General features: G+C 36.5%; 4 protein-coding genes and 1 pseudogene across 5 annotated transcripts; 3 read left to right on the plus strand and 2 right to left on the minus strand.

The window, feature by feature from the left end:
• The first annotated feature begins 9593 nt into the window (after positions 1 to 9593).
• Positions 9594 to 15125, plus strand: LOC143586477 (phosphoribosylaminoimidazole-succinocarboxamide synthase, chloroplastic-like). Its single transcript, XM_077068021.1, has 12 exons — positions 9594 to 9961; positions 10594 to 10695; positions 10793 to 10922; positions 12226 to 12318; positions 12403 to 12491; positions 13517 to 13597; positions 14166 to 14255; positions 14357 to 14446; positions 14559 to 14609; positions 14721 to 14767; positions 14871 to 14928; positions 15021 to 15125. The coding sequence occupies exons 1-12, from the start codon at positions 9626 to 9628 to the stop codon at positions 15081 to 15083; spliced, it is 1230 nt and encodes a 409-aa protein (XP_076924136.1). The 5' UTR covers positions 9594 to 9625; the 3' UTR covers positions 15084 to 15125.
• A 9864-nt stretch (positions 15126 to 24989) lies between these two features.
• Positions 24990 to 32748, plus strand: LOC143586478 (purine permease 1-like; annotated as a pseudogene). The gene is made up of 5 exons (XR_013144714.1): positions 24990 to 25271; positions 25665 to 26054; position 26484; positions 31449 to 31514; positions 32241 to 32748. The product of XR_013144714.1 is annotated as a purine permease 1-like (transcript).
• A 4117-nt stretch (positions 32749 to 36865) lies between these two features.
• Positions 36866 to 39307, minus strand: LOC143586479 (uncharacterized). Its single transcript, XM_077068022.1, has 2 exons — positions 39225 to 39307; positions 36866 to 37754 (listed from the first exon to the last, which is right to left on the minus strand). The coding sequence occupies exon 2, from the start codon at positions 37741 to 37743 to the stop codon at positions 37006 to 37008; it is 738 nt and encodes a 245-aa protein (XP_076924137.1). The 5' UTR covers positions 37744 to 37754; positions 39225 to 39307; the 3' UTR covers positions 36866 to 37005.
• A 905-nt stretch (positions 39308 to 40212) lies between these two features.
• On the minus strand, positions 40213 to 41572 carry LOC143586480 (RING-H2 finger protein ATL38-like). Its single transcript, XM_077068023.1, has one exon. The coding sequence runs from the start codon at positions 41529 to 41531 to the stop codon at positions 40452 to 40454; it is 1080 nt and encodes a 359-aa protein (XP_076924138.1). The 5' UTR covers positions 41532 to 41572; the 3' UTR covers positions 40213 to 40451.
• Positions 41573 to 69054: 27482 nt separating this feature from the next.
• Positions 69055 to 71242, plus strand: LOC143586482 (uncharacterized). The gene is made up of 4 exons (XM_077068024.1): positions 69055 to 69527; positions 70637 to 70719; positions 70789 to 70991; positions 71120 to 71242. Exons 1-4 carry the CDS (start codon positions 69280 to 69282, stop codon positions 71189 to 71191), a joined length of 606 nt encoding a protein of 201 aa, XP_076924139.1. The 5' UTR covers positions 69055 to 69279; the 3' UTR covers positions 71192 to 71242.
• The last annotated feature ends 847 nt before the right edge of the window (positions 71243 to 72089 follow it).

Below are 72089 nucleotides of genomic sequence, written 5' to 3' on the forward strand. Positions count from 1 at the left end.
GGCCAAGTTCGCCTAACTGATAACTTCGCCTAAAGCTAAGTTCGCCTGATGATAACTTCGCCTAAAGCTAAGTTCGTCTGATGACAACTTCGCCTAAAGCTAAGTTCGCCTGATGACAACTTCGCCTAAAGTCAAGTTCGATTAGAAAATAGATTAAAAACGATAAGTAAAAGTAAGCTAATACTAGGCCACCAGATTAAATCAGGCGAGTATTGATACGTGTAACTTATACAGTCAGCCGAGCTTAGTTAAAGAAGGGATTTACAACTATCGGAGGAAGAAGCAGAGTTCAGGTGAGTTTCTAGCCCCATTCCTTGTTATGTTTTCGGGGCTGTGTGCATACTCGATGTGAAGTGTGAATACACTTACCTTAAGTGGTAAGTGTATGCTATAGATGTTATACGAAGTATATGTTTTATAATGCTTGTCGGTACGTGAACGATCTTCGGATATTGCACGTATCGCCAAGGATAGTAAATTCCAAGTGGTTGATAGTGTGTATGAATGTTATGATGTGACTTGTTTATTACGTAAATACCGAACTGATATGAAGTGTGATATAGGCAAGTAGAGGTAGAGTGTGTTAAAAGTGGCAAGAGTCTAGTAAGGGTGTTAGTGGCATAACGTGAGCGCGTGATAGGGAAAGCCTTTACGTGCCATCGTTATTATGTGTGTATGATTGTTGATGTGACTTGCTTATTATGTAAATGATATGAAGCGTGTTGTAGACAAGTAGAGGTAGAACGTGTTAGAAGTGGCAAGAGTCTAGTAAGAGTGTTAGTGGCATAATGATAGTACGTGGTAGGGTAAGCCTATACGTGCCTTCGTTATTAAAGTGGCAAAGTGGCATAACGTTTTACGTTATTAAAGTGGCAAAGTGGCATAACGTTATACGTTATTAAAGTGGCAAAGTGGCATAACGTTATACGTTATTAAAGTGGCAAAGTGGCATAACGTTATACGTTATTAAAGTGGCAAAGTGGCATAACGTTTTACGTTATTAAAGTGGCAAAGTGGCATAACGTTATACGTTATTAAAGTGGCAAAGTGGCATAACGTTATACGTTATTAAAGTGGCAAAGTGGCAAGGTGGTAGGTGTAAATAAGAGGCTAAGTGGTAAGGTAAACAGGTTAGATGTGAAAGTGTGAATACACTTACCTTAAGTGGTAAGTGTATAGATGTTATACGAGTAGCTATTATGTAATGCTTGTCGGTACGTGAACGATCTTCGGATATTGCACGTATCGCCAAGGATAGTGATTGTCAAGTGGTTGTTAGTGTGTATGTATTCTATGATGTGACTTGCTTATTATGTAAATATTGTATTGATATAAAGTGTGCTGTAGACAAGTAGGGGTAGATTGTGATAGAAGTGGCAGAGTCTAGTAAGAGTGTTAGTGGCATGACGATAGTACGTGGTAGGGCAAGCCTATACGTGTCTTCGTTATTAAAGTGGCAAAGTGGCATAAAGATATTCGTTATTAAAGTGGCATCAAGTGGCATAAAGTGGCATAAGTGGCTAAGCTGTATGGGTAATTAAGAGGCTAAGCTATAGGGGTAATTAAGTGGTTAAGCAGTGGCATGTTAGACTGTGGACTATGTGTCTTCGGATACGTATATATTGTATGTAGTGGTTGTATGATAAGTTGCTTGATTAACTAGAACTCACTCAGCGTAGCTGACTTTTAGTATGCACGCAGGTGAGTAGAATGAGACAGCTAGCTTGAGCGGGCACATGGTGGGCGAATAGGAGACTGGCATCTGAAGACTCAAAATGTTTTAATGTAATTGACGTTTATTTTGAAAAACAAAAATGTTTAATTAAGGCAAGTTTTGGATTGCTGTAACGTTTCATGAAAGTTTTTATATTCCGCGAAAGTTTTAATGAACTCTGATTTGTAAGAACTGTGTTTATGAGTAAATCCGACGCGAAAGTAGGGCTACCGGGTTCGGGGCCTTACACTAAAATATCATCATCATCATCGTACTCAGTATATCTCACCAATAGCAAAGCTATAGTAGGGTCTGAGGAGGGTAAGATGTAGACAGCCTTACCTCTACCCCATAGGGATAGAGAGGCTGCTTCCGGTTTGACTAAAATATATATATTCTTATTCTAAAAATCCACACAAGCACACAACACATAAAGTTTACTACTTATAATTATATAAATACATACTTAAAAATATAAACAAGTAATAATCAACTAATAATTGTTTTATTTAATAATTTAATTTAATTATTAAAATTTATAAAAATTATTACCTTTAGTTGCTGGAGTGTTTTGGAAAAATTCAAGTTATTATTTTATTTAAAATTTTGACTCTATTATAATCGGTTTTGTCGGTTTTGCCGGTTTCGTGTTGAGCTTAAAAACGAACCGGTTGTTATTTTATGAAACTTTTAGTTTTAAATTATCTAAAACACTTTTTATATAGTTTTTAGTCAAGTTTTTCAATAAAAATGTTTTGGTTTTTATTTTGTTGCCAATTTCTTAAAAATGCCAATTTTTAACGTTTTCGTGTCGGTTTTCGCGACATGAACAGTGTTGGTTTAAGTTTTGTTATTCTTGACTTTTCTTATACTTTAACTTATGTTAAATATAAGAATATTATGACTTTAGGAGCTGTTTTAATTCAGTTCCAAAAACTCATGTCGGTTCACCTTAAAAGTCGAACTTTCTGACCGTTAAAGTCACCGACAAGCTATTTAAGTCACAATGTCAAAACCCAACCATTTGGTACAGCAAATGTACATATAATAACAAATAATATATCATCATATACATGTTTGATCATCTAGCACCAAGTATGCACACAAAACAAATTTCTAATTACACATACTCAAACCTTAAGTTTTCAACTATACAATAAACATGTCATTTCTATAATCTCTACAAGGTGTTTGTGTACCAAAATTTCCAGATCTTAATAACCCATGTTAACATCTTATTTCATCCCATTATTATCCATTAACAAACACATTCTTAATTTCTTTAACAACAAGGTTTCTATTACTAGTAAGTAGCAATTTTTAACAACCCTATTATTATACCAACAATCTTTACAATGGAGTTTACTAAAGTAATCCTAACCACAAGTCTTTAATCATCCACATAAGATTATGTTCATTTACTAAATCATTTTGCAAAACATCTTGTATAATTTACAAAGTTTCTTTTATTAGTAAATTTAACACAAACTCTTGTTTATCTAAGTTATTATGTTACATGCATCCTAGTACTTCTAGTAGATTTTATTCTTCTACATATGTCTCATTCAATCACTTAGTTAGTCACTTTCAATCCATAAAAATCAATACAAGACAAGTATGAACTTTTATGATCAAGAATCAATTTTTTTTTGTATTACTTGCATGTGTAAGTAAACTTTTTAGAAAAGTCAAATAAACAAATATCTACACTTTTTGTCAACTCTTCATCCAAGATCTTATTCACCTTTTCAAAACCATTATTACTATTACTTACAACTTTTTCAAATACTTTTTAATAAATCAAGTATGTGGGTTTTCAAAATTTATCATTTATTTTTAACCATTTTAACATTTAATCAAGTTAACAATCTCAATCCAACACCCAAACTAAAACCCACGAATTTAATGGGTGTTTTTACCCATAATCCATCTTTAATCTTTGGCCATTTACATGTTTACTTCCATTATTAAACAATACTTAAACCCATTTGTTAAACAAACTCAAGTAATCAATATGGACAATCAATACAAGCTAATATGCATCCAATATAAGTCCTATAATCAACAAAAATCAATCTTATACATTCACATGCAAACTCACGGGTCACACATATGCATGCATACATCCATATTATACTTGCATGCACACTATCAAGCATACTAAAATCAAGCTTTAAACATCAAATAACAACTAATATACACAAATCTTGAAGTGGGTTACATTGGATTTCGGATTGGTGTCTAAGGAAGATGATAATATGAACTTGTTTTAGCTATAACCCTTTCCTTTGGTTTCCTACTCCTTATTATTTGCCTAAACTTTCATAAAAAATTCTTAACTTAATAATGTGTGTGGTATTATTTTTGAATTGATGGAATGATGAAGTGGTGTGTGAGTATACGTATATATGGAGAGAGATAGAAGGTATAGACTCTTGAGTTGGAACCTAGGGTGATGTGTTGGGTAAACCATAACACTCCAAGTAACCTTCTAATCATTACATACATATATTATATTAATTTAATATTACAAGTGGGTGGTTTTGGGGAGTTTTGGCGGCCGAGAGAGTGGTAAGGGAGTGGGAAAGTGGGTTTTAAATAATAACATGTGGTATTATCTAGGTGTTAAGGTTTAATGTATCTCGTAATTTATCTAGCCAAACGACATCCGTTTCTAATAATTTTTATCAGACTTTGAGCGAAATTAGATTACAGTCAATGTCTGCCTAAAATCATAATTTTCTGAGAAACTTGATGTCGGGTCCTTACGGTGTTCTCTACTGGCTTTCGGTTACTTATTTTCAAATTTTCGCGATTCGAACATTCTAAAATTAAGTTTATACACTATCTCTAATATTCTAATATAAAATTAAATTTTTCGAGGTCATCTTGACATGTTTATGAATTTATCCGTTTTGAGATATTACCCGGTGTCAATCTGTACCGTGTCAGCTACACGACAAAATTTAACTTTTTTTTTTCGGGTTTCTATATTTAAAACTCAACTAAAATCAAAGACTTTAGGTAAAAATATTATTCCTATATATTTACCTTACTAATTAATACGCCATTATAGTTAAGATAATTACCAGATTAGTCTAATTTTTGGCGGTTGTCACAAGACAACTATTTTTCCGACATTGTCATGGTGATTTCAAAACCTACAAAACCCATGATAGATTGTCTAAACATTTTCAAATATATTTTTAAAGTATTTTAAATACATTACAGTGATTAAGTCTCTGTAGACTTACGGGATGGTTACTACTGGTATTGTGGTGTTTTGTATACAAGGTTTGCCTACTGGGCTATTACACGTTACTTTTTGGACAAGTGTTAGCCAATAAGTAATATGACCACAGTCATAGATACGGTCGAGTGACAAGTACCTTTCGGTAATTTGTAAGCAGACAGATGTAAAAATATTTTAATGTTGTAACTGTAAACTGTGTCATTTTCAAATGAATGTACTCACCAATATTTCTTGCTGATCAAATATTTTAAACATGTTTCAGGTGACTTGTTAGAGACAAAGGAATGATGATTGCGGGCTTCCAGCTTAAATAAGTGGCTTGTCACCAGAATAAAGAAACGCGTTTTGTAAATTAAGGTTTATCCCTATAAAACCTATGTTTGTATAAAAAGAGATTAAATTCCCGGTTTATCATAATAATAATCATGGTGATTTTATAACTCTGATCATTTTTTCTAACTACGGTTCTGATGAAATTTTCCGTTGCAAAATAATTTAATAAAAACTGATACCACCAATCAATGTTCACGGCTTCCCTTCCGGGATATAGGGGTCGGGGGCTGTGACTGGAATAATTAGTGAAAGTTGAGTTTTTAAAGAAATAAGATAACTTTGAGTAAGAAAAGGTCAATTTCGAGATGATCCAACACTTCGACATTAGTTTAAAGAATGTGGAGGGTGAAATCATCCACCATCGTCGTTTCATCTTCATCGACAATCAATGTTTTTATAGATGTTGGATATTGTTATGATTACTCCGAATTCTACTCCATTATGACCATGAAATTCTTGATGTGCCATAAATGAGAAACGTTTCCGCCGATTCTAATTATTCGGTGGATGTTATCAAACATGGTACTTCCGTATTTGGGGAACAAAGTATATGGATATTGTAGTATACTTTTGTGAAATAAACAACTTTTTTTTTTCTCCACCATTAGATTTGAAAGTAAAAACAGAATAAAACGCTTATATCAATTAGATGGAAGTGTGTATAAGGGTTATTAGCTATATAAAGTGTATAACCCGACCCTTTTACTCGGGACCCGACTCAGACCCTTAAACCTTTTAGGAAGAAACATAGACTCGAGATCCTACTCTCTAAACAATAAAAGGGTCGGTATAAATAGGGGTTACAAGGGTCCCACTCTTTACCCTTAAAGGTCAACAAGTACATATCCTTTTTAGCATCTACTAATTGCATATCTTATACATGACTTTAATATATGAATCATATAACAACTATACTTTTATTTAATAATATAATAAAGTCTAACTTTGAACTTTATCAACCATTTGAACTAATGCAAATAATATTGCCACGTTCACTTACATGTAGATAAATATACAGTGGTTCCCATATATATGTTCAAATCAGTAGTATGACCCATTATTTGTTATTTTTCTCAGTAGTTGGGAAGTTTTTGATAAATTACACATGAAATACAAATCTCTTCTAAGTTTAAGATGAATCACGAATCTGATATATATTTAGAAACTAGTAAACGGGTCAATGGTTTGAATAAGGGTCAGAGTCTTGAAACTCTTTTACCCTTTAAGGTGAAATTTAAAGACCATTATCCCAACCCATATTATATAGCCGGGTCTAATTAAGAGTTTTACAAATCAGATAACCGGGTTTTAAGGGTCTGACCCTTATGATGCACACCCCTACATTCTTTAAACAACTTTAAAAGACCAAGACTCACCTTTTATGATGAACCCTATGATCAAGAGGCAAGAGGGAAGGCATAAGTTGTAGTTGACAATCTGGCATCATAATAACTTAATCCGAGCGCACTTCTTATTAAATGTATGCTACAACTTTTTGACAACATTGTCATGCTATTATTTACTACATGGGTGGAACAATCTAAAAACAAACTTGTGATCATCTCCCATTCACTTATTTCGGTCATGAATAAGGCATGTCTCCCGCTCCTCCGTTGTATTTTCATTACTCCAATTATTATTATCATCTTATCTAGTGAGTAACACATTTAAATTTAAACATGGTAAATATCTAGAGATAATTACATTATTGTATAATAAAACGAATTTCATTACATATATGTATACCTTAGTAAATGTCATTTGCTCTAAGTCACTTAACACAATACAAGTTACTGAAAATTTTGTTGTTCATGTAAACAATATAACTTATTAGCATACTAGTCATTCAAATTAGAGGTGCAAAAAAAAACCCAAACCTGGAATTGAATAAAAAAATATCCGGAACCGGTTTTTTAATACCCGTTCCCGACCCTACCCATAGGGAATGCATTTCAGTACCAAAACCCATACCCGAAACCGGACCCGATACCCAGTATTACCCAAACACCGGAACGGTTCCATACCCGAAACCGGGTTTTTCAAATACCCGATTGATAACCGAAAAATACATGAAAAGTACCCAAAAATCCCCTTAAAAAGTGTAAACCCTTAAAAAATTCAATCTTTACCGGAAAATACCCCGAAAATAGGGTTTTTTCAATACCCCGAAAATAGGGTTTTTTCAATACCCGGTTCTAGAATATCCGGTTCTATACCCAACACGAACCCGATGCATATGGTATGGTTTTCAGAGACAACACCCGAACCCGAACCCTACCCATGTATTTTCAATACCCGAACCCGGTTTCATACCGAAACTAGTATTTGAAAAACCCGATTTATGCACCTCTAATCCAGATAATGGTAAAAGTATATGTTTCATTATATTGTTCATGTTAGTTCAACACTTCCAACTAGGGATCCAAGAATTTTTTGAAAGTGGCCAAAAAATGGGTTTCTCTTTTGAACGGGATATATATAACAACAAACCCAAAGTACTCGGCCCGGAAGTAGTAAACCGAAGCACCACAGACCCAAATTACTAAAGTATGGAACTACTCATTACTATTAAGTACTTACTACATAATCATATTACCTTCCCAATTACAATTACGTAAACAAAGAATATTTAGATCGTAACTTCAACCATAACAAAGTTTCCTCTTTGATCATCTCCACTATTTTTACGGGTCAAATCTCCTCTATTGAATATCCCCTCGTTCCATCATTTCCAACATAATCCTACTGAATTCCGCTATAAAAAGATATATTGACCTTAAGAGGTGCTCAATTATTCAAAGGAAATAACCAAATCGATGATTCAGATATTTTAAAACAGGTCAAATATACCAAATTAAAATGGTCAAATTTTGGATGGGCAGGGGGTAAGCATGCGTGTGTCGACCTCACTGGGGGTGTCCCTGTTGGTGGGGCTGAGAGACAGTGACTTCGTTTCGGGAGAGGCAGTTTTGAGGACGGAATCTAGGAGGGTTGTTAAGCATGAGGCAACGTGTTTGAAGAATCAACACGTGTTCATTTCTTTTGCCTTCAACACATTTGGATCCCTAGCTCCCGAGGCGGTTAACGTTTTGGAGCGGGTGCAGAAGGTGGTCACAATGACTCGCAGAGCCCAATGAACCAAGGATTGATTTTTAGTAGAATAGGCTTTGCGATTCAAAAGGGAATAACGACGCAGCTTGTTGCTCGTTTATCCATTATCATGATGTAGTTCGGTTTGTGTTTATACGTGTAAGAAAGTTTTTTATTTGGTTTAAAAAAAAAGGTCAAAAGTCAAAACATGTCAAATATATCAAAATGAAATGGTCAAAGCTGGTCAAATACCAAAATGGAATAACTAAGACCATGTGTAGTCATAAAGCTCCACTACCAGGGGTTATGCGCCACGTGGCGCCCAGTCAGAGTTATGGTTTTGTACAAAAACATGCTGTAGTTATAACTCTCCACTACCAGGGGTTATGTGCCACGTGGCGCTCAGTCATTATTAATTTTATTTGTTTTTTTAAATACTAAATCATTAAAATAAATTAACATAAAATTAAAAATTACATTAAACTTCCAAATAAAAAATACATTAAACTAAATTAAAAAAATTACATCAAATTAAAATAAAAAAACATAAATAATACTAATAAAACTAAAACTCATTTATATTTTTCTAAAATTTTCGCTCGTCGATTGGCTTTTAGAGATTGGACTATCGGGTCGTCTTCGGATAGCTCGTTTGATAAAATCTCGATGTCTTTGTCCATCTATTGGTTCGGTTGTGGATTTTGGTTGCCTTGAAGGGCATATTGGCCGAAACCGAGAATATTTTGGTTGTTGTTTGGAAACATTTTGGTAGAAATATTTGTGTAAAAGATATAAATTGGTATAGAAGTAGGAGTGTGTTAAAAAAATGAGTTTGGTTTGTTTATATAGTATAAATATAATTAATATATATATATATATATATATATATATATATATATATATATATATATATATATATATATATATATATATTTAAATCTCAACGGCTCCAACGGCTAGTTTTTTTGATTTCTGTGCCACCATGCGCGTTTTGTATACAACGCACAGAAAATAAATTTTATCATAACGCAGGGGGGCGGCGTACCCCCTGCGTTTTCACCCAAAACGCTAGCCACAACGCTAGCAGTACACATGGTCTAAACTGTGTTAAAAATGCCAAAATGGATGGCTTAAAACATATCCAAAGCCCTAATTCGTAAAGATTCCTGCTTTAAAATGGCGTTAAATTACAGTTACAAATAATTTCAATACAGAGTATAAAATTCAACGAACAAATGGCGTGCATTCCAGGCTTAAACCCTTCCAAAACCCTAGGCATCATCATCTCACCATCATCATCATCATCCAATTCAATCCAACACACTTTACCGTTTCAATCACCAGCAAAAATCAGTTTCAAAACCGCACAGGTTTCGCAGCGGTTGCCAAAGGTTTCGATTGTAATGGCAACGAAGCAGCAAGAACACGAAGCAGCGAGCTTGAATAATTTAACAAGCAGTGACCGTAGAGATGAAGTTATTAATGCTGCTAAAAGCTCGCTTCATAATTGCCTATCCGAGACCAATCTTCATATTAATATTCCTGCTCTTAAATCTAAAACCAGAGGCAAGGTAATTAAGTAGCTGTTTGATTATTATTATTATTATTATTATTATTATTATTATTATCAGTTTGTGCAATTGGTTAGCTTAGCTTAGTTTAGGCTTACAGTAAATTAAGAAAAGATAGAATTATAATAAAATTGTATATGTGTGTTTAGTTTCTTGTTTGGTTATTTTTAAGGGTGCAAACGAGCCGGGCTACTTGAGCTTCGATTGGAAAAAAGATATCCGAGCCTCAAACAAAGCTCGTTTACTTGTTGAGTCTGAGCTCAAGCCTTGTATAGGAAGCTCGTTTAGGCTTGTCGAATCTTAACAAGCCTTGTGTAGTTTAAGTTTTACCTTTTTTGGACTTCACTGTATTAATTTCACATTGCTCAACCAAAGTTTGGCTCGTTTAAGGTTCTAGACGAGCTTGACCCGAGCTTAGGATTGTTTAAGGTTTTTTTTTCTCTCAAATATATAAATAAAAATAATTAAAAACGTATATATAGTAATTAATAAATAATAAATGAGCCATGTGTGAGCTTGAGCTTTAGAAAAAGAGCTCAAAACGAGCCGAGCTCGTACCTAGTTAAGCTCGGGCTCGGCTCGGATTGTTTACACTTCTAGTTGTTTTGAATTCTTAATGTGATCATTTATAGGTTAGAGATATTTATGATGGAGGGGATTATCTTGTACTAGTGACAACGGATCGTCAGAGTGCTTTTGATAGAGTTCTCGCTTCAATTCCATTCAAAGGACAGGTGATTTATTTATGTGACCACTTTTGGATTGTATTTCATCTGTGATTTGTTTAGTTGAGTTTTTGCTAAAGATAGATAAATTATTGATATGTTGCAGGTTCTTAATGATACGAGTTTATGGTGGTTTAATCAAACTCAGCACATTGCTCCCAATGCGATAATAGCGGTTCCTGATCAAAATGTTACCATTGCAAAGAAATGTTCTGTTTTCCCTGTGGAATTTGTTGGTAAGTGCTGCATTTAGGATTTTATTTACATTATGTGTTTTTACAAATTGAAATATTTTGTTGCTTGAAGATAACCGATCAGTAATCTGTTTTAGAGGTGTAATGTCTGTCCGTTTATTTGAACATGGGTTGGAAATTGGAATGTAACAATAACGGGTCGAATGGTTTACACCTTAATTGTTATTCTACCATTCATTTATAAAATTTTAAAACTTTAGGATAATGTTGGTGGTCAAGTCGACCTGACTTGTTTTGATCGCTTTTAATAATTTCTTGTTTCGATCATAATCTCTCAACCAGTTACCCAATCTGCCCATGACATTAGTAATGGAAGTAAGCAACAATTGAAGAATACAATTTTCTAAAAACTTATTCAGGACAGTGTAATAAATAATAATTATACACACACACATGCATGTGCCACAAAATGTTTGTTAAGCTGACTTTCAAAAGCATAATTTCAGGGTTGGTATTAGATGTTGCAGTTTTGACTCGTACATTTACAGATGGGTTAACTTTTGTTATATTGACATATTGTATGCTTAAAGGATGAAAATTGGTAAAAAAGGTTAGCTAAAGGGTCAAACTGGTCAAAAGCCACCCATAGTGTATTTTATTGCATGCAACTTCTTATATCTCTGTATACAGAAAGTTAGACTATATTATAATAGTGAAGTTTTTGTAAACATATTTAACATTATCTATTTTTTAAAAAAGTTATAAAGACTTGGACAACGTTTGTTAGGGCAACCCAATTCGACCCACTCATGTTGCTTCCTCTTTTTTGTATGCTAAGCTCATTGTTATCTAACTTGAAATTTCAAGCCTTACTTGACACACCCTCTGTAGTTTGCAAATTGGAAAATCAATGTCTGACTGGCACTTAGGGGGTGTTTGGGATTCCTTATTTTGACCTCCTTATGGCCTTTTAACTTTTTTTTAAGTTAAATGATGTTTGGGAGTGCTTATGGTGTGAGTGAAGAAGTTGGATAAGTTACAACTTTGTAACCAAAATAAGGAATCCCAAACACCCCCTTAGTTTAACTGTTAAGAGATTTGACTATTAAAATGTCATATATTATGTGAAAAAAGTAATCTCGTTCTTTTTACCCTAACTGTGTACCATTCACTAATACTTTATATTTCTTCATATTGGTAGATTGACACTAATTAGACCTTAAGACATGCCAATATCTTCTTTTCATTGTTATACACTTATACATAGATGCTAATCTATACCTGCTTAATTTTATGCACTAATCAGTTATTGTTAAATAAATATATTTTGTTTAACCTTTTTTAGTCAGAGGATACGTAACTGGAAGTACTGATACTTCATTATGGACTGTATACAAGAATGGTGTCCGAAATTACTGTGGCAATGTTCTTCCTGAAGGTTTGTAGTCAAACCATTTCTCACTGCTTTCTTACTTCTTTATTGTATTTTAACTTATAAGCTTTTTTTAATATTACAAAAAAGGAATGGTGAAAAACGAGAGGCTACCGGCAAATATAATCACACCAACTACTAAAGCTGCAGATCATGATGTTCCTATTACTCCAGAGGAGGTCTGTATATTGTTATGTTTATATGTTATATGTTTCTCTTTTTATCCAACATCAATGCCTTTAATGTCGTTTTGATGAATGCTGTTATGTTTTAAAAATTAATTTTGGTTTTTTAGTTGGAAAAATGTTTAAAATGAGCGGGAAATAAGCCTCCCTAAGTTCTTGCTGCAATGCTTGTAAAAAACGAAGTGGCTTGTGTCTGTGTAGGCTTGTAAAGAACCTAACGAACACAAATGAGCATGCTTCTGTTCATTTAACTTTAACCGAACAAATGGCCGAACATGAACAATTAAAAGAACAGGTTTTTTTTGTTCGTGGTTGTTCGTTAAGAAAACCAGAGTGTTTGTTTGTGTTTGTTTATTACTGGTATAAACGAGCGATTCATGAACTTAAACGAACGAACATGTTTGAACATAGATGAATGAACATTACCCAGCGAATACCAGTTAAAAGTAACTGTGAATATCAATATGTTGGGCTTAAAAATTTAATTAAACTATACTAAATTGTAAGATGCGATATATTACTTCATAAACTAAACTAAATGTAGAGGGCGTAAGTATATTAAATGAATATATAAATGGACGTAAGTGAACAAACTTAAACTAATGAACTTGAATGAACGAACATAAATTGAAGTTTACGCACATAAATGAATGAGCGATACATGTGTTCATGTTCGTTCGTTTAACTAAATGAACAAAAAAATGTGTTGATATTCTTATTAAACGAGCTTGCGTAATGGTTTGTTGAACATTCGGTGTGTTTACAAGTCTATGTCTATGCGCACACTCACACTCACTCTCACTCTCACTCCTTATGTTTTATAAAATTTGCGACAGTTGACACTACACATGGTTTATGGGTCCGTTTGATTGTTATATGTTAATTAATTGTCTAAACACCTTTCGGTAGTTAAAAATAGGGAATCTTGTGGACCAAAATAATGACACCAAAACTTGCAGTGAAAATAATGGATAATAAGTATTTTTAAATATGTATGTTATTCCATACATATCTTGCAGATTGTCAAACAAGGGTTGATGAGTCAAGCTGATTATGATGAAGCAAGTAGCAAAGCGTTAAGATTGTTTGAGTACGGCCAGGTAATTTATCTTACTTCTTTATCAGCTCAAATTGTATATTTTAATTTTAATGTTAAGTGTATTAAAAACGTAATGCATTTTTAATAGATATTGGTTTTGCCATTTGTGACTTGAACAGCATTTGAGTCATATGCAAGTTGTTTTTGTTATGCCAACATAAATAATGTCATCTAGCTGTCTTTTTGGGATGGCTGCCGGGTTAGGAACTAAAGTACAGAACCAGACTTGTTTTATGTAATTTTATGGAGTTGATAGTAAGGCTTAGTAAGTGTAAAGGATGAGACCCCACCATTTTGCACTTGGGTTCTGTATCTATTTTGCATGACATTCAACTAGGAGGCAGGCCTCCTTTTTGACCTTCATATCAATAGAATGAATGGGTCATTTATGTGTCTGTTAAAATTTGTTTGTAAGATTGGTTTCAGCATTATTAGTCAGACTTTTTTTTTCTTGATCTTATTTGTTTTATGTCTTTTATATGCAAAAATAAATTGATACAATCAGCCTTCTTTATTCTCTTAGTATTTTCTTATTGTTCTTAACGACTCTTTTTGTTTTTTGAATACAGCGTGTGGCATTAGAACATGGTGTGATATTAGTCGATACAAAATATGAATTTGGCAAGAGCCCTGACGGTTCGGTGCTGTTAATAGATGAGGTCTCTCTCTCAAACACATACACACGCCCATAGCAAGTTGAAGCCACATAATCTATGTCTAGTTCATATTGATAACACAAAGTCATGATCCTTTTATGCAGGTCCATACACCCGACTCAAGCAGATACTGGTTAGCCCATTCTTACGAATCCCGTTTCAAGAACGGTCTTGAACCAGAGAATGTCGATAAGGTCCTAATCTTCTCTTTGGATGCTTGTTTATTTTTATCAAGTTTGGCTTATTCAAACCTGTAATTTATGCTATTGGTCAAACATTTATCATTTGGCATTTGAATCTTGTTAGGAGTTTTTGAGATTGTGGTTCAAAGATCACTGCAATCCCTATGAGGACAAGGTAAATATCGCCACATTTTTTAACAGCATTTTATGCAGATATATTTGCTTAAACATTCCTTGTATATATATTAATCTTGAAACATTTTTATTAATTATAATAACAATTTAGGTCCTCCCTGATGCTCCAGAAGACCTTGTTACTGAACTCGCTTGGCGGTACTCGCTTACTATTATTATAATTCTAACTAATTGTTTTCTCAGTGATCAAACTTGTCTTTTTGTTTTGATTGATTATTTACTAGGGCCTTTTGAATTGCAGATACATATTCTTGTTTGAGACAATTACGAAATCAAAATTTGAGATACCCGAGACTATGGTAAGCGCCTCTTAACTTGTAGAATGATTACAAAAGTTAAGTTATTTCAATAATTATAATAATCTGGTATTAAGTTATGTTCTTGTGTGCAGGAGCCCATACATGATCGAATAACACGCAACGTCTCAAATGCATTGTCGTTGCTACAGAAATAATTAACCTGTCGCGGATGATGATTGATGATGTTCAGAGGTTATTGAGGCTTATAATTTCAGTTGGTTTTATGGTTTGCTTAGTTTAATGCAAGAATTATGAACCTACTGTCAACCGGTTATATAACCATTCATAGTTTCATTCTCTAACTCGAGAACACATGAGTGAATTCTCAATCTTGAAATGTTTTGATCTCAGTGTTCATGATTCTGTTTTGATGGAATTTATTTATGGTAAATTATGAGTGAAGTAATAGTTTTTAATACTTGTAAACAAAACCAAACAATTGAAAACAAATGTCACTGTGATGCAACTTGCAACTTTTTACGAGGCACGTAACTTGGAAGTATTTTCAATCATTACTCAAATGAATAAAATGACATAACGTCATATATGTGGAAAGTTAAAACAACTTTTTAAGTGTGTGTCTAAATCAAGCTTGAATTGTAGGAAAGTAAGGTGTGACAGTACACCCACTGACAGGCCCCTTATCCATGCTTCCCCAAAGCTTGTGTTCAGCCGTGTAGTATCTACATGTATGGTGTCGGAGTCAGCATGTCCTAAGATTATTTTCTTTGAATTAAAACCGTAAAATCACTCTTTAATGCTACTTTTAAATCTATACATTTTTGTCCACGGAAAATTTAAACCTATGGATGAACAATCTTGTGCCAAGTGCCGAACTCGTATCAAACCGACTGAATAATATCGATACCGATACTAATATTTGTTTCTCATGTTTTTGGTCTTGTTTTGGTATCTTTATGTATTTTCAATGGTATCAGTAATGAATCGACAAAACCGTTACGCCGTTACGGTATTTGGTATATTTTTCCACTCCTTTTTGGTATTAATATTTTTCAGTAATGTACCGACTTCATTCTTGCCTAAACAGTTCCCATTTTATTATTAATACATATATCTAATACGGAATACTTTAGTATCACTATGCTAAAGACCCTTTGATAACTTTGGATTATTGATATCAATGATAAAAAATAGTAATAAAGTTTGTTGTTGACCATGAATGGAGTTCTAACTTCTAATAGAAGAGGGACACGTTTCGTCTTTTAAGGAAAAAGAAGTTGAACGCAATAAATAATAATTTTTAAAGTTTAACCTAAATATCTCTTTGTTCTAAAAAGCGTGAGGCGCACTGAGGCCATTCGATCCAGTTTCAAGATGTAAAGCGGAAAAGCACATCATTTTTCATAACCAAGGCCTAAGGTAATTTTTTTTTATATATTTTATTATATAAGTGGGCTCTAAACCAAGTATCTTTATTATAACTTCAGTTGTGCAAACGAACAAGAGAACACTCAATCAATATAGAAGGTGTATTTTTCTATTGACAACCAAGTTCAAGTATTTAGGATCGTGTGTGACAGGGATATATGCAAGGATGTCGCCCATCATGTTCAGGCAATTTGGTGCAAGTATAAAGCCGGGACACGAGTATTGCGTAATAAAAGATTCATGCCAGAATAAAGGGGGGGGGGGGGGTGTATAAGGTGGTAGTGTGATCGACTATGTTATATAGAACTGATTGCTGAACTAATCAAGAAGGTAAAACCATTAAAGCTGGAGGCGACATAGATAAGGATGTTGAGGCATATTAGCGGTATTTCACAACTTGCATTATTAGTGCTCTTATGATTGCCGAATTTTAATTGGCGCCTTGTCGGATTGCAAATTGTTGATTGGGTTACGAATTTCAATTGAAGATCACCCATTAGTCAATTCAAGGTAGGTTATTTCGAACACGTGCTTATATGATTCTTCTGTTTCTTAAGTTAATGTAACATTAATTACTTAAATCTGTATATGGTTTTTAAATATGATTATATCACCTTGAATTGATTATAAAATTCTTGAACATGATTATATATGATTCTTGAATATGATATGACTGTAATCCTAACTAACATGTAGAGTATGAGTTAGGGTGTGTGAGTTATTTTGGCTAAATAATGAATTTCTGTTATGAATCCACCGACGCTTTCACTTTTTGGATGACCACTTTTTCAACAATAATTTTATCCATGTTTTTGGATGACCGTTTTTTCAAAGCAATTAAATGGCTTTGTCCCCCAAAATAGTGTTTCTTCAATAATGTTTTGACATTATAAATATGATGTATCTATAACGAGTAAAGATATCCAGAAGAATTTACATTCTCACTTTCCCTTTAGCCTCTTGTTTCTTTATTCAAATTCTCACATTACCCTAATAATCTTGTTATAGTTAGGACTAATATTATAACACGTTATCAGCACGAGCCGCTTATATCCTAACCAAGAAAGGTAATAGACACAAAGGTATCTACATAAGCATCATAAACACTTCTTTAATTATGTACATTAGATATATATCTATGCATATACATATACTAACTAATATACTGAGTAATAGCAATAATGTGTATAAACATTGTTATTAAAATTTGATAACTATTCTAACTTTTATTTATATATGCACACTAATATCTCATTTAGAAGTTAGATTTATTTACACTAACAATTCTATTCTTATTATTGTGCATACTAATTATATATATTTTATAAAATAAACTGTATTTAATATCTTATTTATTATCTTACTTTAAAATAATTAATATTATATATTATATATACACACACACACACAAACGGTAATGTTACCGTTATAAACGGTAATATAACCGTTATAAATGGGTTATAAACTTTCACTATAATAACCAATCATTAACCCCATTTCATTTACAACAAACATTCTTCTTATTAAATTTATCCAAGATAAAATTCTCAAAATGATTCACCCGGTTTTGATGTTGGTCACTATAATGCTTATACTACTTCTCATTCTAATTTTTAATCTCCCATCTGAAGATTTCGGCATTTTCTTTTTCTTTTATATGTTTATAGCTCTACCAATGTATTGTATCTCATTGTTGATTGATATATATGGATTCTAATATTTATCTTATTATTTGCTCTATTATGTTTAGCAACAAAAATGTCAAATATAGCAAAACTCGAATTCCCAGCACTCAACATTTCTGGAGAAAATTATATGTCTTTGACAGCAAATGTCAAAAGATATTTAAAGTCTATGGATGTGTTAGACGCAATCCAAGAATACAATGATTGCTCTGACCAGGATAAAGCAAGAGCTGATGTTTTCATCCATAAACATATTGATGAATTACTACAGCATGAGTATTTTAATTATCATAACCCATATATGATATGGGAAGATTTGAAAAGCAGATTCAGTCATCTAAAGGAAGTTTTACTTCCTACTTCTAGAGATGAATGGAACAGTCTTAGGTTCCAAGATTTTAAGAGGGTAAATGATTACACCTCTGCTTTATACCGAATTTGTTCAAAGCTAGAATTTTGTGGGTATCCCGTAAAAGAGGAAGAAAAGTTAGAGAAAACTTTCTCCACGTTTCATGCATCAAATATAAACTTGCAAACACATTATCGTTTGCAGAATTTTAAGAGATACTCTGATCTAAATGCATTACTCCTTGTAGCAGAGAAAAATAATGAATTATTGATGAAAAATCATCAATCTCGTCCCACGGGTTCATTAGCAATACCAGAAGCACATGTTGCTCACAAAAGTTCTCATAAAAATTCTGATCATAAATGGGAACAAAGTCGAGGACGAGGCCGTGGACGTGGACGTGGTCATTTTGACAAAAGGCATTTTAATGATCGTAAGCATCCATTCAAATGGAACAATAACTCTTACGGTCGTGGTCGTGGCCGTGGCCGTGGTCGTGGTCGTAACCAGAGAGCCAATAATTATCATGTCCCACACAATACCAATTCCAACCACCAAAATAAATGGAATGAAGCTGGTAGGTCCGAAAACAATGGCACTTCATGTTTTAGATGTGGAAGTACAAACCACTGGGCAAAGGCTTGTCGCACAGCTCCACATCTGTGTGAACTGTACCAAGCCTCTCTAAAAGGAAAAGAGAAAGAAGTGAACCATGTTGATAACTTTAATAATATCAATGCTGAGCTGAGCGTTGAAGACATTGGGGTAGAACTTTGAAACAAAGTTGCTTGACTACTATAATTAGATGCAATTATTAAGTGTGTTCTCATTATCTTTAATTATGTAGTTCCTCTTTCATGTACTACTTGTGTTTCAATTAAATAAAGTTCTTATTAAAATATCATATGTCATCGTTATACACTTATTTTTTTTTTTCTTAATATTTTTCAAGATTTAAAATGAAAATCACCGGAGCACAAGATCAAACAGATGAAGAAGATATATGTATAGCGGATAGTGGAGCCACGCATACTATGCTTAGATCTAAAAAATATTTTTATAAACTGAAACCAACAAAAGGAATCATCAATACAATATCAGGTCCTACAAACTTGATAGAAGGAGTGGGAAAAGCTAATTTAGCATTACCAAATGGTACAAAGCTCAAAATAGAAAATGCTTTATTTTCCCCAAAATCAACAAGAAATTTGTTGAGTTTCAGAAACATATATCATAATGGATATGATACTCAGTCAAGGACTGTTAGTAATGAAAAATATTTGCATATCATAAGCAAAGATCAAATATTGGAAAAATTGCCAATGCTCCATTCTGGTTTGCATTATACATATATAAATGTGCCTCAAGCACATATGGCAGTCAAAGAAAATTGTTGCGATTCTGGTATCATAAACTTATGGCACGACAGATTAGGCCATCCAGGATCCACAATGATGAAAAGGATCATTGAAAATACACATGGGCATCCACTGAAAGGTCAAAAGATCCACAAAATAGATAAAATGCCTCAATGTACATCTTGTTCTCTTGGAAAATTAATTACAAGGCCTTCGCCATTAAAAGTCGATAAAGAAACACCAATGTTTCTTGAAAGAATTCAAGGTGACATATGTGGACCAATTCATCCACCATGTGGACCATTTAGATACTTCATGGTCTTAATAGACGCATCCAGCAGATGGTCTAATATCTCTTTATTATCGACTCGTAATGTTGCTTTTGCAAAATTTCTTGCTCAAATTATCAAATTACATGCACATTTTCCGGATTATACCATTAAAAGAGTAAGGCTTGATAATGCGGGAGAATTTACATCAAATGTTTTTGATGATTATTGCATGTCTGTGGGGATTGTTGTAGAACACCCTGTTGCTCATGTACACACACAAAATGGCTTAGCCGAGTCGTTGATCAAACGCCTACAGCTAATAGCTAGACCATTAATAATGAGGACAAAACTCCCTGTTTCTATTTGAGGTCATGCAATTATGCATGCTGGATCATTAATCCGCGTGAGACCAAGTGCAAATCATAAATACTCTCCCACACAACTTGTTTCTGGAAATGAGCCAAATATCTCTCATCTTAGAATTTTTGGTTGTGCTGTGTATGTTCCTATTGCACCACCACAACGCACAAAAATGGGTCCCCAAAGAAGGTTGGGAATATATGTTGGATATGAAACATCTTCCATCATAAGATACCTTGAACCTTTAACAGGTGATGTATTTACAGCACTTTTTGCTGATTGTCATTTTAACGAGACAATATTCCCAGCATTAGGGGGAGAAATGAAAAAGCAAGAAAGAGATATATCGTGGTGTGTACCATCATTGTTACACCTAGACCCAAGATCAAAACAAAGTGAGACAGAGGTTCAAAAAATAATACATCTACAAGAAATTGCAAATCAGTTACCTGATGCATTTACTGATATAAACAGGGTCACTAAATCTCATATACCAGCTGCTAATGCTCCAGCTCGAGTTGAGATTCCAAGCAAGCAAAATAATAATAATGCACCTCATGAATCTCAAAAGCGTTTAAAACGTGGAAGGCCAATCGGTTCAAAGGATAAAAATCCTCGAAAAAGAAAGGGTTCTGAGAAGGATACTGACCCTAAGGAAGGAATGATTGACAAAACCTTCCCTCAGGAAAGAATAAATGATATAACATTTCCTCAGTAAGAAATAAATGATTCCAATAAAGAATTGTCAATAAACTATGGTAAATCACATATAATGTGGGATCGAGATGAAATGGAAAATATTGATGATATATTTTCTTATTCTGTGGCAAGCGATATCATGGAAGAAAATGATGACCCTGAACCAAAATCTGTAGATGATTGTAAAAATCGACAAGATTGGAACAAATGGAAAGATGCTATGCAAGCTGAATTAAACTCACTAAACAATCGAAAGGTTTTTGGACCTATTGTCATTACACCAAAGTCAATGAAACCTGTAGGATATAAATGGGTTTTTGTGAGAAAACGAAATGAGAAAAATGAAGTTACAAGATATAAAGCAAGACTTGTAGCTCAAGGTTTTTCTCAGAGGCCAGGAATTGACTATGAAGAAACGTATTCTCCTGTCATGGATGCTATTACGTTTAGATATTTAATCAGCTTAGCAGTCTCTAAAAATTTAGAGATGCGCCTTATGGATGTTGTCACAGCTTACTTGTATGGATCACTAGATAGTGACATCTATATGAAAATTCCCGAAGGATTTAAACTCCCCGATGCAATAAGCTCAAAACCTAAGGAAATGTATTCCATCAAATTACAAAGATCCTTGTATGGACTGAAACAATCTGGAAGGATGTGGTACAATCGTTTGAGTGATTATTTGATAAGCAAAGGATACACAAATAATCTTATTTGTCCATGTGTCTTCATCAAGAAGACAACATCAGGATATGTGATCATAGCTGTGTATGTTGACGATCTAAATTTAATTGGGACACAAAAAGAAATTAATGAAGCAATTGCTCTTTTAAAGAAAGAATTCGAAATGAAAGATCTTGGAAAAACCAAATATTGTCTTGGTTTACAAATTAAGCATATGCATAATGGGATACTTGTGCATCAGTCAACTTATACTGAGAAACTCTTAAAACGTTTCAATATGGACAAAGCAAATCCTTTAAGCACACCGATGGTTGTTAGATCACTCAATGTTGACAATGATCCATTTCGTCCTTGCGAAGATAATGAAGAGATTCTTGGTCCCGAAGTACCATACCTCACTGCAATTGGAGCACTTATGTATCTTACTAACTGTACAAGACCTGACATTTCTTTTGCAGTTAATTTATTGGCAAGATTCAGTTCATCCCCTACTAAAAGGCATTGGAATGGCGTTAAACATATTTTTCGGTATTTAAAAGGAACTGTTGATTTAGGTTTATTTTATCCTAACGATTCAAAAGAAGGGTTAGTTGGTTATGCAGATGCAGGTTATTTATCTGATCCCCATAAAGCAAAATCTCAAACTGGATATGTATTTAAGAATGGAGGAACTGCAATTTCATGGGGTTCTCAGAAACAAACACTCATTGCGACATCTTCAAATCATGCTGAAGTCATTGCATTGCATGAAGCTTCAAGAGAATGTGTATGGTTAAGATCTATGTCACGCCACATATTGATTTCTTGTGGACTAGAGAAAGATCAAATTCCAACTCCTATCTATGAAGATAATGCAGCTTGTGTCTCGCAAATGAAGGAAGGATATATCAAAAGTGACAGAACAAAGCATATACCACCAAGATACTTTGAGTATACTCGAGACCTTATTAAAGACAATCAGGTTGAGATGAGATATGTCCAATCCAACAACAACTCAGCTGATCTTTTCACAAAAGCGCTTCCCACAGCAACATTCAGAAAACATGTCCATGATATTGGCATGCGCCATGTACGAACAATGTAACGACCTGCAATTTGAGGGGGAGCTATATACTGCACTCTTTTTCCCTTAGCTAAAGTTTTTTTTCCCATTGGGTTTTCCTTTAGCAAGGTTTTTAATGATGCAGTACTTCAAGACCCCGAAGTTTTGAAAAGGTGTCATCCAAGGGAGAGTGTTATGAATCCACCGACGCTTTCACTTTTTGGATGACCACTTTTTCAACAATAATTTTATCCATGTTTTTGGATGACCGTTTTTTCAAAGCAATTAAATGGCTTTGTCCCCCAAAATAGTGTTTCTTCAATAATGTTTTGACATTATAAATATGATGTATCTATAACGAGTAAAGATATCCAGAAGAATTTACATTCTCACTTTCCCTTTAGCCTCTTGTTTCTTTATTCAAATTCTCACATTACCCTAATAATCTTGTTATAGTTAGGGCTAATATTATAACAATTTCAACAAAATTATTTTAGTCAAACGTGGGAGCCATATATTATTTTTCTGCGACTCCAACCAACCATAGCCATATGGGGTCTTCTCATAAACCTCGTCCACAATAGAAACACGGAAGCACCCACCAGGTTTTTTTATAAAATAAATCATGACAGAAATTGAAAGGGAAATACATGACAAAATTAAAACTAAAATTTATAAAACATGATATTATTTATCGTGTGGTTTTTGTTAACGTGGCTGAATAATTATAACAAAACTAACAACACGGATTAATTTAATTGAAGCGTAAATAACAGCACATGTGCAAAACTAATATATTTAAAAAAAAAAAGAATAAGCGGTTTTTATCCAGAGTCAAAATATCTTAAACAGTGTTCTAAGTATGAATGAGGTGGTGAATATTTTCAAAAGAAAATAAAATAAAAAGTTAATACTCTTCAAAATTTAATCCGAGAAAACGTATATGTATGATTTTCTAAGCTGAGATTATCTTTCTCGAGTTATTGTGTTTTTATGGCGTTAAATGGTAAGTGGATCGTTTGGATTAAGTTGTGTATATCCTTAGCTAGAGTTCTGGTTATGGTGAATGGAAGTCCCATGTCCGAAATCAAGGTGGACCGTGTGTAAGGCTAGGAGAGTCTCTATCTCCATTTCATTTTATCATTGCGATAGAGGCTTAAGCTAAATCTCCTTACATCGAACCTCCACAGGGTCTAATTAAGTGGATTTTGAAGATGTTGTGACATGTACTCAGTTAACCAGGTTAGGGCTGTTCACGAGCCGGGCCGAACCGAGAGAAGGGTTGCTCGTTGCTTGGCTCGTTTACAACCGAACCGAACCGAGCGGCTGAAATTTAAACCGAGCGAAAACCGAAACGAGCCAAAATCGAATCGAGCATTTTTCGATCGAACATCGAGCGATTTCGAGCATTATATATTTCTTTTTCACTTTATAAGAAACAAATTTGAATGTTGTAAATAATATATTTTATATATAAATTAGTAGTTTTTAGACAAACATGAAATATATTGTAAATTTTTATTAAATATAATTTTAGAGTGAAATATAATGATCATGTAAATAAACTTTTAGTATTCTAAAAATTTGAATCGAACAAATAAAACTATAAAATTGACGGAATATGAAAAATTTTAAGGAGCAAAAATAATTGTAAGCTTATATTTATGTGTTTTGTCTATATATTTATATAGTTGTTCATATATAATTATATATAAAATAAATTAAAAATATTCGAGCCGAGCCGAATCGAGCAAACCCTTGCTCGTTGCTTGACTCGTTTACAAACCGAACCGAGCAGAGCAGCTCGTTTTCAACTGAGCGAAAAAACGAGCGAGCATTTTCCGAGCAATTTTCGAGCGAGCGACGAGCGAGTTCGAGCGACGAGCGGTTTGGTCGGCCCTAACCAGGTGTAAGCTAGGTAAACTCCCTTTCGCATACATTGGTCTTCATGTGGAATGTAGCATGATATCGTGTTAAATTGGTAGATCTAAAATTTTTAACTATTTCTACCATTTCAAATAACAGAACGCTGACGAAACTTCCATGTTAACAGACAAGAGCTGACAACACATATAAAACCCTTAAAAAAATAACGGGTCATTTAGAAACCAAAATAATTAATTCTCTTTCCTACGAACCATTTATATCCCCTAGTTTTCCCCTATTTAAAAAAAATCTGCATATGTAATAAAGTAGTGCACACCTCCATCTCCTCCCATAATTTTACAACATGGTAACCCTTAAAGAAACCACAACTAGCATCACCACCACAGTTAACATGTCTATCAGAAACACCCTTCTAATCCTCAACTGCCTTTTATTATCCATCGGAGCAGGCGGTGGTCCGTTGATCATGCGCCTCTACTTCATCCACGGCGGCAACCGCGTATGGTTGTTGTCATGCCTCCAAACCGCCGGCTTTCCACTCATCATCACCATCCTTATTTTCCTATACTTCCACCGTCATACAACCACAACAAACTTCATATACATGCGTCCAAGGTGATACCAGATAATATATTATTATAGTGTTTAGGACTTATTTGTATATATCGGTCCCATGAGCCTGATTTATCTCTATATATTCTATATATGATATATAGACATATCGTAATTGCTTTCGAATGGAATAAATCAATAAACTATTTTATCATGGGACGTAATCTTCATATATCACCCCATCTGCACAGACCTATACGACTCGTATAAGGCTATACATGCCACACAAGACTGATAAGTGTACAGATAGGACAAAAAAACAGCTTTGTCAGCCTGTGTAGCTATATACGAGCCGTATAGATCTTCAACAACTCACAACTCAGGTTATATAGCCCTATATGAGTTGTTTATGCAAAACTCGAGTGTGAAGATCTTATGCCTTTTACCATCTTACAGGTGATTCTTCGCGGCGGCTTTTGTCGGAATCATAATCGGTGCCGTCAACTATCTATACTCTTACGGCATAGCCCGCCTCCCGGTCTCCACCTCCTCGTTAATTATAGCTTCCCAACTCGCTTTCACAACGTTCTTCGCTTACGTGCTAGTGAAACTAAAGTTTACACCTTATTCGGTTAACGCGGTGGTGCTGTTGACAGTTGGGGCGGCTGTGCTGGCGTTGCATACTAGCGGTGACCGCCCGGAGGGAGAGAGTAAGAAGGAGTATGCCATGGGGTTTGTTATGACGGTGGTGGCCGCGGTGTTGTATGGTTTTTCGTTACCGTTGGTGGAACTAATGTACATGAAGGCAAAACAAGAGGTTACGTATACGTTGGTGTTGGAGATACAGTTGTGAAGAGGTAGGTCCCAGCAGAGCCCAGTTGGACCCGCAAGACTCACCTTGAAGAGGGACGTCTGCGTAAAGACCAACTGGTTCCACAGGACCCACCATGCTCAGAGAGATGAAGACCTTACGCGCAGTACGCAAGCTGTTCCCGCAGGAAAAGCCTCCCAATGGTGAAGTACCCCGCCTGTTCCCGCAGCTGCGGATACAAGCCATCAGGGAAGGCTACCCGCACTAATAGCAAGGCTACACGCACAAGGCACTAACTCTCAATAATTCAGTAATGTCACCTGAAGAAAGAATGAGCAAGGCGGGAATACTCCCGCCCAAATGAGCCAGTCCGTACGCTTCTGGAGGATCTTTTGTACTATACCTGCCAAGGTATGGACAAAATAGACAAGATCTGACCAAAGCAGCCCATGAACCAATCACAGGGTGACAGCTCACTGACAACAGTACGACGAGCAGCACGCTCTAGTACTTAATGTCACTATCAGCCGCTGCCTACTCACCAACCCTCATCGTGGCACGTACATAGCCTGCAGTTGGTGGAAAATGAATAGTACACAGCCGGCCATGTCACTATCAGCCGCTGCCTACCCACCAACCACCAGCATGGCACGTGCGTAGCCCACAGTTGGTAGAAAAGGAATATTATACAGCTGGCTGTACCTGCTTGGAAACCTACATTCGGCTATAAATACTCCAACACCTTGGAACGGTATCACATCTTATCATATACTCTCATATACTATCTTATACCATCACATATCTGATCTGCTCTAGCTATTTCTCTTAATATACATTTATATTCAGAGCAATCTAGTCTGATTCTCACGCCGGAGGGTGGTCACAAGGAGGTACCCCCCCCTTCTCAGTGACGAGCTCACGGTGTCTGTTTTGCAGGTCATCAGAAGAATAACCATCTTTGCCGGACCTAACCCTCGTGGGAAACATCTACTTGACCCTAAGATTATCCGTAATCTGCCGGGGTAACTTAGTGTTTCTTCATTGGCGCCATCCGTGCATAAAAGCTAGAACTAATTTTCAGTTTTTTCAAAACCTCTGGAAAGATGGTTAAGGTTACTCCGGTGCCAAGGCCAACGAGTGACCAAGAAACTCCGGTAACCACAACCCCAGCTACTGGGGGGAACACCGGCGAGTACACAATTTTTACGAACACTACCCCGGTTACCTAAGCCGGGGCAACTGCAGTAAATAATCCTCCCCTAGGATTCACCGATACCCAGTTGGAGAGACAACAGACGAGGCTCCCCCGCCAAACACTTGATCAAGTTAAAGCGTGGGCGGAAGCACGTCAGAAGGAATTCCAAGCTGAGTTGGATGAACGCTTACGTTCACTCCAACAGGCTGACGAATTCGGAAGCACTCGACAACAGCTCAACATGAGTAATGAGTGCGAGTATGATAAAGATTGGGAAGAATCTGACAGTGACGCAAACTCGTGCCATAGGGCGAAAGGGAAGCGTAAACAAGCAGATTTCCACAGAAGAAATTTTGGAGAAACCTTTAAACCAAAAAACGCGGGTGGAAACCCACGTGACTTCTCTAAAACCTTCAGACCAACTGTTGCAAATGCGGGAACGTCCAAATTTGCAAGGGACATTGCGGAAGCAATTGCCCCGAAAAGTGCCAAACAAATGTCCAACATAGGCACATATGATGGTATATCTGACCCAGACGATCATTTGAACAGATTCATAGCGGGGGCAACCGTCAGCAATTGGACGGAACCCACGTGGTGTTACATGTTCCAAATGACGCTTGTTGGGGCAGGCAGAGCGTGGTTCGACCGTCTACCGGTCCACCACATCTACGATTGGGCAGACTTCCAGCAAAAGTTCAGCCAACACTTCAGTCAACAAAGAAAGTATACCGAAGAGCAATGGACGATCCTCAACTGCATCCTAGAGGAAGATGAGTCTTTACTAGACTTCATCACGCGCTTCAATTCAAAGAAGCTAAGTCTAAGCACTATTAGCGAAGATCTTGTCCGCGCTGCTTTCATCCAGGGCGCGGAAGACCCAGAGCTCATCCGCACCTTAACGGGTTAAGATGGCATGCCATCCACGTGGGATGCCATCATGACAGCAGCTAAACGCTTCGCGGAAACGGAAAAGCAACTGGGTAGAGATCTTCCCCAGAGTACAAACCTCTACACTCAAAAAACAAGAGAAAACAACGTCCTTACCGCCCGACAAAACAAAAGGAGGAAGCTTGGTATTTGGCAGTCAAGGGTAAACTTTGGCACCTCATCCGGCTCGCACCCTCGGTTAGGCGGAAAGGATAACATGCAGTCGTCGAATCGGAACTCCAGATGGACGCCACTCACCAAAAGCGTCACCGAGATATTTGCCACCGAGAGGCTCCCATGGCCAGAGGCTCCAATAATCCGACAGCGTCCAAACGCTGATCAAAGCAAATCCTGTGACTTCCACAGGACAAAAGGCCACACCACGGAGGAATGCGTAGCCTTGAAGGACGTCGTCGAAGCATTTGTCAGAAATGGGAAACTCACTCACCTCGTGGCGTAATGGACGCTAAGCAGGCTAATGCGTGTAGAACCCCAGTTGGGGAAAACACGGATGAAACTGCAGCTTTAATGTTGGAGACTACATACTGCGTAAACAATGAGATTCCGAACCAGGTGCATATCGGCTCGAAAGGCTCGATGACACCCCCATCTCAAGAACATGGAAGTGAGCTCAATTACACAGGTTGCATGTAGATCAATTCCAAACTTGTAAAGAAAAGGCCTAGAGCCACTTCTAATGGAAATGATTCTCCAAATCACATTGACGCTGATGGTCTTACATTTATACTTATGAACTTTACAGACTGATATGCCGGTATTCACCGCATAAATATGGAAAGAAGTAAGTCGTTGCGTGTGGAAGGCGGCAAAACCCGCATAAACACAAAAAACGGTAAAAATTTCTAAGGAAAAGATGAGGAAAACCTTCACGCAGGTCAGTTATAGGTGAAGTTTGGTCATCCCACTAAATGAAAGTGACGGTCCTACCCGCACAATCATGATAGAGGAAACTGAACATTAACCTATTGACAACCACGCGTCGAAAGGTTAACTTATTCAAAACACTTAGAAAATTTCTCAAAAGATGAGGAAAACCTTCACGCAGGTCAGTTATAGGTGAAGTTTGGTCATCCCACTAAATGAAAGTGACGGTCCTACCCGCACAACCATGATAGAGGAAACTGAACATTAACCTATTGACAACCGCGCGTCGAAAGGTTAACTTATTCAAAACACTGATATGCCGGTATTCACCGCATAAATAAGTGGGGAAGTAAGTCGTTGCGTGTGGAAGGCGGCAAAACCCGCATAAACACAAAACGGCAAAAATTTCTAAGGAAAAGATGAGAAAAACCTTCACGCAGGTCAGTTATAGGTGAAGATTGGTCATCCCACTAAATGAAAGTGACGGTCCTACCCGCACAATCATGATAGAGGAAACTGAACATTAACCTATTGACAACCACGCGTCGAAAGGTTAACTTATTCAAAACATTTGGAAAATTGCTAAGTTAAACTAAAGTATGCATGAGCAAATCATATATTGTTTATGAGGCAAAACAAGTGCCAAATTAAACTATAATATGCATGAGCAAGTCATATAACGTTTATAAAGCAAGTCAAAAGGATTCAAAGATTCAAAAATAAGAGGGACTATACCCCCTTACCTTGGTAACCAAGAAACCGTAAGACAAGTGCGGGTACAGTGTCAAGGCGAAACCCTTCACATACTTAGCACCTGCAGGGAATTGAAGCCAAGAATACCTTGGTAACCAAGAAACCGTAAGACAAGTGCGGGTACAGTGTCAAGGCGAAACCCTTCACATACTTAGCACCTGCAGGGAATTGAAGCCAAGAATACCTTGGAAATCAAGTAACTATAAGACGAGTGCGGGTACAGTGTCAAGGCGAAACCCTTCACATACTTAGCACTTGCAGGGAATTGAAACCAAGAAGGATCTTCTGGGCCATGCTTGTGGAAAGGGAAATAACATCCCCGCATAGCGGGAACGTTGACAACTAGATTGTTTGAAGCTCCAAGATGGAATTGGTTGTTTAACATAATTGATCACTATGTCTAAAACTACCAAAACCTCGTGGAGAATCTACAAGTGAAACTCAACGCTCCTGACTTGCGAGGAGGTTACACACCTACCCGCATCATACCCAAAGATCAAGCAGAAAAGTCGGGAATTTCTGCACGTGACATTAGGGAAACCGCGGGAAGAATCCCCACAGAAAACCTTAAAACTAAAAACCCTTTTCAAAACCCCTTACTTAAGTCCAAAAGTTCACCTCATTAACAATTCATGAGAAGAACATTGGACTGGGGGGACTTGAAGAGGTAGGTCCCAGCAGATCCCAGTTGGACCCGCAAGACTCACCTTGAAGAGGGACGTCTGCGCAAAGACCAACTGGTTCCGCAGGACCCACCATGCTCAGAGAGATGAAGACCTTACGCGCAGTACGCAAGCTGTTCCCGCAGGAAAAGCCTCCCAATGGTGAAGTACCCCGCCTGTTCCCGCAGCTGCGGATACAAGCCATCAGGGAAGGCTACCCGCATTAATAGCAAGGCTACACGCACAAGGCACTAACTCTCAATAATTCAGTAATTTCACCTGAAGAAAGAATGAGCAAGGCGGGAATACTCCCGCCCAAATGAGCCAGTCCGTACGCTTCTGGAGGATCTTTTGTACTATACCTGCCAAGGTATGGACAAAATAGACAAGATCTGACCAAAGCAGCCCATGAACCAATCACAGGGTGACAGCTCACTGACAACAGTACGACGAGCAGCACGCTCTAGTACTTCATGTCACTATCAGCCGCTGCCTACTCACCAACCCTCATCGTGGCACGTACATAGCCTGCAGTTGGTGGAAAAGGAATAGTACACAGCCGGCCATGTCACTATCAGCCGCTGTCTACCCACCAACCACCAGCATGGCACGTGCGTAGCCCACAGTTGGTAGAAAAGGAATATTATACAGCTGGCTGTACCTGCTTGGAAACCTACCTTCGGCTATAAATACTCCAACACCTTGGAACGGTATCACATCTTATCATATACTCTCATATACTATCTTATACCATCACATATCTGATCTGCTCTAGCTATTTCTCTTAATATACATTTATATTCAGAGCAATCTAGTCTGATTCTCACGCCGGAGGGTGGTCACAAGGAGGAACCCCCCCCCCTTCTCAGTGACGAGCTCACGGTGTCTGTTTTGCAGGTCATCAGAAGAATAACCATCTTTGCTGGACCTAACCCTCGTGGGAAACATCTACTTGACCCTAAGATTATCCGTAATCTGCCGGGATAACGTAGTGTTTCTTCAAGTTGGTTATTAGTTTGTTTGCTACTATGTTTTGTATTGTCGGAATTATCCTCAACAATGACTTCCGGGTACGATTATTTACAGTGTATAAAGATTCGGCTAAATAACCGTATCCAATACCACTAGGTCAAACACTCTTTGGTAATGAACATTGCGTTCAGTGTTCTTTTATATTTATTCTTTTAACAATCTAAAGTAACATAGATAACGTATGTGCCAATATACATGAACGGATATAAACGAACATGGACAATTATTTTCTAATTGGTTAATGATTTGATATATGATTAGCCAATTAGGATTACTCATTAATATTAATATATAAATTAAAAACAATATGTGAACGGATATAGAAGGATATAGAAGAACAAACGTAGATGAATGAATTTCGTTAGCAAAACAAATATAATGAATGAACGTAAACAAAGAAAATAAATTAAAGAACAAACGACATGAACGTAACTTGTGTTCATGACCGTTTAATTAAATGAACAAAAAATTTGTATGTATTTGTTTGTTTAATAAAGGGAATACTTCACATATAAGTTTCTCTCATCCTCTAATAAATGAACTTCCCACATAACGGTATATTGAGACACTCCGAGCTCGATTAATAACTTGATAAGATATTAAGATTAATAGTAATTCCTTAGTTTCGGCTTTGGTCTTTAGTTTTACCAAACAAACTGTATCTATTACTAGATATATCCTTTATTGTTACACCCATGTTAATTAGAAGTCATTGTTCCTGCCGATATTAAGCGTTTACTGAACTTTAATCGTGTTCCTTGTAGGTGATTTCGAGGGAAGCAAATAGCTTTAAACTCGGGGAAACCGAATATTATATAATATTGTGTGCTAATGCCGTCTATGGGCAATGCTTCTTCCTAGGAGCCATTGGAGTAATCTTTTGTGGATCAGCGTTGCTATCCGGAATCATAATTGCTGTTCTTCTTCCAATAACAGAAGTATTAGCAGTTGTTTTCTATAAAGAAAAGTTTCAATCAGAGAAAGGAGTTTCGCTTGTTTTGTCGCTATGGGGATTTGTTTCTTACTTCTATGGAGAATGCAAGGTTACAAAAAAGCTAAAAGATGCAACACGATCATCTCAACAATCAATGGAGCTTACTCAAGCTAATTACACATCGGTATAATCTAACGAACCATAAGTTTTCATTTAATGTTCTTGTTGTGTGTCATTTTATGTCGAAATATCATTATTAAGTTAGGTGTAAAATTTTAAGAATACATAAAATTCTAAGCTTGATTTCAGTTATTGATCGAATTTTATTCTGTAGAACATTTTTGTACAAATTATTATAATAAACTTTTTTAATAATTTGGTGATTATTTGTTTTTAGAATATATGAGACCAAATTCGTCATCTAAGAAACACTAACACGACCATTCCTACTTTGATGGGGTTGGTAAGATTGTTTGGGTATATAATAGAAGGTGAAAGGTAAATCTCTGTAAAGTTTAATTAATTTACATAAAAAAACACGTGTAATCAAGAAATGAATCCATAAATCCGGTGACTTTATATTCATATTTATTTCGTTATCAATATTCATATCCATTTCTCACTCATTCGTATCCATATCACAATAAGATGCCACAAATATGTGATGGATCTTAAACTATGCATTTATTAAAAACAGTTGTAATACATCTAAGTCAAAATATTAAATTGATAATGAAATAAACCACATAAAATGCATGTTAGATCGCTAGGTGGAAATAGGTGGGCTTTTGCAGTTCTGCCCCACTGAACCATTTCTTATCAGTAAGGGCCTTTGGCTAAGAGGTCGGTAGCAGGACTGCACAAGTACCACGTTTGATAAAAGCATGTTTGGGATTGAGTTTGAAAAGTGTTTATTGGCTTTTTTTAAAAAGTCAAAATTTGAGGCTTTTAAAAAACTGTTTTTTAACCCTTTTAAAAAGCTAATAAATAAAATTTTGTGATTGCCAACACATTTTAACTTATTAACTTTTTGAAAACACCAATAAGCCAATAAGAATTTTTCAAACTCAATCCCAAACATTCTCTAAGAATTTGTCTATTAAAAAAAATGTTGAGAGTTTGAGTTTTATTGAAAACAAAATGTAATTTAGGAATGAATTAAAATGTGTGTGAGTTGTTATTTTAAAAAAGAGAAAATGTATGTAAGGCCCCGTTATTGGTGCCTCACATTTGGACGTTGGATTTACTCATAAATATAGTTCTATTCATCAGAGTTAACTAAAACATACGCGGAATATTAAAACTTTCAAAAAAAGCATTACTTAAATCCATAACTTGTTTCAAAACAACATCTAGTCTTTCAAAATAAACGAAACATTAAACATAAACGTCTTGAGTCTCCCGATGCCAGCCTCTTATTCAATGCCACGTGTCCTCTCAAGCGAGCTTCCTCATTCTACTCACCTGCGTACATACTAAAAGTCAGCTACGCTGAGTGAGTTCTAGTTAATCACGTATCGTATAATACATACACTTATCTTCAATCATGCATCCGAAGATACATAATAATTACTTTACTAACTTACTCTCATTACGTAATTCCATACATTCATACTTTATTACTTTTATACTATATAAATTACTGTTCATTCTATCTCAGATATTATTAGGATCTGCTCCCTCTTTCCTTTGTCTATCTCAGATATTATTAGGGTCTGGTCCTTTTCTTGTCTATCTCAGATATTATTAGGGCCTGGTCCCTGTTTACTTCTCTATCTCAGATATTATTAGGGTCTGGTCCCTCTTTCTTCATCTTCGAACATACTGTCTTTACATACCCATAACATACATACTTTCTTTAATCATTCATACATATTCATATATTGTACATATATATATATATATATATATATATATATATATATCATACACATTCACCTATCATAAACATACCTCCCTTGTTAGCACGTGCAATATCCGAAGATCGTTCACGTACCGACAAGCTTTCACTCACATTAAGATATACATACATAACATATAAACTATATAAAGCATACACTTACCAGTTAAGGTAAGTGTGTTAACTATCATATCGAGTATGCACACAGCCCTGAAAACATAACAAGGAAATGGGGCTAGAAACTCACCTGAATGAGGTTACGTTCATCGTTAATCGTAATCCCCTTCTTGAGCTGTGCACGGCTAACTGTATAATATTCACATGTATCAATTAACTATTTACTACTCGTATCGTATTTCTATCTTTATATAACCCACAATGAACGGGGGTCCGGGGGCAGCGCCCCTAGCAGCAGGGTTCTAGGGGCGGCAGCCCCTAGCGGGGTCCAAGGGGCAGAGCCCCTGGCTGGGGTTAACTGCTTTAACACATTTTCCATTAACTGCCTTAACACATTTTCCATTAACATTTTAAGTTATTTTCTAAGTTGGGCTTATTCGTTAAGCCTAAGATAATGGGCTAGTTTGCTTTATAAGGGGTATGGGCTTAGCATTTAGGTTGGTTCACTCTACTGTTTAATATAGCATCTGGGCCCAACTGGGTTTAGGCCCAACCATGCACAGACTGGTCAGCCGAGAACCCTGGCAGAAAACCCATGGTTGACCGAGAACCTTGATTTGACCGAAAACAGAACCCTGGCAGAAAACCCATGGTTGACCGAGAACCTTGATTTGACCGAAAACCCATGTTTTCGGCCGAGAACGCCGTGGCCAAAAACCACATGGCAGAGAACTATGTAGACCGAGAACACCATGGCCGAAAACCACATGTTGGCCGAAAACCACAGGTTGGCCGAAAACCACCTGTCCAGCTCCTCATTTCACTTTTATGATTTCTACTTTGCTCAGTTATTGATCTAAGGTTCAAATCATGAACTTTTAACCTCCTATCATTATCATTCACAATCGTTGCACCCCCGTCACTATACTATCATCTAGATCTAACCCGTTTTAGGCGTAAAGCTTGGATCTTTATACATTTAAAACGTTCTAGCCTAGATTTAGGGTTCCTTTATGAACCGTTCATACCTATGAGTCCATTTCATCCATTTAAATCATCAAGTTTGTATTTTTATGGAACATCTAGGTCCAATCTACTCTATTTACAAGTTTCATAGCAAACCGTTCATAAAAACGTAACCTTTAAGGTCAAAGAACATACCTTTTGATGTTTCTAAGGTCACGGCTAGCTCGTTTATGGACTTGAATCGTGTATCTAGCTTGAATATCTAGGATCTATCAACAAGAGGCTCGATTTCGGTCTCGGTTCTTCTTTCTCTCCTTGCGGCCGACAATGGAAGGGTTTGTGTGTGTTTAAGGTGTGTTGAGAGAATAAGATGGATAAGATAGATGGAAATGGAAAGATTTAGTTTATACTCCCTTAAGCCCATGGACCTAAGACTCATCTTTCCTTTTTAGTCCATGATTAATTCTCTTTAATTAGCCTACTTATCTTCCCTTTACTATTTTGTTATTTCTTTACCAAACTCGATTATTAAAATAATGTAAATATTATTACTTGAAATTTTAGGATGTATTACGATGTACCTTAAGTGAAGATTCTAGCAAGAGAAAGAAGAGAGACATTAGAAAGACACAAGAGTTTTCCTAAATATGTGATGGATATAAAATTGTATTTACAAATGACAACCCATGTGATTAAAAGACATTCAAGGAACTTCAGAAATAGTTTCAACTAGTGGTCTCAACCCTCATCACTGCAACGGGGAAGCGACAGGAATTCAGTCGGTATCGGTTTAGTTTGTTACAATATTGCTACGATACAGGCAGGGTTTCTGGCATATATTCTAGCAACTGAAAAAGAAAGCCCAATACATAAAGTCGTAATATGACCAAAACAATATCTACATTCAAGCTCGGTTCGTTACGGCAACTCGATTCTAAAACGTGACACATTCAAATCTACGATACTGATTTGTTGACAACATCTATATCAATTGAATGTTTTAATACTAACCTGCAAAACATAAAACCTTCCCCAAACTGAACCTAAAAAAAAAACAACTAACGCAACATCGACAGTCGAAACTACTAACCTAAATCAAACGAAATCGGTAACATATAAATCTCTAAGGGAGACATGGAAAAGCATTAGGGGTTGGAGCCAATGGAGCCAAATCATAACCTAAAACTTCAAGACACTTTATGAAATGTAACTTCGGACGGATAATTTGGTCGCTTATTCTCTTGGGTCAAAATACCGACAACGGAGACTTTGAATCGGCACAAGATGTTTTAGAGCTGCCAACAACACACCAGTTTTGAAACAAAAAGGCGAAGGGATTCAAGCAATTGTTCCCACATCATGAACGATTTGGAAATGGAGGAATGAAAGACTTTTACAATTTACCAGAAACCGATCACGAAGGTAACTGATTGAGTAATTAGAAAACTATGTTGAACAAAAACCACACCAACAAACAAAAACCGCTTCACATGTCACCACAACAAAGACTCTATAACAGTATTTAACCATTTATTCAGCACAAACAAAGTCAAAGATTACAAGAACAATACTAAACTCTTCCAAGTCCATAAACTTACACATTTGACCACCACTAATGAAAGCTGCGCGTGATACCATGTAAATACCCACTCGTCATGATAAGCGACACAACTGACACAACACCAGCCGGGAAAACTTTACCCGAATTCTTAAACCGTGAACCCATCACACCCAAAAGAGCAGCCGACAAACCAAACCCAACACACGATGCAAACACAGGGTTCATCGGGAGCTGTGTGTAAACATAGTACAACAATGCCGCTGATAAGCCACCAGACAGTAAAGATTTCTGACTCCCGCTTTTCAAATAACCCATCAAACCACCCAGCCCGACCAAGGCGGCATAGCCGAGTGTTAGCTTCTGAGACATTGACATCCCCATCTTTTTAGGCTCGCTTTCACTGTTGTCTGATGATCCTTCACCACCTCCGCCAGATCCACCGCCACTGCCGCCAAAGTTGTTTCCTTCACCGCCACCAATTTCACCGCCACCACCACCACTAGTGCTATCTGGTTCAATACCGGTCCCTTCTACAAAATCAACAGAGAGATTGGTTGGTACTTTTTCAGGGACTGTGCAGCCTCTTATGATACTTGAAAACCGGTTTCTTGATAGCGAAAAATTTGATGTGGGTGTTAATGATAAGGCAGGGGTACAACTGGTTGAGGCTGTGGTACAAGCTTTGCAGCACAGGGTACGAGTTTGGGCTTGGAGTGACACGTGGGGACGGAATTGGGGAAGCAAAATGGAAGATTGGGAAATTGATAATAGCTCTCCTGTGATGACCATAATGATGAAGCCTTGATAACAAGAAAGATTAAGAAACCGGTTAATCAAGTAATCATGCTAATTAAAATAGTTTATTACCACTCATGGTAGTTAAGTGTATCGACAGTAATAAAAGTACAATAAAACCCTAATACCTCATGATAGTTAAGTGTATCAAGTGTATCGGACAGCTCACGGGCTACTCGAGTTCAGATAGATAAAAAGCCCGAAATGAGCTGAACCTTATTGAGCACAAGCCGAGCCCAAGCCTCAAATAAAGCTCATTTAGTTATCAAGCCCAAGCTCGATCCTTATATATTTTTAAATTGTAACTCTTTTGAACTTCTATGTATTAATTTCACATTTTACAACGAATCTCGAGCAGAGCTTCGGCTCGTTTAAGATACTGAACACGAAAACGAGCCGAGTTTAGGCTCGTTTAAAGTTATACTCAAAATTTATAAAAATAATTAGAATTGTATATCATTTAATAAATAAATTATTAACGAGCCCAAGCCAAACTTGAAAAATGACTCATGAGCTGCGGTCGAGCTTTAGAAACAAAGCTTGAAACAAGTCAACCTTGAGCTCTCGTAAGTTAAAACTAGGGGTGAGCAATAACCTAATCGTTAACCGAAACCGAACCGAAAACCGAAAACCGAATTGACCGAACCAAACTCTTCATTTTCTCATATTTTCAAGTCTTTTTTCCTCTATTTCTTGTATTATATGTATTAATTGTTTAATACTATCATTTTCATGTATTTATATCTCCATTTCATGTACTAATATCTCAATTCCATATCTTCATTTCATATATTTAAGCATTCATTTCATGCATTTTTAAGCAAAATTACCCGAAATTAACCAAACCGACAACCGATTGGTTGGGTTGAGTTAATGCTAATAACCGAACCGAACCGTGCACACCCCTAGTTAAAACAAGCCGAGCTCGGTTACACCCATAAGAAAAGGAGTCTTGATTCAGGGTATGCAAAAGGATCTTCAGTATCTGTTTGTGAACCGATTTAGAAATGCCCGGTGATTATTGAATCGAGTGATGGTTCAGGAGTTTAGAACAGGCTGAGGTGGAACAGTGGTGGTGTTGAATAATGGTTGATTGTGGATATGAATGAATACTAATTATAAAGATTAATAAGCACACAGAAACAATAAATATCTAACACTGATCAGCTGCAGTTAGCTTAATTGTTCAAAATTAGAGTCTAACTTCAAAAAAAGTCAACACTAAACTGCGGAATCATATTATCAAAATGTCTGATTTAATAACAAATTGCTTTTTCTGTAGGTTCGAATACGAAAACACTTTGACAAACCAAAAGAATAACGAGTAAAAGTACCAAATTCACGCAATAAAGTGTTTCAAATGTCTGATTTAATAACAAATTAACCTAATTTCCGCGTATTTCAAATCTATTTGAATAAAAAAATGGAAATGAATAAATCATAAAATTTCCTAATTATAGCAGGAGATTGATTACCTTGATTGTGTGCTCAAAAACCCTAGCTTTTGTTCGTCTGATGGATGGAAACTGTAATAATAATAAGTGTGAATAAGTGAGAAGCATAGATGACTTCCCTTGTTCAAGTTAGAGTTGAAGCCCAACATAGTGGCCCAAAAGCCCAATTTATCATCATATTCCTTAATGACTAATTGAATCTAAGGTTATGTAAATTTAAGATCTGAATTTAGTAAATTAGCTTAAGATTTGGGACCAAACGCGATTAGCACTGACCATTGAATACGTTTCTTTAGCTTGAGTTGGGTTAAAAGCACATAATGTATTTGCGCCATCACCATGTTCAAATAAAGCGTTTTCTATGGTAACACCATGAATAGTGCATAGCAAAGCAGCGTCCAATACACCACCGACTCCCATCATGTTAAATGGGTTCAATGTCCAATTATGAAATCCTTGAAAAAAGAGGTTATATCGAAATATAGTTGCTACACCAACACTGGGCGCAAAGAACCATCAGAACTAGCCTGGTGGATAAATCACAAATACATAAACAAAAACGGCAACTGAAACAGAGTGCAATTGCATTATAAGGTTGCAATTGAACAGGTCGAGCGAGTTCGAATTAACATAACATGAAACCTATTAGCCTGAAAGCGTCGCCAAGAACAACAAATTAGTCCGTAGACCGCATGATTGAGTCCATAGACCATTCTTAAGAGAAAATCAATCAACTAACAATATATAATAACAATAACAATAAATCTTCTAATTAATAACTAGCCCGACTTCTCCTTACCGTCACTTTTTATTTTTTCATGCTTGCACCACCTAGTGATGTCACAGTTGATATTATTGAAATGTATAAATATATCTCTAAACACATTTCGAATTAGAAGAGATCATATTATTACCCGTAATATATTATGAGTAATTTTCAGTTTTGAACCCTTATAGCCTGCAACCATTTTTTCAATTTTGGTTTGCAATACAACATCTTGAGTAATTTTCCTCAGATGCAATACCGTGCAACTCGTTTATCGCTTCACAAGATGTCTACATAAAGATTACCATAATTAATCCTACACCATGATTATGCAACAAACAGTAAATATACGCAGAAAGATATGAGAAGATTATATACATTTATTCTATTAGATGACTAGGCATAAACTTGTGTGATATTATAAAAATTTTATGACATGAAGGGCAACAAAAATGAAATTTACAAATTGAGCTTATTTGATATCAACTATCGTTTAATCTTGTCATGATCATATCAGTATCTTTATTTGTTACTTGTAACAAACGGTTAAACGACCTAACAGAAGTCAAAAATCGTTTTGAAGTCGTTGCGGAATCCTTAACATCACTACCGAAACCACTACCACTACTGCAGCGTGAGATAAATGAACCCGTGATCCCAATACTCCGTCCACTCGGTTGTCTTTCGTGGCCAAACCTTTCGTAGTCAAAATAATTCGACCCTCTAACGTAACATGCACTTGCACTCTTTAGACTCGTTTTCAAACCATTTTCTAGTAATAGTGACACATCAGTCCCAGTCCCAACGTTCTTAAGAACATTTTGTACCTCGTCTGGTAACCTTAAAGTGTACCGATCAACGTTGGGTATGATTCGTTGTTGCACCATCACATGTCCCATTGAACAAGAACGAGACAATTTCCTAGGCGGTACAAGATCATGTTCCAGTTCATTGATTTGAACTGAAACATGATCTTTTGTGTGCCTCTTTTGACCGTCAGTCAACACAGTTTCACGACTGAGTTGACTTGGTTTCGGAACAAGACTCGCTCTACAAACCGGACACGTGACATGTGAAGCCAACCACTCGTCTATACAATCTCGATGGAACACGTGGCTGCATTCGGGTAACAACCTAAGAGCCTCATGATCATGGAACTCATTTAAGCACACGGCACATTCTAGCACATGTTGACCAATCTTGATATCTTTAACTTTTGAGTATGTAAAACTTGTGAACTCAGCAATAACGGTCGGGTCAAGCCCGCGAGCTGCCGCCAGCTTCATGGCGGCCCTTTGATCCCTGCCATGTCCAGTGGTGGCAGCAAGAGCGAGCTGGCGGTTGGCATATCTTCTAAAGTAGAATAAAAAGAAGCATATTAATAAGAAGGAAGTTATTAGGCAGGCCAACAATATTACCATTTTTAGGTTTATCTTTGGTTTGTTTTGGGGTGGTAAAGACACCGTAGACGGTGGCTCACTGGCGGTTTCCGTGGTGGCGACACAACTTGTTGCTATGAATACGAGAACGGCAACAACCAGTGAAAACTTGTTTTGATCCATGGATTTTGCTTCGAGAGTTATAAAATGTGTGTTCTATGTTGTTTACTTTACACACTTTTTATAATACACACACATGTATTATTTTATGAAAGAAGCTAAGAGTTGTGTTAAACAATTATATAGTTCACAAAGTTTTAATTTTAATATATTATAGTGAAAGTTTTGACTTATGAATTTTTAGTGTAGTTTATAGTAACTAATAATTAGATTTATATTAAGACAAATGGAAGACCTAATACTGTTTTTGTTAAATAAATTATGAAATAAATAGTAAACTACATTTCATGACACGGATCGATATAGAGTTGCGTTTGAGAATGAAGATAGCTTGCTTGTATTGAATCTCGAGTTGATTTGACTGGAGTAACTCGTTCATTAGATCATATAAATTGCCTTATATGAGTTGATATTATTGTTAAATTTGTTATTTAAGGAAATTTCAAACGAACACGTCTAAATGCAAGGACCTGACACAAACGGACTTCCCTCGCCACAAACCAATCGTTATGCATGGGTGCTCTTAACAAATGGAGGGTTGACTTGCCATTTCTAGTGTGGTACAACTCAAAGAACCGGTCAAAACGAATTGCATATAAAGTTAAAAGTTATAAACTTATATGTTTAAGTTTGATTAAAACGAGAAAAAAAAGGATTATGAATCTAGTTCAATATGTTGGATTATGCTTATGATATATAGTTTTTATCAATTTAATTGGCTATTTATTAATTTTTTGAATATTACTGGTTGTTTATAAGTTATCACAAGACTTGTATCAATATCATCGAATAGTTCTAATGTCAAATAAATTTCATCGAATTTTATTTTTAGTAATTTATTTTTTGTATTCTTTGATGATATCGGAGTTTTAATTCTCTAATTTCCAAATGGATGTATAGATTCTTGTTTCATATCCGGCAACTAAAAAAAACTATATAGTTTTATTTGCTTTCGAGATTCTCTTAATGCCACTTGCCCATTTGATTGTTTTTTTTACATTTAATCTATCTATTCTAATAAAAAACTACATACTTTTATCACTTGTCAATCTCATAGCTCTTCTCATATTTTTTCACTTATTTTAATATATGGTCATTATCTTTTAAATCATTTCAATATATGGATTCAAATTTATTTTTATTATATGTAAATCCTAATCGATTTATTCATTAGCATTAATGGTGAAATAAGAAAATAAAGAAATATTAAAATTGACGTTGATTTTAAATTCACAAGTAATTGCAAATTAAAGCAAATAAAAGGTGCATCATTGTCGAAGAATTTGGATTTGTATGGTAAACTACAAATTGTTTTTTAAACTGGGATTCGAGCAACACTGTCTAATTTTTTATATAAGATTGGTTTCAAATTTGGATTAATAATTTTCTCGTATGCATTTGAACTCAGGAAAATAATTTTCTCCAAACGTTTTGTATAAATATTGCAAACATGGAGAATACCTATTATATATATCTTGGTGTTTATCATTAATTTATTGAAGTTTAATATTATACTTATAATCTATATGTATACCGATTTACTATATGAAGTATATGTCATTTATTTATATGAATTTTTTGCTTAGTATAAAAGGTTTTAGCAATAAAAAAATCAATATTTATTTTCAATATTTTATTCTATAACTCAGACCAAAATGCTTCAAAAACATATATTTTCACATTATAGAAAATCCGGTTAAAAGTCGTTTACCATGCTTCCAACAATCCTTATCCAATAGTTTCAAATATTATAAATAAGAATCACTACCTTCACTTTATGCAACTTTGTATCTTATAATATTCTGCTAACTCAGAATAATTACTTTTATTTGAACATGGCTTTAAGGTTAGTATGTGTTTGTCATTTTCCATTAATATGAAATGAAAAATAATTTTGTTATATTTTAATTTCCGGTTTTACATGTTGTTTGATTATATAATTGTTAATTGTAAAATATAAAATCAAGTAAAAATTTATCATACACAAATATTAATGACACCAAATTTATCATGCTCAATCACTTTCAAATTCTAAAGATTATAAGTATGACTATATCATTAAAGTTTAGGTAATCTGGTTTTTTGGATAATCATGTTTCTGGGATAAAAAATTTGCCTAAAATGATATTATATTAATTGATTAAAAGGTATGTTATTTTATGTGTATGAATATTTTTTTTGTTAGTTTCATGGATATATTATCATTCATCTATAGTTGTCGTGTACTTGAAGAATCTTATCTACCACACAGACAATTATGTGTGGCTATATCAAGAGTCATAAGAATACATATATGTTACCTTATCAAGAGTTACAAGTAAGTGTGAACTAAATATTTTTATTTGTGATTAATAATGTATACCACTAATACAATCACAAATGTAGCGTACAAAGAAGGTTTTACTTATTTGTAACATATATGTGTAAGTTTAGTTATGTAATTTATGTGATTTTAATATAAACTGTAACTGTATAAAAAAATATGATTATATTTCACTTAATGGTTAAAGTATAAAATTTTTATCAATTACCCGTGCACCCGTGTAATACACGGCCCTCAAACTAGTAGTTAATAAAGATTTATAGTAATCAAATAATCTTGTCCATTGAAACCAATAACATAGATCAGTTCCTCTTTTAAGTAATCGAAGAACATGATAGAGGAATTAAATTTTTGCTGTTGGAGAATTTTGCAGAAAACGAGTTATCATGGATATATCAGAGTCGTGAATCACTTTCAGATCAATACTATTTGTGATTCTCAAATACTGCTATTTGTGATTCTCAAATATTTTAACCAGATAAAACTCATAATAATTTGAGCAAAAATTCCAGTATATATTTGAGAGAGTTTTGTGGACCAGAGAATACATCGTATGATCAAACGATAGTGTTTTAGGGTTAGGGTCATAAACTGCTATAGCAGTTATCAACAGTTAAGTATTTGAATTTCAAATACAATAAAAACTCTCCTTCATTGTGACATTAAAATAGATACGAAAACCCACCCTAACAGGGTTGCTGTCTCTTGGACCCTGCTACCAGAGGCGCTGCCCCCGAACCCACCGCCAAGATAGTGTTTGCCCCCTTGGAACCCTCATAGCTTAGGGTCTTTGCCCCTAAGTATCAATAGAATTGCAAATTATAATGAGATATATCAAATAAGTGTGTACGTACCCACGTACACCCGACTTATTTAGATTTATATTACAATTAAATTGATTAACAAGTTAATCCCCAATTACAATAAAATCACTAACATTTGCGACATATAAACCTGAGTTAATTTGTACGGTACTAGTCCGTTGCTATAGCAAATGATAAGAGTTTTGATTTGATTTTCGTTTATGGTTTACATTCGTTTGTTGATGTGGAGTTTAGTACCCGTGGTTGAACCTGCAGTAGTCAGTTGGAGATACTTTTATAGTAATTCAATCTTGGTAGCCGTATGTCATTTCAATACTAAAAATCGCAACCTTCGTGTATTCCAAATATGAGAGATTGTGACATGTTTGTACAAAGAGTTAACATAGCTTATCGTTGTTAGTGGCTTTGTTGGAATTGGTGGCCACTGAATTTAAGTCACTCCGTCATCGGTGCATATTATGACGTGGGAACAACTTATCGAGAATCATAGTTGTATTTATTGTTCAAGCCTAGTCATTGGAACTCGTGCACTCACATATAAATGTAGTTTATTATGTTATGTGTTTCATCTAAACATTGCGGGCAACCTAGCCGTGTATGTCTAGCCATAGGTAGTGCATGGACACACGCATAGGATGAGCGAATAACGATTTATGTGTTTAACCAAGATTGACTATGTTTGATGTTGCATGTGTTTAACAAAGTATGATCGTGCTTTACCTAGTATTGCTTTTGTAAAGACATAGGAGTGAAGAGACTATTTATAAATTTTATGATAGTTTTAACAAAGTCTTAGTAGTTTTAATTGGTTTATCCCAAGTAAATTTAGTCACTATTTTGGTTTTGGTTCGTCACAATACTTTTGTATTGTAACGGAGATAAAACATCAATTTGATTCGGTTTCTTTTATTCTTCTTGAATAATGATGTTAAAGTATCTATCACCTGCAGTAAAAAAAATGATGAGGACTAATTAATATTCCAAAATAACAAGTTTAATATTTTAATAGATTCAGTAAAGATTCTAATATTTGTAGAGTCGGCTAAGAATCTTTTGGTTACAAGATTCTTCTTGTAATGCCACTTGTAAGCTGTGATATTATTGTTTCTTATGGATTGATTAAAAAAACAATTCGTTTTGGTTGTTTGAAAAAGACGAATTACTCAAAATCATTACCTTACAAAACATCTTTTAACATATGTACAAAATAGTCACATTGTCGACCACTCAAACCTATCAAGACAAACTAAGTTTTGTTATTTATTCAAATTTCGATTGTCTAAAACTATGCATAATGTTATTTACTTATATTTTAGTTATTACATATATTTTGAAGAGAAACACACATATTTATTCATTTATTTTATTTTTTATTTTTTTTATTCAGAAAGTCACCCACAATGGATTATTCACCCTCAAGCGCTTATTTGTGAAGCTCCCCGTCACTCCGCAACCAAAATTATGTCTAAACCATGTTGATGATGTTTGAACAGAATATTCCTAATGGTCGGCTATCTTTCATGTGGACGGAGTAGAATGATTATGATTTGTCTAACGTGTAACTATAATAATTCTTATGAACAAGTTAATCAAATTGGTTTATAACTTTGATTTTTTTATTAAAGATGAACACACATCATATACTGAACTTTAGCAATACGTACGAGAAACCAATATAGAAAATTGAGTTATTAAATTTTTATTGACGGGTAATACAAATCATATATTGAACCTTAGTACATTCTACTAGTGAGAGATATAAGAAAATGAGTTATTCTTATTAAAATAAATCAATAAAGATGTTCTTTATATTCCTATAGGAAATACAATACAAGACCATGTATAAACGTATAATAAGAAATGGAAAATAATCATTATATAAACATAAAAGGTAATTGACGAATGTCATGATGGTAAACAACCGTGTCATCTAATGAACATGCTTGTCTTAGCTTGAGACGAGTAAACAACCAGCTTACGAATAAGCACGGTCGTGTTTGTGTTGGCCCAAACGGGTCAAACAGTCATATCAAACGAACTTATCAAACAAACAAATACGAGATATTGAGGTAACAACCCTCGACTCTTTTCATATAATCAAACGAACATAACAAACGAACTTCACGAACTTATCAAACGTATATGGAGATGAGACTCCCTTGACTCTCTCTTAACTCTCTCTCAACTCTCTCCTAATAAAACTAATAAACTAAACCCTATTTATAGGCTCACTAAACTTGCTTTCCAAAAGAAACCTAACTTGGAAAACAAGACAAACTTATTCTAGAACAATCCATAATATTCTTACCTTACTAAACAAATATTAATATAAAACTTAACAAAACAAACCCTTAACTATATTACTAATTCAAGATTAATCATTCATTCACCCCCTTAATCTTGAATTGTATTTCTTCTTGCATTGGTTCCTCATTTTCAACTGACTATAGCATACTTGCTTCACCGTTTCTTCAAACTTAGCATTCGTTCCTTCCGTACTTAACTTTGAAACCACATCGTCATTTTCTTTCTCAACTCGCTTCTTTTCATCAACTCGTTCTTGACCAATACTTTCACGAACTCCAAACAAATCATTCGGGATCGTTCCAAAGCGAATATCCTTCACTTTCATAACCGGTTTCACATCATAACTTTCTTTCTTTTCATCTTCAAAGTTGTTAGGATTACAACATACCTGAAGCTTAATGTTGTACGTCATATTCAGATTTCTCTGAACCTTCATCAACAATCTCTTTTTCTTATCAGATAGCCTCAATATCCCATTGGCTATTTCAATTTAACATCCTTCTTCATCTAACTTTCCCAAGCTAAGAAGATTGGTCTTTAACTTAGGGATATAGAAAACATCACACAACGTTTTCTTTTCACTAGTCTTACTTACCACAGTCACGTTACCTTTACCTTTGATTTCGATCTTGGATCCATCACCAAACTTCACTTGACCCGAAACTCCTTCATCCAAGGTAGTAAAGAACTCTTTATTTCCTGACATATGATGACTGTGGCAACTGCCCAAATCCGACCCGACCCAGGTACCCGTTTTCGGATCCGATTTTAAGATTTAAAATTTGATTATAATCTTTATAAATTTATCAAATATATATATATATATATATATATATATATATATATTACTAATAATAATAATGATAATAATAATAATTCCCTTCCGCCGTCCCGCCCCTTTTTCTCTTAACTCTTTGCTTGTCCTTTGGTTCTTCCCGCCTAAGGATGTCTGCGCAGCTCCACGCGCCAGACTCCTTACAAGGAAGCCTGCGTGAAGACCAGCTGTTCCTGCGATACGCGAGACGAACTGTTCCCGCGGCGCGCAAAGGATTGTAGTTCTTCCCGCGGCGCGCAAAGGATTGTAGTTCTTCCCGCGGCGCGCTAAGGATTGTAGTTCTTCCCGCGGCGCGCTAAGGATTGTAGTTCTTCCCGCGGCGTGCTAAGGATTGTTCTGTCTGCCTTCGCCCTCGCGCACTCAAGCCTTCTCGCGCTAGACACTTAAGTCTTTTCTCCAGTTTAAGCCAGCCTGTATGCTTTTGAAATATCTTATCTTCTGTGCTATACCTGCCAAGGTATGGGCACAGTAGGCCAGATCTGACATCTGTCCGAAAAGTCACTTTCGGCGCAGCTTGCTTACCAACCCTCTTGGTTGTTAGAAAAAGTAACTGGCATAATCTTTTAAAATCTTCTTTTCCATGTCCTGAACAGTACTTTGACTGACCCCTCCCATGCTATGAACAGTAACCTGTCAGCCTTCCCCATCCCCTGCAGCTGCCACCATATCTCTTGCTTTTGATATCTTTTGCTTTGATTTGATAAGATCTTTTTCCCCAATTCAAGGGATGTGTTCCCTAGGGTTTTCCTATAAATAAAACTAATTTCTTGGATAATTAAACACTTAAACACTCCCCAAAATATTTCTCCCTTACTCTCAGCCGAAGATCCTCAGCGACGCCTCCACTCCCCTCTTTGCAATCCGTCTTCTCTTCTTTTCTGCCCAGAAATCTCGGTAAATATATAATATATAATTTTTTTTAAATAATTTGTTTAAGTGACATGCATATATTCAAGACATAAAAACCAATCGTTAAACCAATAACCTCTTATTTATAGGTTAACTTTCGCTTGTTTAAAAGTTGGTTCTTACGTTATCTTTCAATGCACCTTTTACAAGTGAGTAATCTCGTACCTAATCCCCTTTTATTTTTAACGTTTTGGGATGTTCATGTGTTCGTACAACTTGAGTCTTAAACTTGTTTATGAAATTATGTGCGCAAAACCCATGTGTTATGGACGTTTACTAGTGTTGTATATTTGTATGTGTTGATCATTAACCGCTTTGATCGGCCTATTCCGAAGTTTTCATGGATCCATTAGATAAACACGGGAGACCTATTGTTACGATTTTTCTTGGTTTGTTTGCACATACACGAATGATTATTTGTTTTTGCTCGATTTGGAGCACGCTATGAACTATGAGCTATGATCTATTTAGGCTTGATCACAATCTGTTTACACACTATGTTGAACACCAGTTATACACATGTTGCGCGCAGTGCTTTGTTATTATCTATTTATATCTATTAAACTTGATTTCTCACCGACACGCAAGTGTTGACGTTTTATTTTAACACTTGTTCAGGTTTGCTGTAGCTGCTTTTGGAAACTCGAGGACACGTAGGATGTTTTCTTTTACTTTGGACCTAGTTTAAAATATAACAAGACAAATTTATGTATTTGAATATTATGAGTTATGATATGTGATTTATGTTACTTTATGGTGTGTTATGCGCATGCGCAATGAAATGTATTTATCAAATATTGACACCCAAATAGTGTCACGAGTAATGAAACAATTCGTAGCGCCCCGATGTATAATCCGCCATCGGTCGGGGTGTTACAGATTGGTATCAGAGCTCTGTGACTTTAGGATTAGGTGGTTAGACGTAACGACCTAGAATACCTAAGAGTCCCTTCTCGCGCATGAGAAAAATCTCATGATTGCGCGCTAATTGTTAATTACTCGATATTTATAAAATATGCTTGCGCATACGCAGCACATGATTTCATGTTTTATCCGCGATCTTTCGATTTTTATTGTTAAATTTCAATTCGTTTCTTTACTTACATATTCGTTTGTTGTTGGGACTTAACATTGAAAATCCGAAAAGTCATGGTGATACATGAATAGTTGATTTTCAATCCCCATTAACTTTATGTTCTAAAATTGAAGATTTGAAAAGTCATGGTGATACATGAATTGTCAACCTCCAATACTCATTTACTCGTATATTTTAAATTGAAGATTTGAAAAGTCATGGTGATACATGAATTGTCAACCTCCAATACTCATTTACTCGTATATTTTAAATTGAAGATTTGAAAAGTCATGGTGATGCATGAATTGTCGATTTTCAATTCGAATTCATTACCTGTATTAAGTTTGCATTTAAATTCATATTTTACTTCAAAATTTGATAGCATTTAACTCCGCGAAACAAGCTTTACAATGATATACTTTGCACTAAAACGATTTCCCATACCAAGATATTAACAAAAACTAAAACTTTTATAGAATGCCTCCGCTATCAGCTCGCCGTCATCAGAGGAGAGAAGCCTCGCGCAGACGTATGCAGCGTCGTTCCCAGGAAATGGCCGCCGCAATAGCCCAAGCCTTAAATCAAAATAATACCAACCCCTCCGGATACAATATTAAGTCCTTTAATGCGGGTAACCCTCCGAAATTCACAGGGCTCGAAGGAGCCACCGTAATGCTCCAATGGCTCGAGAAAATTGAGAACACCTTCCTCCATACCCATTGCCCTCCAGACCGACGAACCTTATACGCCTCAAGTCTCCTGGAATCAAGGGCGCTTACATGGTGGAACGGAGTAGCTCACGCGCGTGGCGCAGAGGCTGCTTCTAGCATGCTCTGGGAGGAATTCAAGGATCTTTTGACTCGAGAATTCTGCCCTCCCAACGAAGTAAAGCGCCTTGAGGAGGAATTTTGGAACTTGAAACAGTACAGTGGCGAAGCGCGCGAGTACGCTACGCGTTTTCACGAACTAAGTTTGCTTGTCCCGCACCTAGTTACCCCTTCCCGCCGCGCCATCGAAAAGTTTCTTGGGGGTCTCCCCATGGAAATTCAAGATTCTGTATGGGCCAGGAACCCAGTAACCCTCTTTGACGCCATCGAGTTGGCCGCTGTGCTCAGCGACAACCATGTCAGGGCAGGAACCCTGTTCCTGCGGGGAGCCGAGAAGACCAAACTCACCAAGACTGTCCCAGAACCAACAGAAACCAAGCCAGAACCCTCAAACCGTAACAACCTCAAACGCAGGCACAAACCCAATCATCAAGCCTACGCGCTTACCAACTCGCTCATTGTCCAGCAACCCGCCTACCAACCTCCAGTACACGCTCCTAACCCACTGTCAACCTACCCAACACCCCCTGTAGTCCATAACTATGCCTTAACCAATTCCGCGCTCCCTGCCCCGTCAACTAAGAAACCTTACACAGGAAACCAACCCTTTTGCCCAACCTGTAAACTTCATCACCCAACTCAAGCCCCGTGTCGACTATGCAACCGATGTGGCCGTATTGGTCACACTGCTGAGTACTGTAGAGTCCTTCCCGCCAACCCAATCGCGCAAACACCACCAACCTACCCGCAAAACCCACAATCAACATACCATAATCCACGACCCAGGTCGTGCTATAACTGCGGTGACCCCAGTCATTTCCGGAACGCGTGCCCGAGACTGCAAGTACAAATTACGCAAGCTAATCCGGTTAACCAAATTTCAAACCAAGTGGCGCGCGGACGAGCTTTTAATATAACCGCGCACCAAGCGCAAGCGAATAATGACGTGGTTAATGGTACATTTTTACTTAACGGACAATATGCATCTATACTTTTTGATACTGGCGCCGATAGGAGTTTTATTTCTCGCGCATTTGAACAAAAACTTGCGCGACCGCGAATAAACTTAAACGGAAACTTTACAGTTGAAATGGCTAACGGTGAAACAATTATAATAAACTCCGTGATCAAAGATTGCACGCTTAACCTTAATGAACACGATTTTCTAATCAACCTCATTCCCATGCCTCTTGGAAGTTTTGATGTTATTATTGGTATGGACTGGCTCTCGCAAAATCGCGCCGAAGTAATCTGCGCCAAGAAATTGATTCGCATTCCTCGGGAAAATGGTCAAGATCTTCATATCTACGGCGAGAAACCATCTAACGGTCTTAAACTTATGTCATGCACTGAAGCCCGAATACTTTTACGAAAGAAATGTGTCGCGTTCTTAGCTCATGTGGTCAAACCCGATGAAGGAAAGAAGAAACTTCATGAAATCCCCATCGTGCGTGACTTTCCTGAAGTATTTCCCGAAGATCTTTCTGGTTTACCTCCCGCTCGGGAAGTCGAGTTTCGTGTTGATCTTGTCCCTGGTGCATCCCCCGTAGCCAAATCTCCTTATCGACTTGCACCCGCTGAAATGCAAGAATTAGCAAGTCAACTTCAAGAGTTGACCGATAAAGGATTCATTCGCCCTAGCTCTTCGCCGTGGGGTGCTCCGGTTTTGTTCGTTAAAAAGAAAGACGGTTCGTTTCGCATGTGTATCGATTACCGCGAGCTGAACAAGCTCACCATTAAGAACCGGTACCCCTTACCGCGTATTGACGACCTCTTTGACCAACTCCAAGGTGCCTCTTGTTTCTCCAAAAATCGATCTCCGTTCTGGCTATCACCAGTTGCGTATCCGCGAAGAAGATATTCCCAAAACTGCCTTTCGAACCCGCTACGGTCATTTTGAATTCTTGGTCATGCCCTTCGGTTTAACCAACGCACCCGCTGTCTTCATGGATCTAATGAACCGGGTGTGTAGGCCTTTCTTGGACCAATTCGTGATCGTGTTTATCGATGACGTTCTGGTATATTCCAAAACCAAGGCCGAGCATGAACAACATCTTCTGTTGGTGTTACAAAAGCTTCGAACCGAACAACTCTATGCCAAACTCTCCAAGTGTGAGTTTTGGTCTGACGAAGTACAGTTTCTTGGTCATGTTGTAAACAAGATGGGTATTCATGTCGACCCATCCAAAATTGAAGCAATCAAGCACTGGATTACACCGACCACTCCTACCGAAATCCGTTCCTTTTTGGGCTTAGCTGGTTACTACCGGCGATTCATTTCGAACTTCTCAAAAATCGCCTTGCCTTTAACAGCATTAACGCACAAAGGCAAACCGTATATTTGGGGCTCTAAGCAAGAAGAAGCCTTTCAAACGCTCAAGCGAAAGTTGTGCGAAGCTCCTGTTCTAACGTTACCAGAGGGTACTGACGACCTTTTCGTTTATTGTGATGCCTCCAACCAAGGTCTCGGTTGTGTACTTATGCAACGAGGCAAGGTTATCGCTTACGCGTCAAGGCAACTCAAAATTCATGAAAAGAATTATACGACTCACGACCTCGAACTTGGCGCAGTTGTATTTGCCTTAAAAATCTGGAGACACTACCTCTATGGTACTAAGTGCATCATTTACACCGACCATAAAAGCCTTCAGCACATTTTTGATCAAAAGGAACTTAACATGAGACAACGCCGATGGAACGAACTCATCAGCGATTACGATTGTGAGATCCGATATCACCCTGGAAAGGCTAATGTGGTAGCCGATGCGCTCAGCCGCAAACCCAGTCAACTCAACTGTATTTTGCCGCGCACGCAGCTTCACTTCGCGCCGATCCAAAGCAATCTTGAATCGCGCATTCGCGACGCGCAGCGCGCATTGATCAGCAAAGGCAACCTACGCGCCGAGTTAGCGTGTGGTGCGGAAGCGCATCTAGTCCCTAACCTGAATGGAACTCTCTGTTATCTCAATCGCATCTGGATTCCCAATGATGAGATTCTTCGCACTGACATACTGAGTGAAGCGCACAAAACTCGGTATTCCATTCATCCTGGCGCTGACAAAATGTACAAAGATTTGCGCCTTACTTATTGGTGGCCCGGTATGAAAAAGGATATTGCTGTGTTCGTAGCTAAATGCCTAACTTGTTCTAAGGTAAAAACTGAACATCAACGCCCATCTGGTTTGCTCGAACAACCAGAAATTCCTACGTGGAAATGGGAAAGTATAGCAATGGACTTTATCACCAAGTTACCCTCGACCGCAAGCAAACATGATAGCATTTGGGTAATAGTGGATCGATTGACCAAGTCTGCCCACTTTCTGCCCATTCGTGAAACCTACCGTGTTGAACAACTTGCGCATCTATATGTCAAAGAAATTGTCTGCCATCATGGTACTCCCTTGAGCATAATATCCGATCGCGATGGCCGTTTTATATCTCGCTTTTGGAAATCTCTCCAATCTGCGTTAGGAACTCGTTTGGACATGAGTACTGCATATCATCCTCAGACTGACGGACAGTCTGAGCGAACCATCCAAACCCTTGAGGATATGCTTCGATCTTGTGTTCTTGATTTTGGAGGTAATTGGGATTCACACCTACCTCTGATCGAGTTCTCTTATAATAACAGCTATCATTCCAGCATCGGTATGGCCCCATTTGAAGCACTTTACGGTCGAAAGTGCCGCTCACCGATTTGTTGGAACGAAGTGGGTGAAGTTCCAATCACAGGACCCGAACTAGTTCAAGAGACAACCGATAAAATCGCCAAGATCCGTGATCATCTGCTGACTGCCAGAAGCCGACAGAAGAGTTACGCAGATCGCAGGCGGAAGCCTCTCGAATTTCTAGTTGGTGATCTTGTTCTCCTCAAAGTGTCGCCCTGGAAGGGTGTTGTCCGCTTTGGGAAGAAAGGTAAGCTTGCACCTCGTTATGTTGGTCCGTTCAAGATTCTTGCGAGAGTGGGAAAGGTTGCCTACAAACTGGACCTGCCGCCCGCGCTCAGCAATGTGCATCCAACGTTCCATGTATCCAATCTCAAGAAATGTTTAGCTGACGAGAACCTCCACATACCACTTGATGAAGTTCAAGTTGATGAGTCTATGCATTTCGTTGAGAAGCCTGTTGAGATTATGGATCGCGAGGTGAAGCAAACCAAGCGCAGTCGCATCCCTATTGTCAAAGTTCGCTGGGAGTCCAAGCGCGGAGCCGAGTTCACTTGGGAAAGGGAAGATCAATTGAAGATCAAATACCCGCACCTTTTCTCTGCGCATCCTACTTCGAGATAAATTTCGGGACGAAATTTCTTAAAGTAGGGAAGACTGTGGCAACTGCCCAAATCCGACCCGACCCAGGTACCCGTTTTCGGATCCGATTTTAAGATTTAAAATTTGATTATAATCTTTATAAATTTATCAAATATATATATATATATATATATATATATATTACTAATAATAATAATGATAATAATAATAATTCCCTTCCGCCGTCCCGCCCCTTTTTCTCTTAACTCTTTGCTTGTCCTTTGGTTCTTCCCGCCTAAGGATGTCTGCGCAGCTCCACGCGCCAGACTCCTTACAAGGAAGCCTGCGTAAAGACCAGCTGTTCCTGCGATACGCGAGACGAACTGTTCCCGCGGCGCGCAAAGGATTGTAGTTCTTCCCGCGGCGCGCAAAGGATTGTAGTTCTTCCCGCGGCGCGCTAAGGATTGTAGTTCTTCCCGCGGCGCGCTAAGGATTGTTCTGTCTGCCTTCGCCCTCGCGCACTCAAGCCTTCTCGCGCTAGACACTTAAGTCTTTTCTCCAGTTTAAGCCAGCCTGTATGCTTTTGAAATATCTTATCTTCTGTGCTATACCTGCCAAGGTATGGGCACAGTAGGCCAGATCTGACATCTGTCCGAAAAGTCACTTTCGGCGCAGCTTGCTTACCAACCCTCTTGGTTGTTAGAAAAAGTAACTGGCATAATCTTTTAAAATCTTCTTTTCCATGTCCTGAACAGTACTTTGACTGACCCCTCCCATGCTATGAACAGTAACCTGTCAGCCTTCCCCATCCCCTGCAGCTGCCACCATATCTCTTGCTTTTGATATCTTTTGCTTTGATTTGATAAGATCTTTTTCCCCAATTCAAGGGATGTGTTCCCTAGGGTTTTCCTATAAATAAAACTAATTTCTTGGATAATTAAACACTTAAACACTCCCCAAAATCTTTCTCCCTTACTCTCAGCCGAAGATCCTCAGCGACGCCTCCACTCCCCTCTTTGCAATCCGTCTTCTCTTCTTTTCTGCCCAGAAATCTCGGTAAATATATAATATATAATTTTTTTTAAATAATTTGTTTAAGTGACTTGCATATATTCAAGACATAAAAACCAATCGTTAAACCAATAACCTCTTATTTATAGGTTAACTTTCGCTTGTTTAAAAGTTGGTTCTTACGTTATCTTTCAACGCACCTTTTACAAGTGAGTAATCTCGTACCTAATCCCCTTTTATTTTTAACGTTTTGGGATGTTCATGTGTTCGTACAACTTGAGTCTTAAACTTGTTTATGAAATTATGTCACACCCTCAAAATCCACTAACGGAGTTTTACCGTCAGAGGGTGTGAACTGGCAGGATCGGAATCATTAGTTATAACCAAACCAAAGAAAAACGTTTAAATGAAAGTAAGTGCGGAAGCGTAAAACCTTAATTCAAAAGCTGCGTCACGCAGGACGACTTAAAACCAAATGTAACTGTTAAAATTAAGTTTGCAGAATAAAAGTGTTTTCATTAATGCATGCTCCTAAACCGCGCGCCCGCCTCGGCTACCTGAGAATAACATACTAAAAGTGTCAACACAAGGTTGGTGAGTTCACAAGTTATATAAGATAAATCGTTTAGCGTTTTGCGTAACCTCGTTACGACGTTTAAATGTTGCGTAACCCCGTTACGACGTTTGAGTGTGTTACCACGTTACAGCGTTTGAGTGTGTAACTACGTTACAGCGTTTAAGTGTGTAACCACGTTACAGCGTTTGAGTGTGTAACTACGTTACAGCGTTTAAGTGTGTAACCACGTTACAGCGTTTAAGTGTTTTGCATTACCAGATAGTGTTATGTCAAATTATATATCGATAGGTAGCTAATCTATACAACAAGTATCGCTAAGTGGTTCGCGACCGAAGCTGACTGTTTATCAAGTGCCCGTCACCAGGTCCTCCAGACCATGGTAAGTGTTAGCCAAAATTTACACCCACTCAACCTCCAGTTGAGCTTAGCGTCGGGTGGGGTTTGTCAAACCCAGTAGTACTACCCAAAAGTGACTCGCTATTCCAAATATTAACCGGTCCGATGTGTGGGACTTCAAATGTTACGTATGCCGCTTAGCCTTTACAAGTGATATATAATTTATAACAAAATCTTTCATATGCGTTTATCTCAGAAAATATGTTTATCGGAGTATGTTATCTCCCCCAAGTGAAAAACGTTTGAAAACAGTTTAAGAGTGGGGTAAGTGAACTCACTGTTTGCGAAGAATATCCGATCTAGATCACCGAGTGATGCGCGTCGTAGAAAACTCTCTAGCGTTCTAAAATAACAAAGAGATTTTCTAAGTATCGGAATGTTTAACGAGTCTCTAGACTCGGCACATAATACCTATGCACGTAACATGTTTCGTGTTTCGTTTGTGAATCGTGTGTGACTTAAACAAGTAAAATTGTGATACGATACATGAGTGAGCAATTACTTTCGTGTCACGTATTAATAACATACTTATTAGCAATTATTCCCGTAGGGGCATTTTGGTCAACAAACAAAGACTAACTAACCATTATTCCCCATAAGGGCAATTTGGTCAATTCATGGCAATCAACTAGCAACTATTCCCCGCAAGGGTATTTTGGTCAAAATACAACAATTATATAAAAACTATCATATTTCATGCATTCCTATACAACTCAGCAGCTAGTTTCGTTATGACAGAATTTCTACTTGAAAGATTGCACTAGTTTACCGATTATAACGTCTCAATTAATTTACCAAAAATTACCACAGGAGCATACATATCTTAGGTTTCCAGAACATCTTTTATCTTATTTTTATTCCATATAGATTGTTCATAATGATCAAAACATTACAGCTAACTTATATCAGTCAGATTCATGCACATCAGAATGTTATTTGCAATTCCCGTTAAACGAAAAATCCAATAAATGCAAGACCACTTGGGTTTGGTTCCTAACTCAGTGAGTCAACCTCCAGAAGTGGAACCAACCCAATTGGTCTCGTAGTTCATGAGATATAACATTTACAACATAACCTAACAGCAGGTCTAACAGCTCAGCTTTGCATCACGTTTTTGTAAAATCATAAAAGTATACTTCCACTTATCCAAAAATTACGAATTTATACTTCATAGAAACTAGACTCAACCTAGTTTACTGCAGTACCCACAATCTCAATCAATTTTCACGTTTACACTTCGTTACAGTCAGTTAAACATCGTATATACGTTCTGTCCAGAATCTGTTCACATCAAAACTCATCATAATAACAATCTATGAACTATCATGCATCCATATAACCCTCTAGACACTATAACTACTATCCATGCATATCAATTACACCATACATACAAGATTAGGGTTTTATTTGAACTCACAATCAAGGACACAACAATTAACATGCAATACTATCAAACTAGTTATCAATTCATTATCCAAATAACAACAATCATATTAATCATATGCATGAACAAAATCGGCCAGCTAGGGTTTGTTATTAACCCAACAAACATCAAATTCAATCAACAAGGATGTGAAGGATGATCAAATATACCTTCCTAGCACTTTGTTCTTCAATCAAAGGCTTGAATTGATGGTGTATGTGTGTGTGTTTGTGGACGGCAGCCAAGAGAGAACAAGGGAGGGGCCGATCGGGTCTTGTGGGTTTAGAAAATAGATTAGGGTTTGTAGTTAAGGTTATATTTATAGATATACAAGTTACACTCTAGTCCCTAAACTTCCAAATGTTACATCTCTAGCCTAGTTAGTTGGTTCTTGTTTCTTGTTTAACATTCCACATAACAATCAAGTAACACACATATATCTAACACATAATAATCACATAATTAGTGTTTTGACGTTTGTCTTTTATTTATCAATCGTTCGCGTCAACTCGTTTGCGTTTCGGTGCAAATCCCGAAAGACTACACATGTAGTAAGTGTTAAGCGTCATTTAAACCCTAGTTTAAATGTAATGAAGTATGCGTTATAGATTCAACGATCTTAAAGTTTGAATTAACGGAGTTGAGTTAACGGGGTTAACCTGAAATTGACGATTGTCACATCATTCCCATGTTAAAGAATTTTCGTCCCGAAAATTTGAGTCAAGTCGTGATGAGAGCCTGAAAAAGTAAGAAAGATTTTCAGTTTGTCATATCATCCCCTAGTAGAAAGAAATTTCGTCCCGAAATTTAGTTCATACCTCCGGTGATGTTTGACGGTTTGCCGGGTTTCGCGGTTTTCGGTGTTTGGTTAGCCCTTCAAAAAGGTGAGGATACTTTTTCATCATGTGATCCTCGCGTTCCCATGTGAACTCCGGTCCACGTCTCGAGTTCCAACGAACCTTAACAATTGGAATTTTGCTGTGTTTGAGCGTTTTGGTTTCCCAATCCAAAACCTCGACTGGTTCCTCAATGAACCGTAACTGTTCATCAACTTGTAGTTCCTCCAACGGGACTACTTGGGTTTCATCAGATAGGCATTTCTTCAAATTTGATACGTGGAATACATCGTGTACGCCACTGAGTTCTGTTGGAAGGTCCAGTCGGTACGCCACCGGACCAATGCGCTCAGTTATCCGGTACGGACCAACATATCGTGGGTTGAGTTTGTTTCGCTTACCAAAACGAACCACACCTTTCCAAGGTGAGACTTTGAGTAACACCCGATCGTTCACTTGAAATTCGAGAGGTTTTCGGCGTTTGTCGGCGTAACTCTTTTGGCGATCTCGTGCTGCTGCCATGCGATTTCGGATTTGAACAATCTTTTCCGAGGTTTCGAGTACCAGTTCCGGACCAGTGATTTGGCTATCACCCACCTCTGCCCAGCAGAGTGGTGATCGACACTTCCGTCCGTACAGCGCTTCAAACGGCGCTGCCTTAATACTTGCGTGGTAGCTGTTATTATACGAAAACTCTACCAAGGGTAAGTGGGGTTCCCAACTTTTTCCGAAATCTAAGACGCATGCACGCAACATATCCTCCAGGGTCTGAATAGTCCGTTCACTTTGCCCATCCGTCTGAGGATGGTATGCGGTACTCATATCGAGACGTGTGCCCAGTGCGCTTTGCAGCGACTTCCAAAAGTGTGAGGTAAAACGAGAATCTCGATCGGAAATGATCGAGACAGGCACTCCGTGTCTCGACACTACTTCCTTCATGTAGACACGAGTCAGTCTTTCCATTTTGTCTGTTTCCTTAATCGCTAGGAAGTGCGCCGATTTAGTCAACCGGTCAACGATCACCCAGATGGTATCGCATCCCGTCGGTGTTTTAGGCAAACCCGTAATAAAGTCCATTGAGATGTGTTCCCATTTCCACATTGAGAGTTCCGGTTGTTGCAGTAGACCAGATGGTTTCTGGTATTCTATCTTGACTCTGGCACAAGTCAAGCATTTGCTCACGTAGGTGGCAATGTCGGCTTTCATGTTCGGCCACCAGTAAAGTTCCTTTAAATCATGATACATTTTATCTGAGCCAGGGTGGATAGAATATCGGGACTTGTGAGCTTCGTCCATCACTAGAGTTCTCAATTCTCCGTATCGTGGAACCCAAATCCGGTTCTCAAAATATCGGACCCCGTCCGATCTGGTTTCAAGTTGCTTGCTCATGCCCCGCATGAGTTCCGATGGAAGATTATCATCTTTCAACGCTTCCAGTTGCGCATCGCGAATCTGATCGGGTAAGCTGGCATGAATCGTAAGTTGCAATGCTCTCACCCGTCTGGGTTTATCTGTTTCTTTTCTGCTGAGGGCGTCGGCCACCACATTGGCCTTGCCAGGGTGTTACTTGATGGCACAATCATAATCTTTAAGCAGCTCGACCCAACGACGCTGTCGCATGTCACACCCTCAAAATCCACTAACGGAGTTTTACCGTCAGAGGGTGTGAACTGGCAGGATCGGAATCATTAGTTATAACCAAACCAAAGAAAAACGTTTAAATGAAAGTAAGTGCGGAAGCGTAAAACCTTAATTCAAAAGCTGCGTCACGCAGGACGACTTAAAACCAAATGTAACTGTTAAAATTAAGTTTGCAGAATAAAAGTGTTTTCATTAATGCATGCTCCTAAACCGCGCGCCCGCCTCGGCTACCTGAGAATAACATACTAAAAGTGTCAACACAAGGTTGGTGAGTTCACAAGTTATATAAGATAAATCGTTTAGCGTTTTGCGTAACCTCGTTACGACGTTTAAATGTTGCGTAACCCCGTTACGACGTTTGAGTGTGTTACCACGTTACAGCGTTTGAGTGTGTAACTACGTTACAGCGTTTAAGTGTGTAACCACGTTACAGCGTTTGAGTGTGTAACTACGTTACAGCGTTTAAGTGTGTAACCACGTTACAGCGTTTAAGTGTTTTGCATTACCAGATAGTGTTATGTCAAATTATATATCGATAGGTAGCTAATCTATACAACAAGTATCGCTAAGTGGTTCGCGACCGAAGCTGACTGTTTATCAAGTGCCCGTCACCAGGTCCTCCAGACCATGGTAAGTGTTAGCCAAAATTTACACCCACTCAACCTCCAGTTGAGCTTAGCGTCGGGTGGGGTTTGTCAAACCCAGTAGTACTACCCAAAAGTGACTCGCTATTCCAAATATTAACCGGTCCGATGTGTGGGACTTCAAATGTTACGTATGCCGCTTAGCCTTTACAAGTGATATATAATTTATAACAAAATCTTTCATATGCGTTTATCTCAGAAAATATGTTTATCGGAGTATGTTATCTCCCCCAAGTGAAAAACGTTTGAAAACAGTTTAAGAGTGGGGTAAGTGAACTCACTGTTTGCGAAGAATATCCGATCTAGATCACCGAGTGATGCGCGTCGTAGAAAACTCTCTAGCGTTCTAAAATAACAAAGAGATTTTCTAAGTATCGGAATGTTTAACGAGTCTCTAGACTCGGCACATAATACCTATGCACGTAACATGTTTCGTGTTTCGTTTGTGAATCGTGTGTGACTTAAACAAGTAAAATTGTGATACGATACATGAGTGAGCAATTACTTTCGTGTCACGTATTAATAACATACTTATTAGCAATTATTCCCGTAGGGGCATTTTGGTCAACAAACAAAGACTAACTAACCATTATTCCCCATAAGGGCAATTTGGTCAATTCATGGCAATCAACTAGCAACTATTCCCCGCAAGGGTATTTTGGTCAAAATACAACAATTATATAAAAACTATCATATTTCATGCATTCCTATACAACTCAGCAGCTAGTTTCGTTATGACAGAATTTCTACTTGAAAGATTGCACTAGTTTACCGATTATAACGTCTCAATTAATTTACCAAAAATTACCACAGGAGCATACATATCTTAGGTTTCCAGAACATCTTTTATCTTATTTTTATTCCATATAGATTGTTCATAATGATCAAAACATTACAGCTAACTTATATCAGTCAGATTCATGCACATCAGAATGTTATTTGCAATTCCCGTTAAACGAAAAATCCAATAAATGCAAGACCACTTGGGTTTGGTTCCTAACTCAGTGAGTCAACCTCCAGAAGTGGAACCAACCCAATTGGTCTCGTAGTTCATGAGATATAACATTTACAACATAACCTAACAGCAGGTCTAACAGCTCAGCTTTGCATCACGTTTTTGTAAAATCATAAAAGTATACTTCCACTTATCCAAAAATTACGAATTTATACTTCATAGAAACTAGACTCAACCTAGTTTACTGCAGTACCCACAATCTCAATCAATTTTCACGTTTACACTTCGTTACAGTCAGTTAAACATCGTATATACGTTCTGTCCAGAATCTGTTCACATCAAAACTCATCATAATAACAATCTATGAACTATCATGCATCCATATAACCCTCTAGACACTATAACTACTATCCATGCATATCAATTACACCATACATACAAGATTAGGGTTTTATTTGAACTCACAATCAAGGACACAACAATTAACATGCAATACTATCAAACTAGTTATCAATTCATTATCCAAATAACAACAATCATATTAATCATATGCATGAACAAAATCGGCCAGCTAGGGTTTGTTATTAACCCAACAAACATCAAATTCAATCAACAAGGATGTGAAGGATGATCAAATATACCTTCCTAGCACTTTGTTCTTCAATCAAAGGCTTGAATTGATGGTGTATGTGTGTGTGTTTGTGGACGGCAGCCAAGAGAGAACAAGGGAGGGGCCGATCGGGTCTTGTGGGTTTAGAAAATAGATTAGGGTTTGTAGTTAAGGTTATATTTATAGATATACAAGTTACACTCTAGTCCCTAAACTTCCAAATGTTACATCTCTAGCCTAATTAGTTGGTTCTTGTTTCTTGTTTAACATTCCACATAACAATCAAGTAACACACATATATCTAACACATAATAATCACATAATTAGTGTTTTGACGTTTGTCTTTTATTTATCAATCGTTCGCGTCAACTCGTTTGCGTTTCGGTGCAAATCCCGAAAGACTACACATGTAGTAAGTGTTAAGCGTCATTTAAACCCTAGTTTAAATGTAATGAAGTATGCGTTATAGATTCAACGATCTTAAAGTTTGAATTAACGGAGTTGAGTTAACGGGGTTAACCTGAAATTGACGATTGTCACAAATTATGTGCGCAAAACCCATGTGTTATGGACGTTTACTAGTGTTGTATATTTGTATGTGTTGATCATTAACCGCTTTGATCGGCCTATTCCGAAGTTTTCATGGATCCATTAGATAAACACGGGAGACCTATTGTTACGATTTTTCTTGGTTTGTTTGCACATACACGAATGATTATTTGTTTTTGCTCGATTTGGAGCACGCTATGAACTATGAGCTATGATCTATTTAGGCTTGATCACAATCTGTTTACACACTATGTTGAACACCAGTTATACACATGTTGCGCGCAGTGCTTTGTTATTATCTATTTATATCTATTAAACTTGATTTCTCACCGACACGCAAGTGTTGACGTTTTATTTTAACACTTGTTCAGGTTTGCTGTTGCTGCTTTTGGAAACTCGAGGACACGTAGGATGTTTTCTTTTACTTTGGACCTAGTTTAAAATATAACAAGACAAATTTATGTATTTGAATATTATGAGTTATGATATGTGATTTATGTTACTTTATGGTGTGTTATGCGCATGCGCAATGAAATGTATTTATCAAATATTGACACCCAATTAGTGTCACGAGTAATGAAACAATTCGTAGCGCCCCGATGTATAATCCGCCATCGGTCAGGGTGTTACAATGACTTGCACCATTGTCTAAGTACCATGCACCTTCATTCTTTTCATCCTTTTCAAACACACCAGGGATAACCCTTTCTTCATTCAAACTTACTTTCTTTATTGAACCGACTGCCATGAACAAAGAAGGATCAACATCATCTTCTTTCTTTGTCAAATTCACTTCATCATTCCCTTTGCTTGGTTCTTTACATTCATTCGAGTAGTGCCCAAACTTATCACAGTTGTAGCATGTTACATACTTCCTTCTATCTTCCTATTCTCCATGGTTCTTTTTCCGGTATTCACCCCGTTCATCATTCTTACGCTCACTATTCCATCTTGGATTCCCTCTTCCTCGTCCGTTGAATCTTCCACGGCCTTTACCATGTCCTCGGTAGTTTTCAACTTTCTTTTCGTTTTGGGTGAACATGAGCTGACTTTGGGATGAACTTCCATTCACATTCTTGAACTTGTTTCTTTCTTCATATGCATTCAAACGTCCAACCACATCTTCAAACGCCATTGTTTCGATGTCTGCGAGTAGCTCCATCGAAGAAACAACAGGTAAATAATTATCCGGCATGGAATTCAAGAACTTTCTTACCAAAACCTCTTCTGCAAGTACCGCTCCCAAGCTCTTGTACTTTGATTGTACTCCACCCAACTTCGCTGCATAATCATCAATACTTTTTGTCTCCCCCATCTTCAATGCATCTAACTCGGTTCTTAGCATTTGAACACGAGCCTTTTGAGTTTTTTCTGCGCCAAGATAACGAACTCTTAACGCTTCCCAAACATCTTTCGGTTCTGAATACTTGGCCATCTGAAGCATCACATCTTCAGGTAGGGTTTGAAAGATAACACCCAATGCCATAAACTTCTTTCTTTCTTCAATTCCAGTCCCTTTTTCCTTATCAATCGCATCATGCAAACCATTCACACCCAAAATAATTTTCACCATAACTGACCATGAGCGTAGTTGGTCGAGGTTAACGTTGGTGCTTGCAAAACAAAACTACCCATCGATTCTTTTATTGTCCCTGAACTCCCGGCTTCTTTATCACCAGACATGACTTGATAATCGAAATACTCTTTAATTTCTTTTAGTTCAAGAAGGGGCTAAAAATAACAAAGCAATAAAATTGCTTTTCGACCTAACTGATTGATATATAATAATATTGTAATTGTTGTAGCTAATTATCTCAACACCAAAAATAACTAGTATAATATGTTGGTGGATGTAATATTATTTATTAAAACTAGCAGCTTGAAATTCTTTGACTTTTTCTCACGTATACAAGGTTGTGTTATATAATAATTTCACACTTCTTCTTTTCCCCTTGCCAACAACAACCATCAAACCCACAAGCGATCGAATATGAAAGCAGAATCAAACTCTTCTTCTGCGAACGAGCCTAAGCTCTGATACCAATTGTTGGCCCAGACAGATCAAATAGTCATATCAAACGAACTTATCAAACAAACAAATACGATATATTGAGGTAACGACCCTCGACTCTTTTCATATAATCAAACGAACATAACAAACGAACTTCACGAACTTATCAAACGTACATGGAGACGAGACTCCCTTGACTCTCTTAACTCTCTCTCAACTCTCTCCTAATAAAACTAATAAACTAAACCCTATTTATAGACTCACTAAACTTGCTTTCCAAGACAAACCTAACTTGGAAAACAAGACAAACTTATTCTAGAACAATCAATAATATTCTTACCTTACTAAACAAATATTAATATAAAACTTAACAAAACAAACCCTTAACTATATTACTAATTCAAGATTAACCCTTTAGTTTGACCCAAATCTCAGTCAACCTGTATATTTGACAAATAAACAATGGAACATTTGGACTCACTGTGCTACTTTATGAGATAAATCAAGTTAGTGATTACGAGATCTTCTCACCGCTTTGTGAAATAAACATGTTACTAATTTACTAATTACTATGCTACTTACCTAGGAGAACATTCGGTGCATATAGTAAGCCCATGCCCAAGTTGGTTCAACAGGGCCTCTACCTAGCCCACTTTAAACAAGCCCACCTGGTTTTGTATCCCATAAGGTTAGAGGTGCTCAAACCAGGTTTTGACTTCCGTTGACATAAACGTGAGCCATCACCGGTTATAATGCATTTAACACACGGTTATTTACTTAATTCCATCATAATTGTAAACTTGCACGCATAGTTTTATTGGTTTCGACACATTGTTATAAACAAGTGTATCAAATTAACCCCATCAATAGTGCAACAAACATGCAATTTTAACTCGACACACGTTCGTAATGGTTTGGCACATGGCTCAAATATGTGCTTTGCATACCTTGTAGGTTTCGGGTCTAAAACCTGACCAAGAAGTGCGACCCTCTTGGCCCTACTTTTGGTTTACAACAGGATTTGACAAAAATCTATTAATTCCGAACGTCTAGCTATAAAAAACAAATTTTGTAAAGATGGAAAGTGTTACGACTTAAGTTAAAAGGACATGAATTATTTGGTGACTATACATATATACTATAATATAAAAAGATAGTTTTGAGATATGTGTTTTTTATTTTTCTAAATGGCAAACGTCTGAGAGAATTACGATGTGTTTCCGAGTTCATTTATGAAAGAGTAAAGTGTCATTTTTGTTCTTGTGGTGTGGCAAATAATGCGAATTTAGTCCAAAAAGTTTGTTTTTTTGCATATGGACCCTTCACATTTCCTAATTCTTGCCATTTACATCCAAATTGCTAACCCATTTAAATTTAATCGTTAAGTCAGAGGTAAATATGTCTTTTCATTCTTTCTTTAAATGAACTGCGGTTTTCATCCCTGAGGTTTGTCCAAATATGTGGTTTTAGTCCAATAATTTCAAGTTCGCAATTTTCGACCCTATCAAATTTGCGATTTTTGTTTTTAGTTTCATTTCACTTGCAATTAAACCCGAATTTATTAACCTCATTAAGTCTGTTCGTTAACCCATATGCGTGCCCCTCACGTGACGACCAATTTTTTCGTTTTTCTCCCAAAATAAATCTCAGTCATAATTTGCAAGCCCCCTCACGTGAGGGGCTGGGGTGTATTTGAGAAAAAAAAGATGACAAAACTGCCCCCACGTGAAGGGCACACTGATGAGTTTAACGACCAGACTTAACATGATTAGTGAATTCAGGTTGAATTGTAAGTGAAATAAAATCATAGAGACGAAAATTGCAAATTTGAAACCACTGGACTAAAACCGCATATTTGGACAAACCACATGGACGAAAACCGAAGTTCACTGAAATAAATATTATAATAAATAAAGAGTGAAAAGACATGTCTACCCCTGACTTAACGATTAAATTTAACGGGGTTAGTGATTTGAATGTAATTGGCAAGAATTAGGAAACGTGGAGGGTCCATATGCAAAAAATAAACTTTTTGGACTAAATTCGCATTATTTGTCAAACCATAAGGACAAAAATGACACTTACTCTTTATGAAAAAAAAGGCAAGGAAAAGAAAATTTTATCTTCTCATCTTTTCTTTTGGTATTTCATCTTTTTCTTCAACTTATTTTCCTTTTAAATCTTTCCAATTTGGAAATATACAAATTCTTTTATTTTACTCATCATTTTTCTTTTCCCTCGCCTCCTTTTCTTTCTTTTAATGAAACTCGGGAACACCTCTTTTAACTTTTCATTCCTTTTCTTTTCTTAAATGAAACTCGGGAACACAACATACACATTTTTTCCGTCCCTCCTTTTCCTTCCCTTTCCTCAGTTAAATAAAACTAGGGAACAAAGTTATAAACTAAAGACCTCCCATCTTGGTGTTTTAAAGACTCTGTCTTTACCATGGGCCACCAACCTTATTCGTGTGATCTACGTGCTAATACTCAATGGTTGTCATTTTGAATAAATTGGGTTTATAATTTAGAAGGATGTATTTAATGACTACGGCCCGGCCCACCTACAAGTTGGTCTTAATGTTACCACTTTTACATGATTCCTTCATATTGAATCCTTCTTAAATTAGTAAATTTCTTACGTCTAGGCAGCATGCTCTTTCTTTAAAGTGATTTAATACGTCTAAAACCAATTAACCGTCATAATCAACATCCGATAACAACATTATCCATCCTTGTACTTCAAATCTTTGAAAGAAACCCACTTGAAAAGTTGGATTAGTGATAGAGGCTTATGTCTTTTAAAGGAGGGTTAGATGTTTAATGCTTAATCATGACGTTAGTTTAGGAAAAAAATGTGTAATATACAACATTTTTTAAGTATATACGGAATACTATATACCCGATTGTATTCTAGTTCCTACCAACCCTATTTATTTCAAGTATATTTGGTATTTAATATACCAGATTTACTATAAACATACCGTATATAATATACCCGAAACTCGTGGTTATGCCCGATACCCAAAGGTTAACTACCCGATAGATACACAACAAGTTTTGTGTCGGTTACATGACAATAATCAAGTATGGGGTTGTGGTGTTCCCCATGTATCACATGGATTCACCATGCATACCGATTTTGAGTCGGTACCAGCTAGATGAGGTGCGTTTCCCCATCGGTACCACACCCAAAATTATCCCATCCTATTCCAATATCATGCATACACTCAAAGCACGATTATAACTACTAGATTATTAGCATTTTTTCTCCGTTTGTAACTTACATGATCATTGGTTACTTGTTTCAACCATGATATCCATCTAGAAAAGTACATAATTAACGATCGACTTGCTTTCGTAATTAACAACCACCGGCAAAAAAGATGTGAACACCAATAAGACATGTATATACCATGCATGTTGCTGAATTTTTTAACAAAATATGTAGGATGCATAAATGAGTTAACTTGGGTAACAAGGCATATAAACAACCTAACAAGGATTTTGTGAATCTTTAGCTTTGACAATACAACTAAAAAAAAAGTCTTATCTTCCATATATAATTCTATCAAAGTCAAACTCTTCATTAGCATATATAATATAAACACATACGTAACCATTTACTTCAACCACTCCATTAACATTTTTCCATTTTTGAATCTTCAAACACACACACACACATATATCTAATTTTGATATCCAAGTGTTTCAACTTTCAAGCTTCAAGAAACCAGAAAAACACCAAAAAAATGTTTTCGAGATTCATCCGTGCTGATTTTATGTCGTCTTTGAAACCGAACAATGAACCTATGTTAATCAAGCCACTTTCGAAAACAGGTTCCTTGAAGAACAAGGAACATGCATGGAATTTGCTTGATAAAAGTTTCATAAACTTGAACATGTCAAAGACTCCGCAAACAACGAAGTTCGTGAGACATAGCAACGTTAATCCGCCACCTGAAGCTCCTCTTCCATCTGGATCTCCTTCCGGGTCTTTGTAAGATTTAGCTAGCAATTCTGTTTTTATATTTATTTTATAAAAACAGGAAAAGTAAAATCTACTTGCATCAGTTTTTTCTTTGACCATAGGTTTTCTAGAGAAAAATGAACTTGTAGGTCCCATAAATTTAACTGCTTTCGAATGTGATCCTAGCTTGAACCTGATTGGTTATGGGTTTGACATTAGGTTGATACCTAGTAGCAATCCATGACTTTACGATTGTCACCATGTTAGTTGTCTCTATATGTACCTAACCTTTTAAGTTTGATATAGTGTTACAAGCTTATTTTTCTTAATGGGAAGTCATAAGTTCAATTCTTGATGAATTTAGTTTGGAAAAATGGTGTAATTTACAAGTAGTGTAGTTTGACATTAGTAAAAAGATTTGTATAATGACCAAGTTATTAGTGAAATAATTCATTTATGGTTATAAATATTAAATATATATAAAATAAATTATTATGTGATTTTAAAGTTATTTTGAATTCTGAAATGTACGTTTCTAATACTCTATATATTTACTAATTATCTGTCTTTGTCTCATTATTCTAATCTCTGCACTAGTTATAAGTAGACCATATTTTATTGCATTATCTATACACGTGTATTATAAAAGGATATGTATAAATTATAAATTACATAATGACATTAAGCGTTGATATTGTTTGTTACGTTTTCTTGGATCGATCTTTAAGTTCTTACTTTTTTTTTATTAATTATTTCTTTATATTAATTTTTTAGTAGTTTTATCATATTGAAAGTTAATGACAATTTAATACATATTGTATTATAAATACACATTATATATTATAAATATAGGTGAAATTAACGTACAAATGAAATTAATGTGCTAATTATGATAATCAAGTAGAGTAATTATGCAATTACATCATCACTCTATGATGTAATTAAATAATTATTATACTTGTATATATAATTACTCTATTTGATTCTCACAATTAACGTGTTAATTTCATTTGTATTTTATCCAAACCTTATAAATATAAATATATAGACATTGACGTTATTCTGTAATTCATTTTATATGTGTGCCACATGCAATATATTAAAAACTTGAGATATAATATATGATTTTACTGTTGCAGGAGAAATTGGATTGTGGGAATGGTGTTAACATTCGTCTTACCTTTTTTCACCCATAAATGGGGTTCCTTGCTTCTACCAAAAAGTAAGGCCACAAAACTTTAAAACTTATATTTAAAGACAACTTAAAGTGAACTAATTAATAAATATGCAGATAAAGTGGACCAAAAGATAGAGACGACTGAACATGTAGTGAAAATCGTTGAACACGCTGCAGAAAGAGCAGATAAAGTGCTAGATAGTATTACCGAAGATCTTCCAAAAGATAGCCAACTGAAGAAAGCTTTGGAGTTTGTCGACGAAATAGCCGAAGGAGTCGCGAAAAGTGCTCATGTTGCAGATGAAATCATCAATAAGGTTAATTTCTCTGCCTAATTTTTTTAAGTACATATATATGCATAGGTGTAAATATTTGTTATCCTATTTTACCTCGTTGTCTGTACGTGTTTGTTTAATTTTAACACTAATAAAATGGAAATGAGCAGGTGGAAGAAGCTGAAGATAAACCAGAGTCGTTTGTTACTCATGAAAATTCCAAGGGGGTGGTCCACAGGTAGATGAAGACAAAAAAGACCAAGAAATAACTGAGGAACAAGAAAGTAATAAAATACGCAAAAAATAAAATACAACTGAAAATTCCTTTTACTTGTAAAAATAAATTATAGTTTATATACTTACATTTCATTATATAGTTATGATATAAGTTATATTGTCATTTTCATCACCAAGTCTAAGCAATTTATTGTATTATAATTTACAGACTTGTAATTATTTGAATATGGGAAATCGTGGATTAAAATGATCGAGCCTAAGTTAAGAAAGAAAGAATTAATTTGAAAGCCGTGAAGGTTGCAAGAAAGCTTCATTTATATACTACGTACGTTGTGATGAAAACGGATCAAATATATGACACATTTAGTTGATTTTAATCTTACATTTAATCATCAAATTGTAATTACTAGCATCTAGATTCATATATCCTGTTCAAAAATATCTAGTTTCATATATGTTAGATACGTGTCACTTGTTATATGTTGGATTTGTTGAATTTACAGCTCGTATTGGGTATACACCATCATGATCTTATCATGTAGCAAAAGATTGCATGTAGGGATTTCCATTATCTAAACAACCTCAAATTCACCCAAAAAAAAAAAAACTCACAGTTAAGATCAAATACAACATCATGATCACAATTAATTTATTTATATTTTATCAATTTACAAGTTTCAAACAATTTAAAAATGCCTATTATATTTTTTAAACTCATATATAATAGATGAATAAGCAGTTCAACGTATATTTTCTACATTTTTATGTGTCGCTTTCCTTTTTATATATTACGACAAGTAATACAAGTATTTATGCTTCAATTGGTTGGATTGAGTTTTAAACCTAACCCATTATAAATTATTCTACAAAGCCATCGGCCAAACTCTTATTTTATCGTGTTTT

The sequence above is a fragment of the Bidens hawaiensis genome, unplaced genomic scaffold, assembly GCF_021521415.1.
Source record: "Bidens hawaiensis isolate Kalapana, Puna unplaced genomic scaffold, B.hawaiensis_p1.1 tig00034679_1, whole genome shotgun sequence".
Lineage (NCBI taxonomy): Eukaryota > Viridiplantae > Streptophyta > Magnoliopsida > Asterales > Asteraceae > Bidens > Bidens hawaiensis.

Coding starts and splice junctions, on each gene's coding strand:
- LOC143586477 (XM_077068021.1), top strand. CDS start 9,626: ATGGCGTGCATTCCAGGCTTAAACCCTTCCAAAACCCTAGGCATCATC. Junction 12,319..12,402: donor TGGCAATGTTCTTCCTGAAG/GTTTGTAGTCAA, acceptor ATTACAAAAAAG/GAATGGTGAAAAACGAGAGG. Junction 13,598..14,165: donor GATTGTTTGAGTACGGCCAG/GTAATTTATCTT, acceptor TTTTGAATACAG/CGTGTGGCATTAGAACATGG.
- LOC143586479 (XM_077068022.1), bottom strand. CDS start 37,743: ATGGTCATCACAGGAGAGCTATTATCAATTTCCCAATCTTCCATTTTG.
- LOC143586480 (XM_077068023.1), bottom strand. CDS start 41,531: ATGGATCAAAACAAGTTTTCACTGGTTGTTGCCGTTCTCGTATTCATA.
- LOC143586482 (XM_077068024.1), top strand. CDS start 69,280: ATGTTTTCGAGATTCATCCGTGCTGATTTTATGTCGTCTTTGAAACCG. Junction 69,528..70,636: donor GGATCTCCTTCCGGGTCTTT/GTAAGATTTAGC, acceptor TTACTGTTGCAG/GAGAAATTGGATTGTGGGAA. Junction 70,992..71,119: donor CAGATGAAATCATCAATAAG/GTTAATTTCTCT, acceptor GGAAATGAGCAG/GTGGAAGAAGCTGAAGATAA.